Source organism: Vigna umbellata, chromosome 4 (genome assembly GCF_029865625.1).
Source record: "Vigna umbellata cultivar VRB3 chromosome 4, Vumbellata_1.0, whole genome shotgun sequence".
NCBI classification, from domain to species: Eukaryota; Viridiplantae; Streptophyta; class Magnoliopsida; order Fabales; family Fabaceae; genus Vigna; species Vigna umbellata.
The window spans coordinates 19,864,269-19,936,357 of NC_142168.1; the positions used below are offsets into that span (position 1 = coordinate 19,864,269).

The 72,089-nt window shown below is 34.0% G+C and overlaps 3 protein-coding genes and 1 pseudogene across 4 annotated transcripts; 2 read left to right on the forward strand and 2 right to left on the reverse strand.

Moving 5' to 3' along the window:
- Positions 1 to 4,697: 4,697 nt before the first annotated feature.
- On the forward strand, positions 4,698 to 25,605 carry LOC148199477 (transcription factor GTE6-like). The gene is made up of 9 exons (XM_088113302.1): positions 4,698 to 4,712; positions 4,821 to 4,946; positions 9,585 to 9,773; positions 15,793 to 15,870; positions 18,499 to 18,723; positions 18,884 to 18,982; positions 19,131 to 19,189; positions 24,619 to 24,769; positions 24,942 to 25,605. The coding sequence occupies exons 1-9, from the start codon at positions 4,710 to 4,712 to the stop codon at positions 25,110 to 25,112; spliced, it is 1,101 nt and encodes a 366-aa protein (XP_087969428.1). The 5' UTR covers positions 4,698 to 4,709; the 3' UTR covers positions 25,113 to 25,605.
- Positions 25,606 to 26,688: 1,083 nt separating this feature from the next.
- Positions 26,689 to 29,788, forward strand: LOC148199478 (uncharacterized). Its single transcript, XM_088114691.1, has 4 exons — positions 26,689 to 28,419; positions 28,499 to 28,646; positions 28,727 to 28,984; positions 29,092 to 29,788. The coding sequence occupies exons 1-3, from the start codon at positions 26,689 to 26,691 to the stop codon at positions 28,834 to 28,836; spliced, it is 1,989 nt and encodes a 662-aa protein (XP_087970817.1). The 3' UTR covers positions 28,837 to 28,984; positions 29,092 to 29,788.
- Positions 29,789 to 48,003: 18,215 nt separating this feature from the next.
- On the reverse strand, positions 48,004 to 51,351 carry LOC124844896 (receptor-like protein EIX1). The gene has a single exon (XM_088114109.1). The coding sequence runs from the start codon at positions 51,305 to 51,307 to the stop codon at positions 48,008 to 48,010; it is 3,300 nt and encodes a 1,099-aa protein (XP_087970235.1). The 5' UTR covers positions 51,308 to 51,351; the 3' UTR covers positions 48,004 to 48,007.
- An 11,031-nt stretch (positions 51,352 to 62,382) lies between these two features.
- On the reverse strand, positions 62,383 to 66,131 carry LOC124846708 (receptor-like protein EIX2; annotated as a pseudogene). The gene is made up of 2 exons (XR_015786199.1): positions 62,786 to 66,131; positions 62,383 to 62,663 (listed from the first exon to the last, which is right to left on the reverse strand). The product of XR_015786199.1 is annotated as a receptor-like protein EIX2 (transcript).
- Between the last annotated feature and the right edge of the window lie 5,958 nt (positions 66,132 to 72,089).

The window sequence follows — 72,089 nt, forward strand, 5'->3', positions numbered from 1 at the left end:
ATAGTATGAATGAGCAACAAATGAAATCATCGAACCTAAATAATATGATTGAGGAAACTATAAAAATAAAAATTTCAATGTCATGAGACAAGCGACCTATCGGTGTCACATCACATTGTCACTAACACGTAGCACAATGTCAACTTTGACACGTGATAGTTTTCTTTTAAATTTTTAAAAAATAAAAATGAAATAAAATAATTAAAAAATATTTAAAAAATTTAAAAATACCACGAGATGGTACATGACACCTCTTTAATGATATTAGTTTGAAACTAATGACAAAAATCTAATTGTTCCAAATTTTAAAAATGGTTTAATACCTCTTTTGGTCCCTCGAAAGAGGGAAATGTTCAATTCGGTCCTACCTTTTTTTAGAAGTTCAATGTGGTCCTAACTTTTGTAAAAAGTGTGCAATCAAGTCCTTTTTGGAAACGACGTTGAGTTTTTAACGGAGCAGTTGACAGGGTGGACTGAAGTTAGCTACGTGGCTGTGTGTGGGTAATACGTGGCTGTGAGAGGGTCATACGTGGCTGTGAGAGGGTAAATGTGATAATATTACTGAGGTTAAGAAATCAGAAGTTAGGGTTTGAGTTGCAGAGAAATTGGTAATTTGAGATACGAATGACTTCTTCTGAAGGGTGTTCGTCGTGTTCGAGAAGTTGGGGCAAAGGATCTTCTGGGTGGTCCCATGGTTGTGGTGTGAGAGGAGGTGGGATAATCCTACTTGTTACTGTGGTGATGTTGCTGTAACCAAAGTGGCGAGAACTACGAAGAATGCTGGGAGAAATTTCTGGGGTTGTCCACGTTACAAGGTTTGAAGTATACCCTTTTGAGTTAAAGTTTTTTTGAATTGATGCATTTGTTGATAGATTCCCTAACTTGGTGAATAACAGGTTGGATCTTCAATTGGCAGCTCGTGTAACTTTTTCAAGTGGTGTGTTGAAGAGAAAGTTGATGAAAAAGATTGCAAATGGTGAGGAGGATAAGTCAGTTGGAAAATTCAGTGAAGGACTTGCAGAAAATGATGAAGATCTTAGTTGTAGCTTTGTGTGTGTGTATTGTGGTGTGCCTTGTTCAGGTTTTATTTAGGTTGATTTAGTTAGATTGTAACATCCTATGTTTTGAAAGGTGTAAGATCAATTAAGCAATTCAATGTATTACGTATTGACTATTTTAATGAGTTAATTTCAGTGATTAATGTTCAAATCAGTCCCCCTGATGTTTTAACAATGTTGAAATCAGTCCCCTGATGTTTTAAAAATGTTGAAATGAGTCCCCCATTTGCTTTAAAACTGTTCACAAAGGTCACCCCAATAATGCATATGATGCTGAATAATGGCACATAAAACAAATACATAAAACAAAAACATAAAACCAGTTTCATTCATTACGACACATAAAAGAAATACATAAAATCAGTTCAGTAAGTAAGTATCTATTACACCACCATGTAACAAACAGTACATATTACACCACCATGTAATTTAACTATCTAATAACCCAATTTCATCTAAGTATCTTTTCTTCTGACTTTGCATTTTGTTGGCCGGGATGATTGGGGACTTGATGGCTGTGATGGTTCAGGGGTTGGGGAACTTGGAGGTGGCTATGATGGTTGTGTTGTTTCTGCTGGCTGGGGCTTTATAGGGCAGTTATTCTTGTTGTGCCCCATCTGACGACAAATACCACATTTTTTCCTATGGCCACCAACACGCATTTGAGTGTGATCTTTAGTTAGCTCCCATGCTTCCAACCTCCTATTTTTCTTTGGCCTCCCAGGCATCTTCCTGATCAGTGGTGGTAGTACATCATTGAAATTTGTGGTTTCCCATAGTAGGTGGCCATTGAGTGGAAAAATTATGGACGCATACACCTCTTCATAGGTGGATCTTGTGAACACATTGGGGACAAAAGTCTGTGGATCAACGTTGGAGAAGTTCATTGCTACAATTGCATGACAGCATGGAATGACACTAATCATCCACTTTCTGCAATTCCATTTTCTTAATGCTTTAGTACGAATATCATTCACCTTTAAATTAGGATTCTCAACTAAAGACCTATCTATTTCTTCACTCAACCACTGAGCATTCATTAGTTTGATGTTAAGTTGCCTACTACAACCGTGAGTATCAATTATCTTCCTTAATTGCCAAATTTTGCGTGATGGCAAGTACCCACAGTAAGCTACCCATGGGCACTTCCCTTGGCCACCCATGCAGCGCACCCTCACCCTACGCTTATCATTCTTCACAAAATTTAGATCCCTCCCAGCATGAACAACATACCTTCTAATAGCATCCTTAAACTCTTCCTTCCACTGAAAATGGTGCCCACTTGCCACTTGTAATCTGCCATGGACTTCTGTTTTGCATATTTTGAGAAACCACCCATACATACTCTATCCTCGTTGTCATCCTCCTCACTTGAACTGTTTTCAGGAGTTACAAGCATATCAGACTCCCAATCATCATCTGACAAACCCCTGCATTGTTGTTGGGTTTCTTGATCATTGTCTGCATCCACATATTCATCACCACTCAGATCATCCATTCCCGGTTCATCATCACTGTCCACGTCCACTTCCAATTCTTCTTCAGTATGAAGCTCCCCTCCATCCTCAATGTCCGCTTCCAATTCTTGTTCAATATGAACCTCCCCTCCATCCTCAATGTCCACTTCCACTTCTTGTTCAGTAGGAACCTCCCCTCCCTCCTCAATGTCCACTTCCAATTCTTCTTCACTTTCAACCTCCCTTCCATCCTCAATGTGCACTTCCACTAATCCATCATTTTCAAGCTCAACTCTGTCCTCATTCTCAACCTCCACTGCAACCTCAACATCTTCTGCATCCTCCTTGTCATCCTCCCAGACATTTTCATTCTCAGCATCCTCCTTGTCACCCTCAACATGTGCTTCTCCTCCAACGTCACTACCCTCACCACTGTCTGCTGGACCTTCACATAGGTACAAAATCTCATTGTCATCATTTTCTACAATAGCTGGTTCGTCCACCCCATGCACAACATACAGGTTCACTTTCCCCAAATAATTAGCCACCTTCATCATGTTCATAGCTCCTTTATCATCATCAAGCTTATGTAAAACATGTTGGATATTGTAATATAATTCTTTTACTTCCATGTAACCCAGATCTTTAAGTGAACCTAATACTCCAAAATAACACAATTTATCGGGATCTACGTCCCAATAAACTATCTCCCCGCCCATATACTTAAAGGGGACTTCTTTGATCAAGGTCCCACCGTGATGGACCACAACCTGAAACATGTCTTCACCCATCCCTACCCCAACCCTGCAAATGCAAACGGGGACCACTAATTTAAGTTAAACTAATATCTATGGGACCACTATCAACCATCAAAACAAGACAACTTTTCACCCCTACTTAAACCCCCTATAAAGCGACAACAGTGATAACATATACAACAACTACATGTCATAAAATTATCAAACATAAACCCTAACCTGATTTGCGGTTTCCAATTTGAGCTTCAGATTTCCGGTATCCAATTCGCGCTTCAGATTTCAACACACTTCCTCCACGATGATAAATCCCAAATTACCAATTTCTCTGCAACTCAAACCCTAACTTCTGATTTCTTAACCTCAGTAATATTATCACATTTACCCTCTCACAGCCACGTATGACCCTACCCATTACCCACACACAGCCACGTAGCTAACTTCAGTCCACCCTGTCAGCTGCTCCGTTAAAAACTCAACGCCGTTTCCAAAAAGGACTTGATTGCACACTTTTTACAAAAGTTGGGACCACATTGAACTTCTAAAAAAAGGTAGACCGAATTGAACATTTGCCCCCTTTCAGGGACCAAAAGAGGTATTAAACCTTTAAAAAATAAGGACCAAATTGATAAAAAAGAGACTAAGAAACCTATTTTAGAATAATAACCAAAATCATTAAAGCTATAAAAAATGAAAATGAATGCATGATTAAGGTAAATAAAATTAACAAAATATTATAAATAATATTGGAAATACACTTGAGTAAAAAAAAAATAGGTGCTTTAATTTCTTTAAATTTGTTAAATTTTTTGTAATATTTAAAACCTAATAATGGATTTTTTAACAAAATCGTTTTATATGATATTTAAAATGATTAATTTATAAATTTTTAATTACTAATTTCTGTTTTTTTTATGGAAAAAAAGTTATGGGGAAAGCTAGTAGTATAAAGAAACTGTTAATTTGATAACAACACCATCAGAATATATAAAAGTTATGTAGTAAAAGAATGTGTAGAGTTTTTAAATAGAAGAATTACAATTTCTGAACCAAAGAGTAATTAGAAGAAAAGAAGAAAAACTTTGGGTATCCTTCCATCCATCAACTCCTACCTCCAATAATCATTTTGTTGCCGGAAGTTGCAGGAAAGACACATAATACAGAAAGAGGTTCGAATGTGAGCAGATAAATTAGGTTTCGTATGAGGAAGAGGGATTTCGAACTTAACATGTGTTTTCTTTCTTTCTCTGCAGAGTGACTCGCAAAATCACGTCATACCCATGATTAGTTTCTTTCACGATTTTACCCATTTCACCAAAATTAACTCGCAAATAGGTAGCAAAATCACAATTCGAATTGCCATTTTTGGTACCCTGGCTGTGACTTTTCACTCACTTTCTTGCTGTTTCCCCTTGCAGAAATTGTTATCTAGAACTGGAATGGTGCTTATTCTACTTTTGTTATTCTCTCTCTGTATATCCATGTATTATTCAGAATGCTCATTTTAAATGCAATCTATCACTTGGTGACATTTGGTGCCCTTCTGTCAGATGGAAACATTTGGTGCATCGATTTCAGACGTGAGGAATGTTGCAACAGGTAATTCCAATGACGGTACGGTTGAAATGGAGGGTTTCAAGCAACGTGTTGACGAGATAATTTCAAAGGTTGATAAGGCAAGTATATTTATTAAAAATTATTATGCAATTGTGTGTATTGTGCATCGTATTGGTGTTATATGTTAGTTTTTGGTAGGCTCAATTGGTGTTAGGAGATGACCAACTAGAACCAATTGGAAAAGAGGTGCTTAGTTAGGAACAGTGTACCTGGATTAATGTGGCCTAAAGGGAAATAAAACTGTACAATACTCCGGCTGGATTGAGAGCCCAAACTATCCCGCAATTCACAGACTTCCCTCCTTTATTTTTCTTTTTCCTTCTTACTTTGGATGCAAGCTAAAAGTGCTTTTGGTAGCTTCTTTTTTTGGAAATATAGAATTTTTTCCGATAGAGAAGCTCCCAAAAGCACTTACAACTTTGTATCCGAACATGTTTTTACTACATTTCTGCTAGGTACAACCACAACCATCTTTTACTCCTTATACCTCTTCTATTCCATGAACGATCTCCTACCACTTTTCAACAGTGAGTTATATTGAGGTTATGCTTTATCACCACTTTTTGAGCTTTCACATGATTTACTCCTAAGGAATCCATTCACGTGGTTGGTTCCTGTATGAGACAATTGACTAGTATATTACATGATTTTGATGGCTTATATATAGGTATCAATAACGAGATAGGATTTGAGTTTTATTTTTTATGTTTGCCTCTCCTTCTGTGGCTTGATTTTTAATTGACTGTGCTTCATGCACTATGTATTGATGCATATCCATTGCACAATTTATGGCCTTTTGGCATGCTGTGGTAAGACTACAATGCATGCTTCTGCCTCAACGGTTAGCATATTAGGCATCTGGTCCTCTGATAAGGAGGCAATTTATGGCCTTTTGGCATGCTGTGTTAAGACTACAATGCATGCTGCTGCCTTTGTAAAAGTATGACAACTTCATTCTTTCTGGAAGCATTTAGCTTGATGCCATGTTTGCAAACCACTCCCATCAACTTTGTGCAAAGTGAATGATCTGTAGAGCTTCTACATTTTGGGTTGTCTACTACTTTATTGTGCCTCACTTTATGGTTATAATATTATGCATATGATTGCATGACTCATGAGATTTTGATCTCTTATACGTAGAGGAGCTTTCATATAGAGCTAACTAGGACATTGAAAACGCAATTTGTTATCACATTTGTCAAAATTAAAACACATGGTCTTGAGCTTAGTAAACTTAAAGTCCTAGAGTGTAATCGTGTCAACTTGAAAAACATGTTAGATTCTTTTTTCCCAAATTGTTAGGATATTTATCCTATTTTATCATCATTATAGTGTGTCAAGGGTTACCCTATTTATCATGATTATATTATGTCTAGGATTACCCTATTTATCATGATTATATTGTGTCTAGGGTTACCCTATTTATCATGTACTCGTGTATCAATTTATTCTTATAAATAGAAGATTGTGAGAGGGATCAATTAAGCCCTCTAGAATTATTTTACAGTTTCAATCTTAAGACAAATGAAATGAGTTAAGATGTAATATTTTTTCACCATCATTCTCTTTGACATTTGGGGTCCAAGTTGTGTAATATCTTTTTGGATTTTAACAATTTGATACCTTCATTAATGAATACTCTATATGTTTTGTCTATCTTTATATTTTTCTTGAATGAAATAAAATGTAATTTGGACAAGTTATCAAAATACACAAAAGTGATAATGCAAAAGAATATTTTCTTCTGAACTTTTTGCTATTTTGGGTTCAATTGAATTTTACATTTGTCCGCCAACTCTCATACACCTTAGCAAAATTCTCAAAATTAGAAGACAATAGTTTCTCTCTTTTTCACGTGCATTTGATATATATACATGCATTGGTTGGATAATTTAGGAAACAAGCACAACCTATTCTAGGATACAAAAGTTTGAGATTGCAGCAGGATTGCTGTGCTAATAAGAAACCAATATACAAAATTAAAACCAATAGGAATAAAATCTAAACCTGTCTTAAATATCTCGACAAAAGTGATATAATAGAGAGAAAAAATAGACACTTGGTTGAAACTACATATGCCTTATTACTTGGTGCTAGTATACTTGTTCATTATTGGGGGTGATGTCATTCTTACAACTTGTTTTCCGAATGAACTTTTATTTCATGTTGCTCCTTGTGTTTTTTGAGTGTATTTTGTACATGACTTGTCTCTGGGTTTTGACAGATCATAGGCTAGAGCCACCTCCCATATTAGGTGAGTCCTTTTCATCAAGTGTCACTTGATGCTTTGGACACTTGCTGCAACCTAGGATTAGTGATGTTTGTCTTCTAAAATAGAATTTGACAGCTGACTAGCTTTACTTGGCCAGCTTTCTAGGCTTCATGATCTCCTGAATTCTCATGTTCAACCTGCTGGAAACACAATTAAAACACAATTCAAACCATGTGTGACTGTATATACTATTTTTGACAAGGCCGCTGAATATATGAAGGAAAGGGCTGCACTGGGTGGCTGGAAAACTATGACAGCTGCTCATGATATGATTCATGATGCATATATAGTTGAGCAATGTAGAATGAATAATCCCCATATACAGAATGGTAATTCATACTAAAACCAGAACCAAAAACAGTTAAAGAAAATATGGCTTAATAGCATGCACAGACTGGAAAATCAGAAAAATGATAACTAAACACAATTGGCTACAAAATTTCCAATTCCCACTACGCCAATTTGTTAGCAGTCCTTTAGTTGCATAAAGGCTAACAAAAATCTCAGTTTCTCCCTAATGTGTATAGGAAGCTAACCAAGGTATCTATCCAAAAAATTGTGTAACTTTGTAGCTAAAGTTGTGTCTATTTATCACCCTAGAAACCAAACAAACATAGGGGGAATGAAAAACATAAACTCTACTCCAAAACAATGAAATGATAGCAAGTTATAAAGAAATATGAATGAAATGTGTTCTAGGTCCGAACACTACCTAAACTCGTGATTAAATGCAAAACTGAAAAGTGTTTGATAAAATGACTCAATGAAAACCTAGTTTTCACCAAGTGTTTGTTGAAATGCTTGAATGAACCAAACTATTATTTATGCAATGTGAATGACCTGGACAAGTTTCTATATGCTTAATTATGCATAATGAATGATTAAACCATGCTAAGAACTCCAAAATCACAAAATCATATGCTGAAATAAATGACAGCTAAACTTCTAGTGCATAAATTTTTTTGACAGCAAATGGATTATGCAGAAGTTTTGACAGCAACTAAAATCATGCATATTCTTAGGTCTGATGCAATGCTACTGTTCTAACCATGTTTCTATATGCCTAAGTATCTGAGTGAAATGCTTAAACCACACTAAAAATAAATTCCATTGCCAGTCCTCAACACCACTGACAATTCTGTCCAGCCCTCAATGTTGCAACTTCAAATGGTTCTCCATATACATATATACATCTATCTCTATATACTCTAGCCCTCTGGCTTTTTATCATAAACTTGGCCTCATTGCCATGTCTTTAAGCTCTTGTTCATGCTCCCAGTATCGTGATAGGCTTATCTTAAAACATATTATTCAATAAGTCTATCTTCTAATACTTATGGTACTCGTCATACAATACCACCTTGATGACCATATTGTTTGATGGTACTCTAGTTAGACTATTCACCCTTACACTTGGTGTGATTAATCCGACAAACATATCGTGTGTTGATCTAAGTTAGGACATTCTCGATTATGCCAACTAATTTGTTTATAAATCCCCACTGTAAAATCTTTCCAACATTGAATTTCTTTCTGAAAAGTTTTAACTCTTTACTGTCACAAATTAGCTAATAGAATGAGAACTCCCCCTTTTCATTTATATATCATTTTCACAACAGACCACATAAACACTTTAGCTAAAATACACATTCAGTTCTCATACATCACATACAATTCATATAAATTTCCAACGAATTCAAAGTATCACAGAATCTGGTCAAACAACACAAAATAATATACATTCAAGAGTTAGCTTCCCTTACCTGGAAGTTAGCTTTGAAATCTCTAGATTCTACCACTCCAACCTCAACAAAAGCACTTTTCAACTCTGAGCCAGGTTACAACAACTCCTTCCTCATAAAACCTCTGTTAAGCTTGATATTCAAACAACAGGACTTAATCAGGTTATTGAGGAATTGAGAGAGTTCTTAGAGAGATAATGGATTTCTAGATAAAGATTTTTCCCAAAATGCTTGATCTGGCCGAATCTCACTTTTATAGCATGGGTGCATGCAATGCTCTAATATGTTTGAGTTACACATAATAAACATTAAATACTTCCCTCGTGGATAGTTGTTTTCCACTTTCCTATTACTTCTGCTCCACCACTTCTGAAGTTTAGTGTGTTTATTATCTTTCAAATAAAGTGTTTACCTGTTAAGAACTTGTTTTCCATTTTTTGACAATTTACTCCACCACCGTTTGAAGCACCTGTTATATCTTGCCACATACTCATTTAATTTCTATATTATCTTGCCACCGTTTTAAGCATCTTTGTTAAACTCTACAAAAAAATATTTAATAGATATTTTAATATTTAAAGAATGAAAAGTTGCTTGTGTTTTCTGGGAATCAAGTTTAGGTTGGTTTTAATATGTATGTCAGTCACTTGTGTTTATGATTACTCTTGTTTTTGTCCCAACAGCTTGAGCAGAAAGTACATGATGTGGAGAACTTTTACTCGAGTGTGAATAAAAAGCAAGCAAACATGCTTAAAGGTAATTCAACTACAAAGGATAAGGAGAAACATGTTCCAAGTATTAAGAAGCAACAACAGGATGCTTTAAAAAGAATGCAAGATCTTATGCGCCAGTTCGGCACAATACTACGCCAGGCAACTACTTTTCATTTATCAATGGTGTTTGTGTTGATATGCTGCAATATTTGAAACATGCTTTTTAGTGCAACTGTGTTAACGTGATAATTGTCTATTTAGTTAGATGTCATTCTTTTTGTGATATTTGTGGGATCATTGTGTTTGTTCTTATTTGGACTTATGCAGTGTTATAAAACATCTGTTATGGCAGCACCATAGCGGAAATTGGTGGCAGTTTTATAGCTTGCCACCACAACATGGCAGTGGCGATGCGGGTTTTGCATGGCGGCCGCTTTTTTTTATCACAGTTGGCTCGCGCAGAATGGAGATGGCTAAAAATGTGCAGTAGGAGAAGGAAACTCCATTGCAGGGATGATGTGGTAGGGTGGGAGAAGAAAACTTTATGCATAGGGCAACAACACAAGGAGGAAACCCTAATTATTTCTTTTTTGTTTTTAGGTTAAAAGCCCAAATGATAATTTTGTTGAAAATTGGGTTATACTTGGCCTAACAAAAATATTATAATAAAACACTAGTTATCTCTTTTCTTTGTTTTCTGTTGGGTTAAAAGCCCAAATGATAATTTTGTTGCAAATTGGGCCATATCTGACCCATCAAAAATATTATAATTTAACCTAATATTTTCACACTCGACCCACACCTCTCCATATTCTTCTTTAGTCCTATTGCTGCTGCTTGCACTGACCTTAATGCTCATTGCTGCCCTCTAACTGCCGTTGATTGCCTCAACTCTAGAGTGATTATTATATCTCTACAACAAACCTTTTCTTGGATAACCTTTGTTAGGCATGTAAATAATGAGGAAGAGTGGAATAGGGGTATTATAGAAGGAATGATAGGATATGGAAGGTTTATTGTAGGAGGAAAAATAAAAGGAAGCAGTGAATAAAGGAAGGAACGGAAAAATATAATTAGACCAATTAGTCCCTTGGAGAGGAGGACGATAATTTTGTAGTTTGAGCTTTGGCTCTTTGTGAAGGGGAAGCCCTTAAGGAGAGAGTGCTCTCCTATTTTGTGTTATTTTTAGTCTATTCAATAAAGAATGTTACTCTTCTTTCTCTTTTCAATTCTGGATTCCTATCAAATTGGTCTGACCTGCCGGATTCGAAGAGAAGGGGAAAGTTTGGCCTACAAGCAAGGAAGAGTTATGGCAGAGATGAAGACAAGTTTTGTCTATTACCAAGGAGATCCTACATGATTTGAGGGAGATTAAATAACTTCTTCAGGATATCAAGAAAGAAAAGAAAAAGGTAAAGACTGGTTTGGGTATTGTGAAAGATGGCTTGCAGGAAATAAAAGAGACCAAAGATCTTTTTCAGACGGAGGATACAATTCAATCAAATAGGAAAAGCAAAGAGAAGAGGATGCCTTTGACAATAATTAACTTAATAATGGTGAGAAAGAACCAATTTGCTTTGGGGTTAAAAGGATGGAGTTGCCCACATTGGAAGGGAATGATCCCCAAGATCAAATTGCAAGGACAACAAATGTTTTGGAAGTTCAAAAAATCAAAGGATCAACAAAAGTACATCCAATCCTTAGCAGCATGGAAGAAGATGCAGTCCAAGGGATATAAATCTGGCAATAAAAAATCAAGAAAAGCAAGAAATTTTCCAAATGTGGGGAGAATTCAAGGAATGTAGGAGAGAAGAAGGAAGAACTGTTGCAAGCATGGTTATCAAAGTCGCGAGTTAACTCATTAACTCGGTCGAGTTTACGACTTCACTTAGTGCTTCCGAGTTAACTCAGAAGCAAACTCAGAAATGGTGTAGAATCGGTAGCCTTATTGGTGGACTCGGTAGACTTGCTTGAAATCTCGAGCACCTCGCTTGCTGTTGCCCACCATCTCCCTATCAGTGTGGTGGTCGCATGCCTCCTTCGTGTGCCTCTGTTTCGCACTCAGCGGTGGTTGTCATCTCACAACTCTTATGCTTTTAAGTTCAGCTTTGCACTATTTTCAAAGTTATCTCTGCACTGTACGTGTGCCTCTGTTAAGTAAAATGTTGTTGTGGTTAAGTTCTAAAGAAAGCCCTCTACTAGTTTTTATGTCTTGTAGTGAAAAAACATATTTGGAACAAAATCAAATTCATTATTAGAGGATCACATGATTACACTTCTTTTTACATTTCAATTTATATTTCAATTTATGTTTTATAATATTTATATGAACAATATTTTTATGATTCTATTTATTTGAAATTATATAATTTTGTGGATTTATTTGAATTAAAATATTATTTATATAATTTTTTAATCTAAAGTAAACTCTTACGAGTTTACGATTCGAGTTTACGAGTCTAGTTTACCAGACTCTCACGAGTTTATGTGAACTCTCAAGTTTAACAACCTTGGTTGCAAGATCTCAAGAAAAGCAAGAAACTATCCAAAGGGGGAGAAAACTCAATTAATATTGAAGAAAAGATGGAAGGATTAAATGAGGAAGGAGAAGAAATGCTAAGGCCCTGGACTACAAGAGTAGAGTTATCAACATTTGAGAGGAAGGATCCTCTAGGATGGGTATCAAGAGCGGAGAAACATTTTCGAGTTCAAGTTATCACCTCAAGAAAAAAACTAGGTTTGGCTTCCACCAGCATGGAGGAAAATGCAATGATAAATTTTGAGGGTGGTGATAGGTAGATAAGAACCAGGAACCACAAGCAGAGGATGAATCACATGATTTTAGTTTTCTAAAAAGAAGTTCTGACTTGGGTGATAAATCTGATGATCAAGAATTTGAAGTGTTTCGTGTACAACAAAAATTCATTGTAAACATTTTGCTTTTTGAGATATATGAAGATGCTCTTATAGCGGTTACTTACCAACATTCAGTAATTTTTACTCGTTGAGGCTGGTGAATATGTTGGTTTGATTCCTACGTCAATTGTTAGTGATGATCCAACAGTAAAAAACGAATGGGTTGTAATTAAATGGGTTGAGTACAGAACCAACAATGATAACCAACTTATGAAGGATGGAAACTAAACCTTTAAATTTGGCTTGTTGCAACATATCAGATGAAGATTACCAATATTTGCTTACTATTGATGAAACAAATGCCAAGGAAAGTGACTCGATAATAGGTTTTGATGGAGTTCTTCAAATTGAACCAAATTCTAAGTCAATTGATGAACTACAAGACGAAGAATTGAAGGCAGCTAAACCAGAGTAGATTGAAGCAGGGAAAACATTTGTGTAAGCAGCGACACATGATCTCAGGAAAAGGGATGAAGCACTCCAACATCTTAAATTTTCAAGAGTACAACCTTGAGGACAAGGTTGTTCTAGCAAAGGAGAGTATTGTTAGGCATGTAAATAATGAGGAAGAGTGGAATAGGTATTATAGAAGGAATGATAAGATATGGAAGGCTTATTGCAGAAAGAAAATTAAAAGGAAGCGGTGAATAGAGAAAGGAATGGAAAAATAAGTGGATGCACGACTCCCAGTTGGGAGTTGGTCCATATAATTAGACCAATCAATCCCTTGGAGAGGAGGATGATAATTTTTTGGTTTGAGCTTTGGATCTTTGTGAAGGGGAAACCCTTGGAGGAAAGAGTGCTCTCCTATTTTGTGTTCTTTTTCGTCTATTCAATAAAGAATATTACTCTTATTTCTCTTTTCAATTATGGGTTCCTATCAACCTTTAATGTACTTTAATGTACGAATAACAACTTTTAGTGATCTATACATGGAGAATAAAGAAATTGACTCACTACACTAACTGCAAAGGAAATATTAGGCCAAGTATAAGATATTTCAATTTTCCAACTAATGTTATGTACTTAACATGATTTGAGAGTGTCTCCTCTTGATTAGGTAGGAGTTTGGCATTGACATCCATGGGTGTCAAAAAAACTTCAAATTCATTAACCCAATTTCTTCCAAAATATTTAATGCATATTTTCTTTGAGAAATAACAATTCCATTGTTGGATTGTGCTACCTCCATCTTCAAGAAATATGAGTTTGCTAAGGTCTTTGGTCTAAAAGTGGTGATAAAGGTGATGTTTGTTTTACTTGTGAGATTTGTCTAATTGAGAGCCATATCAAATTATTTAACAATAGTGCTAAATTTGCCAAACCAAGCCTAGGGTACTGCTTAAGGCCATATAAAACTTTGTAGAGACTACATATCAATCCAAAAGACTTCCCTTGGGTAACAAAACCTAGAAGTTGCTCCACATAAATATATTTCTCCAAATCATCATGAAGAAAAGCATTTTTACCTTTAGTTGATAAAGTGGCCAATGTTGAAGTGTACCCATGGCTATGAATAAGTGAAAATGGCCATCTTCGCAATTGAAGAAAAAGTATCACTATAGTCCAACCAAAACTGTGTATAACCTTTGGCCACTGGGTGAACTTTGAGACAATCAGTAGTACCATCATGACCAACTTTACTAGCAAAATCAATCTACAACCATTAGTAGAGTAAGGGAATAAGTTCCCAAGTTCCACTATTATGAAGAACATTTATTTCATCAAGTATGGCCTGAAGTCAATCAGATTGGGCTAAGGCATCACCTACAAATTTTGGAATTGACATAGAAGAAATTGGGGAAATACAAGTGCAAAGTGATGGAAATAACCTATGATAACTCAAAGTAGTATAATAAAAAGAGGGATTACGGGTAGAGCGTATACCTATATGTAGGGCTATGGGATGATTTGATTCAATTGTTGGAGTAGGAGGGGATGAAGGAGTTGACACTAGAAGAGAGTCATTCGGTGGACGATTGAGAATCTATCACGTGTATACACTTGAAGAGATGGTGGAGGTAAGGAATTTGTAGGTATATTAAACACAATAGAAGGATCATAGATAACTATGCTCATGACTTCATTAGATGGAGACGCAGTAGGAGAAGGAAGAAGATGAATAGTACTAACACCATGTAAGGAGGTAAATAACCTGAAGTAGACAAAGCAGAGAAAATATTTCAAATCAGTAATGTGATCTGTGACACCTGAGTCTAGAATCTAAGGGCGAAGAGAGTTGTAGTGATGCCAACAAATGATGTACCTATGTGTGCAACAAAAGTAGTGGAATCAAAGTTTTGACAATTCTCATACCATTTGAGAAATTTGTTGAAGATAGCATGATGTTCTAAAGTATTAAATGAAGTGGGATCCAAATGAGATGGTTGCGAGGGAGCAACTTGGGCAATCACAACAAATCGAGGAAGATGACCATGTAAGGCATAATCGATCAATTATGTTTCCGAGCTTGTAAGAATGTTCACACCCATGACACCCTTTTCATGGCTTGCAAGGGAAATTGCGATCATCATGCTGAAGAGTGATCAGAGGTGACTAAAGAGAGTATTTTAGTGGTTGACTTACAAGACATGCAATAAATGGAACAAAAGGTAGGTACAACTAGGGATCCCAAAATCTAATCACAAACATGTGAATAATCGCTAGGAAATCCATGTAAGGCTAACAACATGAAAGACTTTGATCGTGTCTCTAGTTCATGAGAAGGAGTGGAGTTAGTAGACAATAAATCATTGAAGTCATGGAGAAGAAGATGAACTTTACCTAACTATTAAGCCATTATATTGTTAAGACTTTTGGAAGCAACAATATTTAAGATATTTTGACAAAAACTATAAAGATGTTAAGTATCATTGGTGTACAACAATATGTCATGTTTCCAAACTTTTGAACATGTCTCAAAGGCTTTTGCATCCACCTATATATATTCGAAATTGGCCTTATTTCTAGTTGATGTGAGACTTCCAACACACTCCCTTGTGTCGAGAGGCATATACATCTAGTTCGGATAGGCTCAAACTCATGGCTCTTACTTAGGCTTAAAGTCCACTTCTTAACAATTATATTTGATTTGGTGTTGTTATGTGGCTTGGTTACTTCAACTTATCTCTAATTTTTCTTGTAAAACCTGTTATGTAATGTTTGATTGTTTGTAAATTGAGTAGTTTAGACTCTACTTTAGTGTAGGGTAATCTCTTCAAATTATGAAATCAGTTCTTTAATAATTGGTCTCTTATGCCAGATCACACAACACAAGTGGGCTTGGCCTTTTATGCAGCCTGTGGATGTGGAGGGGCTTGGTTTACATGATTATTACGAGGTATGATTAATATATGCATTTCCCCATGTTACTCTTGCATTAGCATTGTCTGTTTTTGGGTATTTTGTTGCTAATATTTATAGACTTTTGAGGTTTTCATATATTTCATTGTGCAATGCTTGTTGAGAGAAAACATGGGATACATTTGATAAATTGTGTCTGACTTATGAATGGAAGCTTTTATTTAGAATGAATTGTAAAGATAAAGTTAACATTAAGCCTAATTTATATACATACTATTGTTGATCTATGATAATATTTGTAAATACTTTATTTCGTATTCTCTAACATATTGCATGGTTATCAAACTTGCATGTTAACTCGAAAACACAAACGAGTTTACTAGACGAGTTTACAATTCTTAAATCCATTGCTTGAGTTGACTCAAAAGGAAACTTGTTTTTGAAGCAAGATCGATAGGCTTGATGTGAACTCAGTGAACTCGACCAAACTCGGGAGCTTGCAATCGAGTTGACAAGTTTGGAAGGGTTTTCTTTTTAACGCGAAATGATTCCAATGATTGTCATTGTAGAGATGGTATTTGAGTGTGAGCTGTCAAAAGCCATGGGAATAACCTAAAATGGGGTTAAAAGGTGTCACTTGGGTGTGAGGAAGGAGGCAGAGGGTGCTTCGACAAGGTGGTTGTGCTGAAAATGGAAAAACAATGCAATATGAGACGGCTGTGTGAAACGAAGTTTGGTGGTAGCCAGAGGAAGGCGGTTCTGGTCACAATGGTCACCAGATTAAAGGGACACTTGGTGGTGGGGGAAGGGGCACATAGTAGCTGCGAGTACCGTTCACCCGATAAAAAAAGAACACTGCAGACCAAAAAACAAAAAAAACCTAAACTAGTAATACCATATAGAAGAGTATATTTGCTTAATGTATTATGTCTAATGCAGACTACAAAATGTGTATTTATATTAATTTACAGAATCAAATATAATAAATTTCTACCTAACAATTACGGATCAATCATCTTAATTTGCTAGAATATGTAACTGTTAATTTTCTACAAATTTGTTTACATTCTAATAGAAACATTTGCTCCAATTGATATAGTCGAGGTTATTATCTCTAGCGGCTAATTATGATTGGAACTTGCCGCAATTTGCTGGTGGGAAAACCTGTGCCAAAGCTGTAAAAAGTATTTATGGACTAAAACAATTACCACGAGCTAGTTTTGGAAGGTTTACTGAAGTTATGATAGGTTTGGGCTTCAAACAAAGCCAAGGAGATCACATGTCGTTAGAAACGCTAAGTCAGGGGTAGTAACAATGTTACTAGTGTATGTGGATGATATTTAAGTGATTGGTGGTGATGAAGAGAAGCGACAACTATTAAGCCAACATTTAGCAAAGGAGTTTGAAATCAAGATCTTAGGAAAATTGAATTATATTTTGAATTGAAGTAGCCCATTCTAAAAAATGGGTATTTTAATATCTAAACTTTCAAGTAGACCAAATGATCCAAATCTGAAGTTGGGAAATGCAGAGACACTGCTAAAAAGGAAATGTACTCGAGATTAGTTAGCAAACTCATTAATAAGACACTACACCTGATGTTGCATTTGCATTGAGTCTAGTGAGCCAATTCATGCACCAACCAAATGAGATTCACTTACGGGCTCAGTTAGAATTGTGCAATATCTGAATGACACTCCTTGCAATGGAATTCTGTTGAAACGAAATGGGCATGTAAATCTCAAAGTATGTACTAATGATGACTATGTTGGGTCAATTGTGGATAGTAGATCAACTGCTGAATTGTACTTTTTTAGGTGGGAATCTAGTAACTTGAAAGAGTAATAAACAAAAGGTGGTAGTAAGATCTAGTGCTAAACCGGAGTTCAGGGCAATGGCTCAAGGGATCTATGAAATACTGTGGGTGGAAAGCATCTTGGAAGACTTAAGAATAAAGTGTGACGAACCAGTGAGAATTTACTGTGATAATAAGTCTTCTATTAGCATGGCCCATAATTTTGAAATTGATAGTACCAGACATTGAAATTGATCTGCATTTTATCAAAGAAAAATTAGAGGGTGGTCAAATCTGCATTCCATATGTCTCCTCTCGAGACAACCGTGCAGACCTACTAAGAAAGGGGCTGAATTGAAACAATTCTGAATGGATTGTTTCCAAGCTAGGAGAAGAAAACACATTTACTAGCTTAAAGGAGAGTACCAACAATCATATTTTATTATTCCACTTTTAGCATATTATCATTAAAGTGTGCAACATAAATATCCCTGAATCATAGGATATCTAATTATATCCTTGAATAATAGGGATTTAATTATATCTCTGAATCATAGGGATCTCATTACATCAAATGGTCTTATTATATTTCCAAAATTAGTTTTCCAGACTTATATATATGCGTGCGTGTGTGTTTGAGACATATAGTTCATAATAGTCCCTATTTTACATACGCTTTAGCAGTGTAATTCTTTATCTATTCTCTAAAATACTTCCCAAAGAAAGTGCAATTATTTTGAAATCCTGATAGGTTACATTTTTGCGATTTCGAATGACTGATTTCAATCAGCAGTGTGTTGGAGGAATCTGATTTTCCATACAATTCACTTTCCATGCTTTGATTGATCTGTTGTATATGCTGCTTTCTAGGTCATTGACAAGCCCATGGATTTCAGTACGATTAAGAATCAAATGGAGGCTAAGGATGGTACTGGATATAAACATATTCGAGAAATATGTGCTGATGTGAGGCTGGTTTTCAAAAATGCTATGAAATATAATGATGAAAAAAGTGATGTTCATGTGATGGCAAAAACATTGTTGGCAAAGTTTGAGGAGAAATGGTTGCAACTTTTGCCTAAAGTTACTGAAGAGGTAACTTATTTTCAATTAATTGTTTCTAAGACCATTTGTTGTGTTGGATGGAACATTATCAATTCAGGGATTTTGTTATCCTTTTCATAGTGGAAACTTTGTAGATATTTTTGACAACGTTGTCTTTGTAACTTTATCATGTGAGGTTATTAAATTGTAGGAAACAAGACGAGAAGAGGAAGAAGCTGAAGCACAGTTAGCATTGCAAGTTGCTCAGGAAGCAGCTCAAGCTAAAATGGCTAGAGACTTGAGTAATGAGGTATTTGTAAGAGGTTTATTTAAAACATTATTATAATATGGGACCATGAATTTAATCAAACAATTCATGTGCCTCTTCTTTAAGATACACTTGATTTGGGAGTGTTGAACTATAACTACTTTTGTTAAGATGTACTCTATATTTTCAGCTGTACGAAGTTGATGTGATTCTAGAAGAGCTACGGGAGATGGTTCTTAAAAGATGCAGGTTAGCTGTTGCATCATATGTTTCCTGTAAAGCATATTCAAAATATAGCATGTAATATGGTTTGGCATAAAAATTTTGTTGCTGTGTGATGCAATTGTATGCATGCTTAGGGTGATGCTTTTGGATACATATAATGAAATTCATTTCTTCTACCCATTTCCTCCATCTGTGGCTTAAAACTTATAATTTCAACAAGGTACCAGATTGTTTCCTGTTCCCCATGTGCATACTCATTTTGCTGTCAAGTTTTGTAAACCTAGGAGCTCTACTTAATTTCAATATTTGTTCTTTTGATGTAGATTGCATCCACCCCATAGACTTAACAAGCACCTTTGCAACCTCTTTGGGTGTATCACTCCCTCCTCTAGAAGGAGTTTGACCCAATGTTGTTAATGGTGGATGGTGGAGCATAGTGGAGAGCCCAAAGACACGCACACTAAAAACATAAATATTAAAAAATCGCAGCAGATATTGATACTAGACAGCAGTAGATTCAAATAACAATGGATTAAATTCCTAGAAAACATGACAAGTTTCACTAGTTCGTAAGTGCCTATCAATTCTGTCCTTCAAGTTAAAGAACAAATTTGATGTCATTTTGAAAATGATAAAAACAATATCGTATTGAGCTTTGGAGCAATTTGATATATTTATAAATTGATATCCTATTTTGTAGATAACCACACACTTGATTTTCCTCGGTCTTTCAAATCTCTTTTCTCTTGGATGTCATTGCTCTAAAAATGGGTATCACTATTTCTCTTTTAATCTTAACGAGTCTTTAGTTTCTGCTGAAGTCTCGTTCTGAGTTTGTCCCATATTTTTCACGTGTTCCTTCTCATTAGGACTTAAGCAATCACTTTCCCTCCTCTGTCAATCTTTCCTCATCACCAGGAATCACAGTATATAGGATCGAGTACATATAGTATCTGCCCGCTACACAATCCCAATGCACAATAAAAAAATTTACTTGTTACCTGTTTAATTACTTGCGGATATATAAAAAAAGATATTTTATAAATTTTTAAAATAAAATCTAAATAAAATTAAAAAAATATAAAATATTATATAAATTAAAATTAAATTTTAATTAAATTTAACCTAATAAAATTTAAATTAAGTTTTAATTTTAAATTTTTGTTGGTAATGGATATCTGTGGATACTGATAGTATAAGGGTGTTGCTCCCTCCACCACCACCGTATACTTCCTCCACCTCTCCACATTATTTTAAATACAATTATATCCTTAAGTTAAAAAGATTTTTACTTTTACCTTATTTTAAATAATTTGAAACCCTAATTTTACTTTCCTAGCACCCACTCTCTTCCCCTTTCCCCATTTCCGTTTCACCTCCCCCACCTCCCGCGCTTCCATTCCTTTTTCTTCAGTTTTACAAAATCATTACGTTTAAAAACTAATTATATATCACATCCAAAATTACAAATTTAAATATAAACTAATATAAATATACATTATTAAAATACATTAAAAATATATTCAAAAATAATAAATCAAAACATTTAAATTAAATTATTAAAATATCTAATAAACTAATAAAACAAACCCTAAAAAAAATGAAACCTTTAAACGGAGGTGACATCCTTCAACAGATGTCAACATCCGTTTAAGGTAAAATGGCCATTTTACCTTAAACGGATGTTGACATCCGTTGAAGGATGTCACCTCCGTTTAAAGGTTTCGTTTTTATTTTAGGGTTTTATGTCATGGTTTATTCGATACGCACCTGGAGGAAGCACCACACACGCACTGCACCACTCCATGCACTGCACCACGAGAGCGATACTGCACCACCACGAGAGGGAGACTGCTTGATAATTCTTTCCACCACCACCAACCTTTGCAACTTGTAGTATCTCACAGCAGACCAAAAAAAGAGAGGAACAAGTATAATGTTAAAATGAAAAAAAATAATTTACTCATACACCGTACTACAACAGGTTATTAGTGAAATAGGTTATGAAGGGGTAAAATTAAAAAATAATAACCCTAAAAATAAAATTTTACTGAGGGGCAAAATAGTAAAGGGGAGGTGGAGGGAGAAAGGTGTGGTGGTGGAGGGAGCAACACCCATAGTATAATACTCGCACATGATCTGTTTATAAACGGATATTAAAATATTCGTTATCTACTACTCATGAGTAATAAATATTCGTGGATACCAACTATGTAGTGTTAATTTTATCCATAGATACCCTCAGACATGGATATTTTTGTCATCCGTACTCATCACCATCGATGACTTTGCCATGTCTTGAGATGCTTCTTTACCAGCACTTGGTATATCATTGCAACTTGCAGAATAGTATGTCAAAATTATTGCTTAATGTGTATTTTAGGAAAGTGTAATTTTTATTCTCTATAACATCTGTTTATTTGTTGTTAATTCTAGGATTATGTTCCTAGCATAAAGCCCTTAATCATTGGGATTTGTCCACCTAGAATTAGGTGATTAATATTTCCATAATAGCCAACAGGCTCTTGTACATATAGGTCCAATGACCTAATAATTTGTATGAGAAATAAAATATTCTTTCTTCTAAATTTTAGATGGTATCAGAGCTCCTGATTCTAGAAGCCTCCGACCATAGCCTAAAACCTAAATCTCTGCCACCACTGCCACACAACCTTGACCCCTCACAGCCTTCATTGCTGCCCCTGTTATTCATTGTAACCTTCATCGCTGTCTTCCTCTCGCAATCTTCATCCATGGCTGAGACTGAATTCCATTCCTGAAACAGGGGAAAAATCCCAGAGTGTTGAAGAATTGCTGAATGTTCGTTCTGCTTATTGGCTAACTGGAAGAATTATCTTAAATGGTCTCAACTCATTAAGACCATATTGAAGGGAAAAGGAAAGGACAGTAAACTTAATGACAATGCCCTTAATAAAATGGATGCGAAGTTCAAATCATGGGAAGAAGAAGACTCCATGATCATGGCATAACCATGGAATTCAATGGTACCAGAAATTAGTTATACTAGTATGTTCCTTAAATCAGCAAAGGAAATTTGGGAAGTGGTGGAATAAATCTGCCAAGGATGCTGCACAAATATATGATGTAAAGGTGAAAACCTTGGGAACCAAACAGGAAAACAACTTTGCCACAAAATGTGCCAATCAACTCAAGTCTCTATGGATGGAATTGGATCACTATTGCGTTATAAAAGCAAAGTGTTCACAAGATTCAACAATCCTTAAGGATTACATTAAACAAGATTGGGTTTATGATTTTTGGTAGGCCTGAATTTTCTGAATAGGATGAGGTCCATATCCAAATTCTGGGCAAAGAGAAAGTCCCAAGACTTAATGTTTCGGTTGTCTGGGGACTAAGTTACCAAACGCCTTCACAATTTGTCTTCTAATTCACTTGTCGTCTGGTTACGCACCTAACTCCGTTCTTCGCTCCTACCGGCCGTGGGGGAACCTGTCAAAGATTCTCCGATGCCAAAGTCAGTATGAGAACAGTGGCGGTCTCGATAGAACAGTAATAAATGTGCAGTAAATGCAACCTATCTACCACTCACCTTTGACCTGTATTTATAGTTTTTGCTATGGGCTTGGGATTAGTGAAAAGTTAATCACGGCCCAAATTCAGCCCAATAGCCCTAATGGTTACTTACCTTGATCTTAATCCATGCTGACTCATTTATCGACCGTCCGGCTGTATAATGATTCGTCCAGACGGTCGCACAAAATAATCGAATGGTGAGTGTTAATGTAAGCTGGAACGTTCGGCCAGCTGCTATATGAGGAGTAACACTGACGGTTGATTTTGTGTCGGTGTTACTTCTGGTTGGTCATTTCATACGGCCGCCCGGTCCATATGTTGCACACACTTCATACAGCCGCTCGGTCCATATGGTACACTTAATGAAGTGATAGCTATCATTCGAGTGAAGAAAGCAGGCTCAATTTGATGCTGGAAACCCCAACTGTTTTAAGCACAACAATGGTAGTTGAAGAAGGAACAACCATGGTTGTTAATCAAAAGAAAAATGGATTTTTCAATATGGAGGAAAAACAAGAGGAAGTGTGGGTTACCTACTGCAACAAGCCACGCCACACATGGAAGAAGTGATGGAAATTACATGGAAAACCTCCAAATTGAGGATGGGGGCAGAAACCCCCAACTCGAGAATGGGGGCAGAAGGGCAAGTACACAACAGTTAAATCATGAAGAGATAGAAAGGGTAAGGTCTTTTCTGAGTAAATTGGAGAAGCCAACATGTATGTGCTCCTTAACATAGGCTGGTAAGTTTCAGTTTTCTTTTGGACTTAAATGTTTCAGATACATTATTTATCCACTCCTAGATATTAGATTTTGGAGCCACAAACCATATGACACCCCTATCCAAATATTTTTCCACTAGCAACAAAAAACTTTCCACAGCAGACGAAACCCTTATAACACTAGCAGGACAAGGAGAGAGTTCCAAATAAACACATCCATAACATTAAAAAATGTTCTACATGTCCCTAAGTTCTCCACCAACCTAATTTCTATACAAAAACTTACAAAAGATCTCTCATGTAATGTTTTTTATAACAATGCTAGAGAATGGAATGACCTGTACTACATAGAAGATTCTAATATGTCTATCAGAAGTCAATTTCTTATATCTGAATCCACCATGACCAACAAAGAGAAAAATCCAACTTCACCATTGTTGGATGGGACATCCTTCGTTCCAAGTTGGGAAAGCAATATTTCCTTCCTTGTTTAAGAACTTAGATGTAGGGAGTCTACATTGTAAGGTGTGTGAGTTTGCTAAACACAAGCTTGGACCTTTTCCTATTAGTAATAACATGACTCATTTTCTTTTTCCTCTTATTTACACTGATGTATGAGGTTCTGCTAATGTTTGTATTATCTCGGATGCAAAATGGTTTTTTACCTTCATAGGTGATTGTACCTGGTGGCTTGGGTTCTCTTATTGAAACAGAAATCTGAAGTTAGTTCTATATTTTTTCGGTTTGTATCATTGATTAAAAATCAATTTGAAGTCAACATTAAGAAAATTAGGTCTAACAATGCCCGGGACTATTTTAATTGTGTTAAACTTTTATTGCCAAAAGAACGGGATTATCCATAAGTCTTACGATATGCTAATAACTGTGTTTTGGATGATTAAAATTTACGGTTCATTTTTTGAACAGATTGTCTGTTAGCAACTTTATGTTTGATAAATTTTGCCTCATTCCTTTTAAACCGAACTATTGCTATTTTTATCATTTAACAACTGACAGGGTAGTTCATTGTCACAAGTGCCTTTCATACATATAGAAATTTGATAGCATGGCTAAACGCCAATAAAGTAACTTGGCTTAAGCTGTCGAATAATTCTTCCCTTCATATCTCCCTTAACTTAGTCATTCTATAGATAAATTTGAGAAAATTATTTGCAGAAAAATGTCTACTGAAGAAAAGAGAAAGCTTGGAGATGGTCTTACCCGGTTGTCACCTGATGATCTAAGCAAAGCACTGGAAATTGTTGCTCAAAGCAATCCAAGCTTCCAGGCCACTGCTGAAGAGGTGGATCTGGACATGGATGCTCAGGTCATTATATGTAAATTTCAAAGTGTCATGACATTCAATTTTTTCTTAAATTCTAAATAAAATAAGTAACCAGATAAATAAGATTGTTTTTATTTCTTTTTAGATTGAATTACAGTGTGTCACAATTTGCATTCGTGAGTACGCTAATTTGTATATTGTGTTCCTTAAGCAGAGTGAGTCTACCTTGTGGAGGTTAAAATATTTTGTCAAGGAGGCGTTAGAAGTGCAGGGCAAGAACTCAGGAAGCATGGGTGGCAATGAAAACCAGAACAACAACAAAAGAAAAAGAGAGTTCTGTGATGCTATTGCCAAAACGAAAAAGAAGACCAAGAAGACAACCTGATGATCTTTTGGATATGATAAACCCCCCGTCTGTTTTACATTATCTCAAATGATTGCTGATGCCGAAGGAGTCATTTCAAGAAACAAACCCATTGGTACGAAGTCGTTTTGGTAAATAACAAAAGTTATGTTGATAAAATTAGTCATTCGTGACAACCGTGGCCTTTTCAAGTGGTCTCCTTTTTGCACTGGAAGAAATCCTTGGAATGTAACCCAGTTTGAAGGTAATTTTGGTTTTCCTTGACCCTCTTACAATAGGGTGATCTGCCACTTAGTATAGGGAAACCATGCACTCTTCATTTCGGTGGTTAAATAGAGAGATAAGTTTCTCTTATATATTTGTGCTAATTTGTTGGTTTTAATTTTGTTATTAGAAACCAATGGCCAGTCATGGAAATTTTGTATATTATCTGACACTAATTTTAGCTCAAGGGATGGTGGTTTGTTTGACTTGCTTAAAGTCAGAATTTTCTCATGAATTGTATTTTCTCACCTGCATTTGTTAGCCTTCTTTCCATATAGGTTTTAGAATTTAGTCTTAAATACTAATTTAATCAATATCTTACTTGAGTTTGTTCAATTTAATCTTAATTGTTTTTTGTCAACTTAATCTTAATTTTTTTTTGTCAATTTAATCTTTTTTTTATTAACTTTGTTTAAATAGTTAACAAAGTTAACAAGAGTGTACAAGGTGTCCAGTTGGTTTGACGTGCTAGAGTTTGAACTGACGTAATCCCATGCATCCTTCACCATCATTTTCTTCCCCAAAACACTCTCCTTCCACTCTCCATCATCTTCAATCAACTCCCATCATCATCCCTCACATAGGGTTTCCCTTCATTCTCCTTCATCAACTAACAATTTCACACAGAAGCACCATCCTATCCAATTTTCTTCGGTTTAATACGTATTTTGGTCCCTCTTTTCGTAGGGTCTGTTCAAAGTGGTCCTCCTTTTTTTCAAAAGTTCACTAACATCCTACTTTTCGCAAAAACGATGCACGTTAGTCCTTTTTGGTTACGGCGTTAAAAAGACTAACGGCACAGCTGCCCAGCTGGCACAAAACTGATGAGCTGTACATTTTTCGTTGAGGTGGCACTGTGAATTGCTGATATGTGTTAAAATAAATTAATTTAAATTAATTTAAAAGATAGGGTTAAAAAAAATTGACAATTACATTTGGGGTAAAATCTGCATGCGATTTCGGGGCGATTTAGGGTTGAACAATCTCGTTTCCAAGAGTGCAGATTCTGATTTTTGGTGAAATCAACTTCGAGGTTAGTGATCGCATTACTGTTCTTATGTTGTTGTTATAGTAATTGATGGCATTACTGTTGTTACTATGTTGTTGTCTTGAATGGGTGGATTCTGTTTTTGCTTTTTCTTTAATGGGTGGATTCTATTTTTGCTTTTTCTTTAATGGGTGGATTCTATATTTGTTGTGTTTAAAATATGATTATATTTGTGGCATGGTGGGGGGTTTATGGAAAAAGTATTGTCGTTGGGTGTTGGAATTGGTCCATGGTGTGTTAAATTAAGTTAATGAGTGGTCCCCCTTTTCCATTTGCAGTGTAGGGATGTCTAACGATAAGTTTGAGGTAGTGGTCCACCACGGTGGGACCTTGATACAGGAAGTGCCCTTTAAATATATAGGTGGGGAAATATGTTATTGGGACATTGACCCCGATACATGGAGCTATTTTGGAGTAGTAGGTTCACTTAAGGATTTGGGTTACATTGAAGTACATGAGTTATATTACGATATTGACCATGTTTTATATAAGCTATATGACGATAAAGGAGCTTTGAACATGATGAATGTGGGAAAATTGTTGGGGAAAGTCAACTTGTATGTTGTACATAAAGTGAGCGAAGCAGTGGTTGTAGAAAATGAGGATGAAATTCTTTACCTTTGCCAAGGGCCTGCAGACAGTGGTGAGGGTAGTGGTGTTGAGGTTGGTGTACAAGGTCTTGTTGAAGTGCAACAGGAGGTTGAGGAAGGTCCTCTTAACTGTGGTGGTGACTTGGAGAGAGATGATGGAGTGCAGGTTGACACAGAGGAAGTAGGTAGAGTGGAGGAAGAAGTAGAAATGCATAGTGAGGAAGAAGTGGAAGTGCACAGTGAGGAAGAAGTAGAATTGCACAGTCAGAAAGAAGTAGAACTGCATAGGGAGGAGGAAGTGGAAATGCACAGTGAGGAAGAAGTGGAAGTGGACAGTGAGGAAGAAGTGGAAGTGGATACTGAGGAGGATGAAGCACATGTTTCTGTTGAAGAGAACTTGGAGGAGGTAGGTAATTTGGATAATAGTGATTCAGAATACAGGATGGAAGACAGTGATAACGAAGCAGAAGGACATGGTAGGGGGTTGTCAGATGATGAATGGGAGTCAGATATGCTGTTAACTCCAGATAATAGTGCAAGTGAGGAGGATGAAACTGAGGACAGACCAAGTAGAGGTCCCTTTCCTACATTTGGTAAAAAGAAGTCAATGTCATATTACAAATGGGAACTTGGTACTATATTTACCGATAAGGATGAGTTTAAGGAAGCCATTAGAAGTTATGCTATTCATGCTGGGAGGGCTCTTAAGTTTGTAAAAAATGATAACCGTAGGGTAAGGGTCAGATGCATGGGTGGGCAAAAAAAGTGTCCATGGGTAGCTTACTGTGGGTATTTGCCATCACACAAGATTTGGCAGTTAAGGAAGATTGTGGATGTTCATTGTTGCAGCAGGCAACTGAACATAAAATTGATGAATAGTAAGTGGTTGAGTCATGAAATAGATAAGTCTATGCATGACAATCCTAGTATAAAGGTCCAAGACATATGTACCAAAGCATTAAGGAAATGGAACACCAATGTATCAATTTCTAAAGCAAGAAGGGCAAAGTTAATGGCATCAAGTCAACGTGAAGGGGATTTTAAAGAACAATTTCGAAGGATTTATGACTATGCACATGAGGTATTGAGAAGTAACCTTGGGTCAACGGTTAAGGTTAAAGTGAACAGTGATAATGGTCAGTCCATATTCCAGAGATGTTATGTTTGTCTTAAAGCATGTAAGGATAGTTTTATTAGTTGTAGACTCATCATCTGTTTAGATGGGTGTTTTTTGAAAGGTCTTTATAAGGGAGAGCTGCTTACTGCTGTTGGGAGGGATCCAAATGAGCAAATGCTACCCCTTGCATATGCAGTAGTTGAAGTCGAAAATAAAGATAGTTGGTCCTGGTTTTTGCAATTATTGGTTGAAGACCTTGGGGGCAATGAAGTTTGTGAGGCATACACGTGGATGTCTGACCAGCAAAAGGTACATGCAGTACTTTAATTATTTTATTTTGCAAACTTTATTAATCATGTGTGTTTGATTAAATAATTGATGTTGGCAGGGATTGGTGCCAGCTATCCAAGAGTTTTTGCCTAGGGCAGAACAAAGATTCTGCATCAGACACCTTTATGCTAACTTTAGGAAAAGATTTTCTGGTCAGATATTGAAGAATTTGATGTGGAGGGCTGCCACAAGCACATACCCCCAAGGTACATTCTTTCCATTACATGCACATAGATTCTGCATTACTCATGTTTGGTAACTCATTTTCTTCATTCTCGTGCAATAGGTATTGGTCAAGAAGTAGGTTCAGAACTCAAGCAATGTGTGATACTCTGGATAACAACATCAGTGAAGGATTCAACAGTGTTCTTGTGCAGTCCAGGGGAAAACCCATAATAACCATGTTGGAGGAGATTAGACTGTATTTGATGAAAAGATGGGCCACGAACAGAACGAAGGTAGCAGGTATGGATTTCAATGTCTGTCCAAAGATCAAAAAGAGAGTTATGAAGGAATGTAATTTGTCAAGATATTGGATCCCAAGGTAATATTGTTCTTATGCCTTATTTATGTTCATATCCAGTTGTTCTTATGGCTTATTTATGTTCATATCCAATTGTTGATGTGCCTTATTTATGTTCATTTATTCAGCTGGTCTGCAAGAAGGATTTTTGAGGTTAGGCATGTTTCAATCATTGGGAACAAGTTCACAGTGGACCTGGACAATGAAGAATGCAGCTGCAGGAAGTGGATGATCAGTGGCATCCCATGTTGTCATGCAGTTGCATCAATGAACTATTCAAATGTAGATCCAGAAAGTTTTATACCAATTTGTTTCAGGAAATCCACATATGAAGAAGCATATGCGTCCATCATCTATCCTGTGAATGGCCACCTCCTATGGGAAAAAACTAGTTCTCCTGATGTACTGCCACCACCTAAGAGGAACATGCCTGGGAGACCCAAGAAAAAAAGAAGAATGGAGCCATGGGAGCTAACGAAAGATGGGACCCAGATGAGTGTTGGTGGGCAGCGAAAGAGATGTAGTATCTGCCGTGAACTGGGGCACAACAAAAAAATGTGCCCTTTACGTCCAGCCATCATCGAACCAACAGAACCAACACAGGCACAAAGTTCACAACCCATTGCACCTTCACAACCATCAAGTCCCCAATCTCCTCAACCACCACAACCAAGTCAAGATTCCATCCGAGATTTAAGTCAGCCAATACAAAGGCAAAAGTTAAACATTAGAAGAAAAGATCCATAGATTTATATGAAAATTTGGATGTATAAATATGTATGACGTACTCTTATTAACTACTTTAATTGTGTATGTTGAATTCTTATTAAGCACTTTCATTGTCTGTGTTCAATTCTTATCAAACACTTTCATTGTGTATGTTGAATTCTTATTAAGCACTTTAATTAAATATCTTATTATAGTTGTACTGATATTATGTTGTGATATTTGGAAGTAGTGATATTATGTAATTATATATGTTTTTTGCTAGGTATTCTTAATATGTATTATAGTAATATAGTAAGGGACCACCTTGAACAATTTTTAAAGGAAAAAGGGACCATCGTGAACAATTTTAAAAGCAAAGGGGACCACAATTAACATTTTTAAATCAAAGGGGGGACTAAAACGAACTTTATTGCACGAACTCAGATTGTTCACTATATTACAACAACTGATATTACATCAACAAAACATGATGCTAAACACCTGAGCCATTACATGAACAAAACATAAATTGCACATTGCACACCTAAGATCAAGCTAAACACAACCACAATGTCATAATGTTCAACACAATAACAGCAAACACAACTCCAAGTAAGAACTTTATCCTTCTCTGCAACTCTTTGACATTATTTTCCAGATCAAATATCCTGTTGCTTTGTCTCACAATTGTACCATCTCTATCATCAGCATTGTCCTCAGAACACCACTTGAAAAAATTACATGACATCCCACTTGAAATTCCACCCTATTATTCACCAATAACACAAAAATGTTAAAACAAATAAAATCCAAAACACATAAAAGTCACTACGGTATTCAAAACACCTTGTAATGGCGACATCCCCAAAATTTCCTCCCAGCATTCCTTGAAGTTCTAGCAACTTTCATTACAGCAATATTACCACAGTGGCAAATAGGGGTTATCCCAACTCCCCTGGAAACAACACCGTGTGAGGATTGCGAAAATCCTTTGGTTGTTGCCTTCGAACAGGAAGAACAACTTTGTGATGAAGTCATCCCTAACCCTAAACCTGTGCTTTTAAGTTTCAGAACAACAGTACCACGAATGTCCAACAACCCTAACCTTTCCTTTTAGATTTCAAAACAAATGTAGCACGAATCACCAACAACCCTAACTTTGCTTTTTAATTTGGGAAAAACAACCATGAATTCTTTGCTTTCAGGATGAATCAACAATTCACAGTGCCACCTCAACGAAAAATGTACAGCTCATCAATTTTGTGCCAGCTGGGCAGCTGTGCCGTTAGTCTTTTTAACGCCGTAACCAAAAAGGACTAACGTGCATTATTTTTGCGAAAAGTAGGATGTTGGTGAACTTTTGAAAAAAAGGAGGACCACTTTGAACAGACCCTACGAAAAGAGGGACCAAAATACGTATTAAACCATCCATCTCCATTCCATACCACCTCTGTAACAATTCCCACATAGCCTTCTTATTCCTTTTCTTCCCATTATTCCATCTTCATTCATTCAAAAAAATCAGAAAAGAAAACACAAAACAGAGCCCATTTTCACTTGTCTTCAATCTCCATTCATTTTCACTTGACTGGAGTGTGTCAAGTTCATCCACCTTTTAAAAAAAGGTTCAATCACGTCCAAACTTGGTTTAAAAGTATCAATTTCGTCCAAACGTGATAAAATTTGCCTCAATCAAGTTCCTTTCGTTAAATAGGCAGAAACGGTGTTAACTTTTTTGCTCTCTCTTCTGTTTTTCTGTACAATGCAGCCTCTTTGTCAGCATAAAATGATTACTTTTCAAATAAATCATTTGCAACCACTTTTCACTTTGTTTCATCCACTTTTTATCAACCTAACTATCACGTTTACATATATACCTTTTTTAAATAAAAAAACAATGTTTTAATAATATAAAAGAAAAAAACAATATATATATATATATATATATATATATATATATATATATATATATATATATATATATATATATATTATTGTGTAAATATATCTAACCAAATTATATATTCTTTTGTTTGGCGCCCAGTTTCAAAAGAATATTAAATTAATAAAAATATTATAATAAAGTTAAATAGAAATAGAATTTGTAAAACTCACTAGTATTTAAATAAGGGTTAAATATGTTTTTAGTCCCTAAACTATTTGTCGTTTCTGGTTTTCGTCCCTCTTTCAAAGTAAGGTACAATTTGGTTCTCATTCTTTTCGAAACGTTTGTTTTAGTCCTCGAAAACTAACACCGTTCAAAAAATTTGGTCCTCATTTAGTCAACAAAATGAGGACTAAAACCAAAGTTTCGAGGACTAAAATGAACGTTTCGAAAAGAATGAGGACCAAATTGTACCTTACTTTGAAAGAGGGACGAAAACCAGAAACGACCAATAGTTTAGGGACTAAAAACATATTTAACCCTTTAAATAATTTTAATAAATAAAAATAAAACATAGACGAAGAGAGAAAAAACGAGAGCTTATTAAGAAAAAGTTAATTTTTTTATGAATTCTCAATTGATAGTTTTCATTTTTTTAATATTTATAGTGAGTTTTTTTTACTATCAACACAAATATTATTATTTATCAATAGTTTGTTTCAATTTTTGAAAAATGTTGACTGAAAAATAAATTCAACAACATTAATTATGAATTTTTACATATTATTTCATGGTAACTTGTTCATAAGTAATAATGAATAATTTCACTGTAAATTGATATGAGCAAATTCATTACGAAATATATTTTTTTCAATGTCTAAAAATGGTTAAAATTATAAAATTAGCATGGAGAAATATTCTGTTATATAAAACACAATAAATTGTTTAGTTCTTTAAAACTATAAATGTAAAATATTATACTCTTTCCTTTTTCACTTGATGGAAATAATTCAAAAGCTAATTAAAAGCGTAGAAGACAACTATAAGTGACTAAAAAAAAATACGTAAATTAAATCTTTAGATAAATAATGATACAACGACAGTAAACAATAAAATAAAAAATAACGGAATAAAATAAATAGTTGTGTTTTAATGATAAAGAGTTAAAGGGGTAAGATAAAAGAGAATATTTCATATGAAATAACTAATTTTCTTTTCTTTTCCTAGTTCAAAAATTACTACAAAAAACATATACTTAAATTTAAGCAGGAGAAATAAAAAGGAGGGATTGTTTTATATAAAAAAAAAATAATTGATACTTTTTAAATACTTTGTGTAAGAGCTCAAGGTGAAAATTAAATGTTAAAAGATGTTATTTTAAAAGGTGTTTAGAAATCACAATAGAAAAAGCTGCAAACTTATTTAAATTTTATTAATTTAATATTCTATTGAACTCAGGTCTTTTAACAAAAAAACATATACTCTGGTTAGATATATTTACACAATAATATATATATATATATATATATATATATATATATATATATATATATATTTTGTCCTTTCATATTATTAAAATAGGGTTAAATATGTTTTTTGTCCCTTAAGTATTACACAATTTTGGTTTTAGTCCCTCGAAACTTTGATGGTTTTTAATCCTCGTATTTTTGAAACTATTAGTATTAGTCCTTAAAAATGGACGACGTTAAGTTTTAGTAGATGTGACAAACGGCGATGCCCAGCTGCGCTCTGCACTCTCTGCCACGTTGCTAGCCAATAAGAATCTGACACTCACGTGGCCATTCTCGTTCTTCCTCCCTCACCTGACGACGGCGAAGATCTAGGTTTTCACTACACTGCTCCCCCGCCTCTATCTCTCTCCAGGAACTCTACTGAGTCCACTACAACTCTCAGATCGTCAGACCCCGTCCCGTTATTGCTCTCGTTCAAAGGTCCCTTTTGACCTTTCTTTCGCCCTTTTCTTCCCTTCTTCCTGTGCATCCCAGTTCACACCTGCGAAGCCCGAATATCGCAAGCGAACCGTAAAGCCCGAATCTCTGACGGCGGCAGCCAATCCCGAACGGCACAAGGCAAGTGCGCGGCAGGTGCCATGTGGAAAGCGCACTGATTTATGGTTTTAGTTATTTAGAATAAGGTTTTATATCGTTGCGAGAATAGAGAAGACGAAGATGCTCTGATGCGCGATGATTGGAAGTGCGATGACGATGCTTCTCGCGCAGTGGTGGGACGAACTCAACGGAGGTCGAGCCATGACAGCGGTGCGACGCACCACCACACGATTTCAGCTTTGGAGCTATCATGGCCAGCGCGGATCGAAGAAAGGGGTGTTGCGATGAAGATGATGATTCAGATTGACGGTGAAGACGCGAGGGACACAACAATTCACGGCGGTGCAGTGTGGCTGAGGAAGTGGAGACAAGGTCGCGATTGTGTTGTAGTGGTGCGATTTACATCAGTGCCAAGGTTTCTTGATTTGGGGATAATGGTTTATGTCTTTGGATGCAGGCTAATGATGTGAGGATGAGACGAGAATGACTAACGGTTGATGATGGTGCATTCGAAGAAGAGATTCGAAGAGGCCTGAGTTGATACCTAGCTTGATGGAGGATGTGGAATCATGGAGGATGGATTCAGATCTACATGGTGTTGTAGAAGCTGACAATAATAGAATAAATCGGAGAGCGGTGAGTTGATGGGAACTAATCCAGATCGTCTACGGTGGGAAAGATGGGAACTTTTTTCACAAGGATTAGTTTAGATTTGGCGTCCAGTTTTATGGTTTTAGTTATTTAGATTTCGATGAGAGTGGTGAGTTGATGCCTACCAAGAGGTTGTCGTGGACGGCGACGATGCTGACGCATTCCTGGCCACGGTGCTGTTGGAGGGCGAGGGGGCAGAGACGAGAAGCTTCTGGTTCGCCGCAGATGACGAAGTTAGATTCAACTTGAAAAATGAAACAATCAACGTGGCACGACAGCTGGTATATGACGTGGCATCGCCGTTTGCCACATCTACTAAAACTTAACGCCGTCCATTTTTAAGGACTAATACTAATAGTTTCAAAAGTACGAGGATTAAAAACCATCAAAGTTTCAAGTAGGGACTAAAACCAAAATCGTGTGATACTTAAGGGACGAAAAACATATTTAACCCATTAAAATATTATTTTTTATTTAAATAAGGGTATGTAAACATGATAGTTAGGTTGATAAAAAGTGGAATGGAACATAGTAAAAAGTAGGTGCAAAGCGCTTTATTTGAAAAGTAATCATTTTATGCTATAAACATTGACAAAGAAGCTGCATTGCACATAAAAATAAAAAAGAAAAAAAAAAGTTAATACTATTTCTGTCTTATTTAACGGAAGGAACTTAATTAAAGCAAATTTTATCACTTTTGAACGAACTTAACACATTACAGCCAAATTAGGGACAAACTAAACAATTAAACCTTAGTTGTATTTATACACATTAACAACCACAAATTCATTTTTTTTATTATTTTAATATATAGATACTGTTCACTATATTTAAGTACAGATAGCACAATTTTGATTTTTGATTAGACAGCTGAAGCTGAAGTCTGACATTCGTTGTAGCATCCTGGCACCAATTTTTTTTTTTGTTTCTTTATTTTATTTTTGAATTATTAAAAAGTAGGAGATGGAAAAAAAAATTAAGAAATGATAAAATGAGGATATTTAGTAATATTTGTTATTGTTGTAATTTTTTAAGATAATAAATTTAAAAAATATACAAGTATATGGTGAAATAATTTAAATTAATTATTATTTTGTTGATGAAAATTAAAAAAGTAGAATTGATAATCAGTGCATTGTAGTTAAAATGGAAGTTCTTATTGTTTATTCTTTTCTTTTTTCTTCGATGGATACTATTAGTCTTTCACTTTGGGTAATATGTTGTATTTCTTTGAGATCTTGAACCAATGTATTGGTATAACTAAATGTAATGATATGACTGAATTCTTTTGATTTACCAACCTAGAGCTAGTCAAGCTTTGTAATTTTTATGTTATTGTTTAATCTTTGTTCTTAATTTATTACACAGTTTTCAAATACTGCTTTTAGTCTTTCTTAAAAGTCAATTTAGTCATCTATACTTCTTTTGTGAGAAAAAGAGCAATGCTCCCTTCATATCACTTATTTTTTCCTGCACTTCCCATTTTACATATTTATCCTTTATTTATTAAATTCAAATAAAAATTAACGATGAGTTAATGATTTCGTAACCATCAACAACTTTCCTAACCACCAATAAGTCTAAACGTTCATTGATTGTATAAATCCTAAATCTCATCTATTGCCCTACATGCATCCTCTTTTCTCTTCTTATTTTTTGACTTTCATTCTTCACTTCTTCACTTGTATTATTAAATTGTTTTCTAAGTTCAAAGTTGTAAGGTTATACACTAGTGGTTATGCCCATGCTGGTGGTGTTGTGGACAATACAGGAGGAAGAAGGTAGTGTTGGTGGTGTTGTGGACAGTGAAGGAGGAAGAAAGAAGCGAGAGTTCACGATGTTAGTATATTATCTGAAGTAAACACCTTAACCGCCGTTAGAGATGCGATTAAGGGTGGCAAAGTTCGAACGCCGGTTGCAAAGCGTCGAAATTCAAATTTCGGTTCACCCTAACTGCACTTTGAACAGTAGGGTATCGCACTTCCAAGTGCAGTTTCACTGTGCATACTTTTTTTGTTTTTAACCCAGGCTGCTTATGATCATTTGATGTTTATTTGCATTGCATTCTGAATCATATCTCCTTTTTGTTGTTCATTTATTGTGATATTATGGCTTATGCTTGCTTATGATTATTTGATGTTTATTTGCACATTGCATTCTTAATCATGTCTATTTTTGTTGTTCGTTTATTGTCATATTATGGCTTATAGTATGTTTGAGTATGTTTGGCATCTAATTTGATTTACATCATGCGAATGCTAGATTCACAATAAGTTGAGAGTAATAAGTTTCAAAAGAAACCCAAGCGTAACTATTCTCTTACCATATTTTTATCTGCTTTATATCCAAGACTCCTTTACTTAATGTCTATTAATTTTGAGTGTTGTCATACCTATTCATATGGCTTTAATCTTTAGATGACATGCTATAGTCATGTTAGATTAGATATTACAAATACATTTTCACAGGATTACTCATCTTGATTATATTTGTTAGTCGTAAATTTGAAGCAATTAAGCAAGAGAGTGTTCAACTATTTTTCTTGAAGTAGTATTAGAAACAAAAATTCATTTACTTGTTAGAATTTTAATATATTAAAGTTATTTTAAACTATATTAATATTAAACTATATGTTAACTCGTATAATTTGATTTTGTTATACGTGTTAGTGAATTATTAGTATTTTATTATTTAGTATTTTATTTATAAAATTTTATGTTATATTGTATTGTATTTATTTTTGATGTATTAGTTAATAATTTAAGTGTTTTTTTACGTAATAGTTAATATTTTGTTATGAAATTTTTTTATTTGTTATTAATTTTTCAATGTTTTATACGTATTAATGATTTGAATGATGTGAAGTTATATTTATTTTAGAATAAGTTTAATTTTTTTATTTAGTATTTAGTTTAGAATATTTTTTGTTATTTTTTATTTATTGTATACATTTTTTTATGTGTTAATTTTTTAAATTTTGATTGAATTTATAAGATGTTTATATTTGGTGATTTTCATTTAAATTTTAAAAGTTTTCCTTAATTTTGTAATTGTTATTTGTTAAATTTTAATATTGTTATGTTTATTATAGGTCCTATTTAATTATATAAGATGGATAACTATTCATTTCTTGATTCTCAAATAAATTTTGATTTTATGTCAGAATATTCTTCTTTTCTAAATGAAGTCAGTGAGGGTGATTACACAGATAAATTTTTCACTGATCAAATCTTCCCATCACGCACCGATTTAATTGAATAGGTTCGAAAGATTGCATTCGACCTTGGATTTGTTGTCGTGATTATAAGATATGACACAACAACTGATGAAGCTGGAAGAAAGACATTCATTGTGTTAGGCTGTGAAAGGAGTGGGAAGTATAGGAAGTATAATCCAGATGTTCAACCTAGTGTATCTGGCACAAGAAAATGTGAGTGTCTATTTAGGTTGAGGGGTAAACCTAAAGGACAAGATTGGGTGTTAAAGGTTATGTGCGGCTATCACAACCATGAATTAGCATATACTTTGGTTGGTCATCCTTTCGCGGGGAGGTTAAATGTTGTTGAACAGCCAATTCTTGTTGACATTACTAAGAGTCAAGTTAAGCCCTCAAATATTTAACTCTTAAAGAACATAATGAAGATAAGGTGACGACGATAAAGCAAATATATAATGCGAGATATACTTACAAACGATCTTTGAGAGGGTCGAGAATTGAAATGCAACAGTTGATGATGTTGTTAGATAGAGACAAATACATCCAGAGAAGTAGATGTTTAAGACACATCCTAATTCGGACTGAAATGCAGCAGTTGACGATTCGAACGTAGTAAGTGACCTGTTTTAGACACATCTCGATTCAGTGCACTTGGTAAATTCATTTGATATTGTCTTCTTAATGGATACGACGTACAAGACGAACAAATATCATATTCCGTTGCTTGAGATGATAGGAGTCACACCCACTGGGTTGTTGCATTTCTTTCAAGTAAATGCCAAAATAATTTTACTTGGGCATTGGAAAGGTTCAAAGAACTATTATTGACATGAGAGGGCGGTCCACGCGTTGTTGTCACTGACAGAGACCTTGTTTTGATAAATGCCACTAGCAATGTCTTTCCTGAGACATATCAGATGCTTTGTACATTCCAAATTATGAAGAATGTGAAAGAAAAATGCAAGATGTTAATGGATAATGTTGAGGCATGGGATGTGTTGATGGAAGTGTGGCAAAATGTGATGGACTATGACGACCCGTCGATGTTTGATGCTTATGTTCATCGTTTTAAGTATGCCTATGCATCATGGCCTCTATTTTTTTATTATGTGAACCGTACTTGGATCATTTTGTACAAGGCATACTTCGTCAAGGCGTAGACAAACAAAGTGATGCATCTAGGGAACACTACAACAAACAGGTAATTGTTATTGTAAATTTGTTTACTTATGTATTTCATATTTGTTGTGATAGTATTAATGTGTTTTGTGGCAAGGTTGAGTTTGCGTACTAGAACCTAAAGAGATTATTGGGGTCTAGTATGAGAGATTTATGCTTGTGTTGGGATGCTATGCATAACGTCATTGTCCTACAACATAATAAGATAAGAGCGTCCTTTGAAAAAAGTCTTAACGTAATGAGTGATGCTTATAAAGGATTAAGATATAGAAGACTTGTTGGACGTGTTTCACAATACGCTCTAGGACTTATTGCCGATGAAGTTGAGCGAGTGAATCAAATAGGTTTGGACAGTGCTCGTTGTGGATGCATTTTGAGGTAATGGTACTAGAATATTTCCTCTTAGTGAAATACATGTTATGTGGACCCATTTAAGCATTTCAAGTAATGTGTCTATTGAATTGCTTCCAGAGTTTAGCTTATATCTTGAAGTTCAACTGGTATAAGAACGATTCAAGAACATTGACATTGGTGAACAAGTCAACATCAAGCAGAAGATGCTAGAAATTGTTTGCCTAGAGATGACATTTATGGTTGCTCCTTCGCATAAAGTGATAACAAAAGGCGCACAAAAGACTAAAGTTGCACGTCATGAGAGGTCTATGAAACGTGACCCATCATATTTTGAGCACGTTGGCAGTTTTCATTCCAGGACAAAGCCTTCATAACGAAAATCACAAGTGAAATCGAAGCCGAAAGAAGTTGCACGAAGGTCAGTACCGATGTTAAATCAATTTCATCCGATCTGTCATCCATACATTGTCGATGTTGTGGATGTTGTTGCCAATGGTGAAAAGGCATGGCCTGTTATACGACATGACCTTTATCAAGAACTAACTTAGATGCGTGATGAATACGCAAAATTAGTAGGAAGCTACGATCAATTGAAAGAACTACGACATTCATTGGTTGTCCACGATCGATCACAGGTATTTGTTATTTACCTCATAAACATTACTTATTTGTTATTTTGTATTTCTTTTCATAAATACTTACCTTCAAGCAATACAGGTTAATGCTAAGAAGTGGATGACCATACCGGACATTGGCTATGCCATTGCAAATAGATACAATGTCATCTTAGTATGTTTGTCCTATGTTTAGAGTTTTACCATATTCCCACTGTGCACTTCACCACCTACTGATATCAGACAACATCAGATCTTATGCATTTGATTTGTTAATGAATGTCATTTCGTACAGGTAAACTTCCATTTCTATTATACCATAACCATTAACCATTATGATTCATTTACTAATATTAAGTTTCCAGGTCCAATTACAAGATGGTTGTCTGTTACCCATGTGGACATCATTTCCTCAAACCATTGTTACCCAAAGGCACAATCATGATCCTCATTTTATACACATAGGATGCAATCATTTATGGAGTTAATGGGAGTTAATAGAACTTATGTAGATCTTGGAGAAGACTAAAATTAAGTTTGTTTTGTAGTAATTTATTTTTTCAATTGTAAATATCTTTTGTACTAATTCATGGTTTTGAATTGATTGTCGTATTAATTGTCCGTTATTTCAATTGTCTCGTTATATCATTTGATTGAACGAAGATGAATCATATTAACGCGTTCAATAAATTATAATTAGTCACATTATGCAAATCATACATAATTATGCATTATTAATACTCAAAGTATAATTAAACGTTACATAAATAAGCATTAAAAAACATATATAACAATCTCCTTTCAAGAAAATGATGCTCTTCCACGAACATGACGAGCACCTCTACTAGTACTAGCCTCATACTCCTCAACGGATCTACGAGCAACCTGAAGTGCCTCAATAGTACGCTGATAAGCTACAGTGCCCTTTGTGACGTCTCGATAGGTTAACATGCTCTGCAACATCCTGATCACACGCCTCATACCACCCTAAAATGAATATAACAAAATAAATAAATTAACTATGTAAACAAAAATTGATATAATAAACAATCAAATTAGTTTCATTACATACCAACAATCCAGATTCAGGCGATCGTCTACGAAGAACTAAGGGCATCAGGATGTCATCTGGTAGGTGTCGCCTCATGCGCGGGGCAAGATTGGGACGGTCATCGTCGTCAGCTGGAGTGATGTACGAGTGGGACACCCGTCTAAACCACATTAGGTATTCATCAACACACGCAGAGGGCTCATCAGCTTCAGTGACACCAGTAATGGCATGCTCAACATACCTCAGCCAATTTAGATCAATCGTAGGAATGTTTGGCATCAGAAGGCTCTCAGGCGAACGTGGTATGATCTGCTGAAAACCGAACTGACGCAACACACGTTCAGGCAAATGTCGGTGAATCATGTCGCATAGTCGGATCCATCCTGAAAACATACATATGTTCATGAATGGACAAGTACGTCTGTGCGAAATGTATGGATGCCAAATGACATCATCGTAAGTGAGCCAATCCAGATATGTCCGCCCCTCCATCAAACTCCAACCTTGCCTTGGAGGTATATATCGTGAAGCACGTGGATCGAGATCTGTGTACCTATCCGATACTCGCCTCCTTCCCATGTCAGGAAGGTGCTCATATATCCAACTCTAAAAAAACATTACTTAAATTATTTTATACATTCGTAAAATATATTAAAACAATTTTGTAAAACTAAAATGTACCTGTAGAAGAGTGGAATATCCAGCTATCTGCTTGACACCAGTGAAGCTAGCATCTCCTAGCTGCTCATAAGTATATGCCAGTGCAGATGCTCCCCAGGCATATGTCGCACAAGCATTCAAGTCTCGCAACAGAAGGAGGTACGAGACTCGAATAAATGTCCCACTCTTATTCGTAAAAATTGTGCATCCAAGTAGATGCAACAAGTAGGCCCGAGCAGCGCACTCCCAAAGCTCCTGCTCAATGCACTCTTGGTAGACCTCGCGGAGCCAGCTCAGCCTAACTTTTGGACCGCGTGACTGTTTCATCTCGGCTGAAGCTTTGGCACGATCGACACCAAGCAAGTCCATAAGATGAGATCGAGCCTCATCATACTCTAACTCCTCCACGTCACAAAATTGCCCCATGATAGGTAGGTGAAGCAGATTGTGAACGTCATCTAATGTGACACTCATCTCTCCTACACGGAGGTGGAAAGTATTTGTCTCTGGGTGCCACCTCTTCGCAAGGGAAACGATCAATCCATGATCGACATACTCGTACGATAGGTTGACTAAGGAAGCCAAACCCGATATGGAGATATAACGCTCAATAGCCTCATGGTACATTCCAAAATGTCTTAATTTTTTACCATGGGAAATCACTTTGATCTTCCCTCGATCCTACATAAAAACACAAATTTATATAACAAAAATAAATAAACAATTAATGAACAATTAACATTTAGGTTGATGACTAACCCGGCCTTGCCACATGGCAAATGCAACATGCTGGGTATAATGTGTGAGCAAGGAGGTGTCACGTGGACCTCCTAGAAATCCATCATCTTCATCTTCTTCTTCTTCCTCACTATAGTCATCCTCCTGCGGTTCAACATCCTTCTGCTCAACATAGTCGTCCTCACCATATCTCTGCTGTATAATTTCGTTATGCTCCTCAGACCCATCCTCATGAATAACATCCACACGTTTTGGTCGTCTCCTTTTATCGTGAGATGAAGATGAAGGCTCACCACGAGAAGATGAAGCATCACCGCGAGAAGATGATCCACCTCTAGTTCTAACCATTTCTATAACCAATTATATTATAACAAATGGTATAAAAAAATAATAATTACATAATAATAAATATTGAAACAAATAATAAATAATCATAAAATAAAAAATTAATAATAAAATAATGAAGAAAAAATTAATAACAACAAAAGTTACTTAATAAATATTACTTAAATAATTACAAATTATAACAAAAACATTAAAAATAAAAAATAAATTAAGAAACCAAATAATAACTCAAAAATAAAAAGTTTAGGCATAATAATTATTATTTAATTAAATAAATAATTTTAAAAAATTACAAATTAAAAAAAAAATTAAAAATCAGCTAAAATAAAATTAAACAACAAAATTTACATAATAAATAATATATAACATAATTTTAAGCATAAAAAATAATAATTTTAAAATAAAATAACAAACAAATAAAAAAAGTGAAAAGATATTCCAAAAACATATTAAATATTATTTAACCATAAAATATAACAAAAAAATCAAATTTATAGAATATATAGATATAAAATATTAACAAAAAACTATATAAAATATTAACCAAAATAAATTAAATATACTAACATAATATTTCATACATATATTTTTAAAAAAGAATTTAATACTATAAATAAATATAAAAAATAAAAAATAAAAAATTTAATACTATAAATAAATATAAAAAATACAAAATAATAAATAATATAAGGAAATACAATTTATAAATTTCAAAAAAATTAAATACAAATTTAATATAATAAAAGAAAATATTAAATAATCCTAAAATGCAATCAGCACAGCTCCAGGTGCGACCGGCAGGTCGAAATGCGTTTACCCTCATTCGCATTTTCAAGTGCAGCTGCTTCCAAAACCTGCTTGCAAAAGCGCTGAACACCAAACACAGGTACTTCCATATGCGGTCGCCACACTTCTATGTGCGGCTGGGCCTGCCGCAATTTCAAGTGCGGTTAAGGCCCTAATTTTTTCCCTCACCCAAATCCAGACAGATAAAAAACGAAACAAGCATATCAAACACAGATTCTATAATGACATTTAACATTTTATCACACTCAATGCATCGTATACTCTGTTATATTATACAATGATTTTAAGAAAATCTAAAAAAAAAAAACCAACCTGGACGCCCAAAGCTTGAAGTAACTGTGTGAGGAGAAGAAAATCTACTGAGCACCACACAGCGGTTCTTTTTCTAGGGGAGAACCTCTCTCTGCAAAATTAAAATTAAAGAGTTCTTCTTCGATGGGTGGGGCCGTCCGCTGAAAATAGAGACACAGCGGACGTATTAGCGCTCGTTTTCTTCTCTTCGGTGGGTTTAAGAACTTTATTCACATGTTTTCTTGAAGTGGTATAGAAGAGAATTAAAGATAGTGCAGTGTAAGGCTTTGAGACGATGTCGTTTTAGAATTGATAGGGTGAAAGAAAATGCAAAACTATTAAAAGTTAGAGTGTTTAGCATATTAGGTATTTAATTATTAAGTTATGGCCAATAGTTAAAGCGTGGGTTTGATATTTTAGTCATGCAAGCATTTGTGGTATAACTGTAGTGTGGCTTTGATGTGATATTTTATTGTTTCGATTTTTGGATGATTAGAATAATGATTAAGTAACATATTTTTACATTTAATATAAGAGTAAAATGATTATAAAAAATAAATTTTTATATATTTTTTAAGAAAATAAAAAATAAAAAAATAATGTTAAATGAATAAAACAAATTATATTATCTCAAAGTATAATATTTTTATAGAAAATAACGAAGGTTGTTTTACATGTAGGTGTTATAATAGGTACCATAAATGAACAATTTTATTTATACGGTGGGTTTTTATACAATACTAGACACATGGTTCGTTTTTGGGTATAAACAATATTTTTTTATTAATACCGGTGATGTTTTTACTTTTGTGGGCTAAAGATATATTATATTATACATATGAAAGATTTATTATAATATACGAAAGTGAAATTGTGGTTTTAAGACGGTTTTACAATTCCTGTTTTGAATACTATAATATATTTATAAAGGTTTTAAGGTTTCTTTTTTATATTGCTATTTTGTCTTATTTGATATTATATATGTACAAATGATATTGTAATAATTATTAGAATCCGTATGTGTCATTTTATTTTATTTGTTTGGAAATCTTTGTGGTTATAAGTTTTGTAATATTTTTAGTATAATTATGATGATATGTTAATATATGGTTATTTAAAAATATAAATGAAGGGTAATTCGATGAAAAGTAATGAAGGGTAGTTTTGAGTAATTGTATTGTAAGCAATTTCGTTTTTGAGAAAAGTAACGAGAAGTTGTACATATTTGTCGAGATTATGAAAAAAAAGTAATGAGAAATTGTATAATTCGTTGAGGCTTTCAAGAAAAGTAATGAAAATTGTATCTTTTGTTGAGATTCTCAAAACGAGTAATATGAAATTGTATATTTTATCGTGGTTCTGAAAGTAATAAAAAGTGAGATATTTTCTCAATTATTACCAAAAGAATAATGGGAAATATAATGCTTATATGTGAAAGTTACAACCTAACCTTGATGGTAGGTTGTATTAACGGTTGTGATAACATGTTCTGAATTCTATTGATAATTAGTTTATTTGATGGATTGATTTTAAATCTTGCATTTAACTTTTTATATTAAATAAAAATTTTAAAATTTTACTCAAGTTTTGGTTATGATTTTAGTCATTTGTTAAAATGTTAATGACTTAGATGAGATGAAAATTGGAGTGTTACATTTATAATATTATTTCTACTATTTACATTATATTTGACTCAAATAAAATTTGAAACTAGTTTTATTTTTGTTTTTTTATGTTTTTGAAAATGTTAGTTTCTTTATTATAACAATTATGATTAATTTTTGAAAATCCAATCTAAAAAAGTTAAAAATTAAATTCCCGTGCATCGAATCTGTGTAGTATTCCATACTTAAACTAGAACTATTAGTTAGGATTTTGCATCATCAGTTCATCCATGAAAATATGGTTTAAATTTTCATGGGATAATTTAGTTTTTTTTCAGAAAATAGAAAAAAAAAAGAAAAAGTTCTCCGAACCTACAAAGATGACTGAAAGCAAATGTGAAATAAAGTTATGTGGCAAGAGAACATGCATTATTCATATATCAAAATATAGATTAAAATGAATTTCATATAAGTGGCATCAATCCAAATGTGGTAGTTGAAAATATAACCTGTTCCACTTTTTCTTCTAATCAATCAATCTTATACTTTAAATTTAAATTATGAGAGCTTCTTTGTGCACCTACGTCTCTTTATTTTTCTATTATTCCAATTGTGCTCTTATCAGAACCACATAGAATCTTTTAACTGTTTTTATCCATTCAACAGTTAAAAGCAAATATTCATCCTTTACTCTCTGTTGCCTTTCACGTTCTGAAATCCTACACCTTTCTTCTCTTTTCTCGTGCACAGTGCTCCTCCCATCCTTCCCTCCTCCCTCACTTTACTTGGTGTCGTGCACAGACCTCTCCTCGGTGGCCATGGTGGTATTGTGGTGAGTGTTTGCAGTAGTAGTTCTTCTTAGCTTGGGCGTCCGGGTTGGTTGTTCTTTCCTTAAACTTTGTATGATAAAAAGATTGTTTGTGATGATATTCGTTTGAATGTGTTCTTTGTATGAATTGTTTGTATGTAGTATTTGTATGTGCTGTTTGTATGTGCTGTGATACATTTCTGGACTAGATGAGAAAGGTCGATGCCTTAATTACACTGGTTGAGAGCACGTCGGTGTTGGAAGAGGGCTTGTAGAGCTTTCCGCACTTGGAAGTGCGGTTGAGAGCTCCTCACAGTCTGAAATACAGTCTAACTACAAATGCGGTTGCCGCACTTGGAAGTGTGGTTTCACTTTTGCCGCAACTTGAACCAAGGACAAGTACATTGCTTTTCCTTCTTTTGATTTGCTTTATTATAACATTTAATTGTTTTTAGAATTTGATTTGTTTTTTATATTATTTTTATTAGTTTATTTAAGTATTAAATATTTTGCGATTAATATTTTGTAATTTGTATTTTATATTTGATATTTATTTAAATTTGTTAGTTTTTTTATTCTATAATTATTTCTTGATATTTTATTTTTCAATATGAATTATTATTTAAGTATTTGTTGTATATTTGTTTTTTAGTTTTTGATTCGTTTATTAATTTAAATTTAATTTGTTGTGTTTTGTGATTTTTCTTAACTTTATTTATTGATTTGTTAACATTTTTTTAATTTTTAATTTTTATTATAGTACAATAGTACACGATTAAGAGTTGTTGGTGATTGAAAAGTCATTAAATCATCATTATAATTTTTTAGATATTATTAAATGAAGGATATAATTGTCAATTGAAAGATGTAGGATGAAACTGAGGTGCAAAAGCATCATTCTTAAATATTTAGTGACAGAAATTTAACTCAACTCTTTTAACTTTATTATTAAATCATTTTTATATCCCTCTTCAAGCATATATTTCATCCTAGATTGAAATTGTGAAGCGAATCCCCGGTAAACTGCTCATTTTGTGCTGCAAATGAGAGAAAATATATTAGTCCTGCTGTAGAAAAATTGGAATGAAATTTTGTAAGAAGATATTTTGCACTCTAATTTTGTAACTTTTTTCTCATTATAATCTACACAAAACACTTTTGATATGAATGTTTTTAAAGAAAGGTATATTATATTTTGAAGAAACAATGAAGATATACCTTTTATATAAGCTAATTGAAAACATAAAGGACTTAGAGCTTATTTTAATGTTGAACCTCACTTCGTTCTAATACTGTTAAGACATATTTAATGTAATAATTTTTTTCAGATTGTTATACCTAGAAATTTGTATTGTTTATTAAAATCTAACAATTATATGCTGTCACATGAATAAAATACCATAAAAAATAAAGAAAAAAAAACGGGAGATTATACCAATCAATCCAAATCAAAAGGGAGCAATTATCTAAACCTTAGTTCAGGAAGATTGTATCTACTATTGAAAAGTTTAATTCTACGAGAAGGATGCAATACATCGTATAGAGGAAATCTAATCTATTGTAAACAACTAGAATAACATATGATCCACACATCTGACAGTTCTTTTGAACAAATATAAAGATTGACTTTTTTGAAGAGTTTTTAGCTATGTCGTCTATATTTAGGTTGATTAATATAGAATTGACATAAAAAAGTTAATTTTAACTTTCATAAAATATATTTATTACAAGTGTTTTTTCAAAGAAAACAAAAATTATATGTTGATTAGAGAAAGAGATCCTTGAATTTGCAGTATGTGATCATGTGTTATCGAAGGTTTCTCCTTCTACTAGAGTTGAGAGAGCAACCAAACACAAAAACTTAAGTTTATTCGGTTGTATCAGATTTTACGGAAGATAGGTTAGTTCCTCGACCACCTCATCTTGTCAGGTTGTACAGTTTATTTTATGTATCTCAGTTGAAGAAATACATTCCAACCAAACATGAATGTAGAATTATAGATTGTACTTAGTTTGAGGGATTTTTTAATATGTCATCAAGAAGTTATTTGAATCAATACCTGTTATCCTTTGAGCAATCTATTGGCAATGTTTAGTTCAACCATTAAAAGTATATAGTCTATGAGTCTGTTCAACAATCTCAAATAAGCAATTTTCCATGGTTGCCAAAGTAGCATTGGCCCTAACAAGCCCCAAAAGCCAGCAAAGAATCCTAGCCCCAAGCTCGTGTATAATGCTGTATAGAAAACTGAATTGCCATCTTCACTATCAATAGCTGGTTCTTGTGGTTTTTGTATTGTCTCGTCTCCGGGACAACTTTTGTTAAGTTGCTCACCACAAAGATCAATATTTCCTTCAAAACTAGAGGCACCAAAGGTTTCAAAATGTCTCCCCAGAGGGATTCTTCCACTAAGATTATTGTTTGATAGGTCTAACACACCAAGACTATCAATGTTGGGAAGAGTATAAGGAATATTGCCAGAGAAATTATTTCTTGATAAGTCTAGGAATTCTAGCAAATTTAAATTCCCAATATAAGAAGGAATTTCTCCATTTAAGTTGTTTCTTGATAAATTCATAGAAACCAATCCAAGTAAGTATCCAATCTCGTTGGGTATTGTACCCGTCAACTTATTACTTGAGAGATCAATACTATTTAGAAGAACATCAGGATTCCAAAACACAAAATCATTACCTTTCCACATAAGCAGCACGTTAAAGTCATAAATATTAAAGTTAAATTCATCAGATGAAATTTTTCGTTCCCTTATAATTTGTCTTGTAATTAGGTTCCTTTCCTTCGTTGCCGTGAAATTGCTCAGACACGTTGGGATTCCACCAGATAAGTGGTTCATTGAAAGATCCAAAAGATGAATTTTCCCCAAATAACAAATTTCGACAGGAACACTTCCAGTGAAGCGATTTAGTCGCATGGTCAAGATTTTCAACTCTTGTAGATTTTCTCCAATCCATGAGGGTATTCGACCAGACAACAAATTTCGACTCATGTCAAATATAATCAAACTAGCACAACTCTTCAGTGTGGAAGGTAGTTCTCCAGTTAGATTATTGTTTCGCAAGACCACAGCTTCCAAATTAACAAGAGTGCCCATAGAATGTGGAATCTCCCCTGATAATTTATTATTGCTCAAATCAAGAAATTCTAACGAATTTAGATGTTCCCAACAGTCGGGAAGTTGTCCATTTATTTGATTATTTGACAAATCCAAAGTGCGGATATTTGTAGTTGCTATTTTTCCACACACAAAGGAACTTAAATCCGAAATATTATTGTTCGAAAGATCTAATCCATCAACCTGTGACAAAAAGGCCGGAATTTCACCTTCAAGCTGATTTGAATTTAGGATGAAAACAATTGTTAAATAATCATTATTAAGCTTGATTGGTAAATTCGGAATTCTACCTTTGAGACTGTTGTAAGAAATATTCATCTCACTTATAAATTGTAACTTGTTCCAAAACCATTCTGGTATAAAGTCATCAATCCCAGCATCAGAAAGATCTAGAAAGGTTAATTGAGTTTGAGTACGCAACCAACTTGGGAAACTTGGGCCTAACTTGCAAGAAGCTAGTCCTAAACTATCTAACTGGAAAGGTGGAATCCAGGTGTTAGCAAACTTTAGAGACAATGAGTTGTCGGTTAAGTCCAAGAATACCAATTTAGATAAGTTTGTGAGATGCAATTCATTGATATCACCCTTCAAGTAATTTTCCGCTAGGTCAAGATACTTTAACTCATAAAGCAACCCAATGCTTTTTGGTATTCCTCCACTTAACTGATTGTTGGAAAGTTGTAAACTCCTTAAAGATGTAAAGAGTGAAAGATTAGGTAGCATTCCCGTAATCCGGTTAAAAGATAAATCTAGACTTTGAAAGTTGCAGAATGAAGAATTTTGAATGAAGCTAGAAAGTTCCCCACTCAGGTTGTTGTCACTAAGGCGTAATTGTTGCAAAGTGTATATATTCCCAAGAGAAGATGGAATTTCACCTTGTAGTTTGTTAAAAGAGAGGTCAAGATGTTCAAGAGAGTTAATCACTTCCCCAAATCCACTCTGAATGGGAGTTTCTAACAAGTTATTCCGAAGAGAAAGACCTCGAAGATTGGCAGTGTGGTTGAAAATCCAATGAAATATAGCCGTTGATTTTAATAGATTAGAGGATAGAACAAGAGTGAAAAGAGAAGGTAGAGATATTTTAATGGAAGCAGGCGGCACAAGAAAGCTTCGGTCAGTAAGGCTGCAATTATTCAGATAAAGTTCTTGTAGTTTGGGGAAGTTGAACAGATACTGAAATGTTGATGAAGTCAAAACATTATCAGAGAGATCAAGGATAGTAAGAGATGTGGAAAAGTTGGAATGAGAACGAAACAAAGATGAAAAATCATTATCAGAAAGATTGCAATTAACTAGCCTCAACTCCCTTAAGTTAGGTATAAGCTCATTGATCATATGACAAGAGGAGCCAAAATCAGGCTGCGACCTCAAGCTAAGCGTTCTTAACGAAGAGAGAGAATACAGCCACTTTGCATCATTAATTTTAAGATTACCTAGTCTGAGAGTGTGCAACAGAGGAAGATTTCCAACCTGGAAAGGTATAGCTCCAGAAAATGAATTTTGATCAAGATCAAGATACCTCAAGCGTGAGAGATTTCCGAGTTGATAGGGGATTTTTCCTTGGAGATTATTGACACTTAGATCCAGATATCGTAATCTTGTAAGCTTCCCAAGTTGAGAAGGGATTGTTTCACAAATATCAGTTTCTTTAAGATCAAGATACTTCAACTTTGAGAGATTTTCCAGTTTTGAAAGGATTGCTCCATCGAAAGAATTTCCTTGAAGATCAACATACTCCAACTTTGAGAGATTCCCCAGTTGAGAAGGGATTCCCCAAACAAAAGGAATATATGATAGATTAAGATATCTTAACTTTTTGAAGGAACCCATTTGCTCTGGGATTGGAGTGCTACTACTGTCAAAATTATAACTGAGATCCAAATATTCCATATTTTGCAAGTGAATCAATGAAGTAAGATTCATTGAACCAACCAAATAATGCATTATTGAACCACGAAGATCAAGCAATTGTACATGACCTGTTCTACTGTTGCACTGAATGCCTTTCCATTTGCAGCAATCAGTTGTATTGCCATCATCCCTCCATGTTGACAGAATCCCAAAGAGATCTATGAGGCCATGTTTGAAGTTGAGGAGTGCTTCTCTCTCTCTGTTAATGCATTTCACTTCTGAACTCTGCGATGGCGAGATGAATCCAAGACTGAATAGTTTCGGAAGCAAAAGGCACACTGAGATTGCCAAAAAGATTTTCAGTAAGTGACCTGCCATTTCAAAATTCTGGATATGAAATTTTGACTTGTGATGAATATTGTAAGCAGAGCATGTAAGAACCAAGAAGTAATAAGAAAGTGTACATGCAAATAATAGTAATCTCTGGTTTATATGAGATGTTTAGATGAAAATAACAGTAATCAGATCTGAGAATTTAATAAAAAAAAATAATTAAATTTCTACCCTGACCACAAACTTCCACTGTCAACTTCACATAAAGGTTACATCATGGAGAAAGCATTTATGTGCAGTAAGTCTTCCTAGCAAGACTTTCAACAATATCAATAAATACATTATTTGTTGAATTTCCGAGTTTTCTAATCGTAAAATATGGGTTAAAAAATTAAAATGCTCAATCACATCAATCATTCTTACTCTTGGTTGTGGAAAATCTGCCTTTACCGCATTAACTTTCCATAGTGGTGTTGAATGGTTGACTCATTCTATCTAATCGCTACCAACTTTCAAAAATATAAATATAAAAAATATGTTGTACAGTTCTTTGAAGAAACTCATGTGTTCTGTTACCTGACTGTCACTGAAATCACGTAAGGTTACGTCCAAATGTTAAATATTCAAGAAAAAACTAAAACTATCAATAAAAATATTTTATTGACAAAAAATAAAATTTATACAAAAATATTATTAAATAAATCAGTTCTATAATTAAATATATAGATAAACTACTTTGACAATAAATTTAATAAAAAAATTATAAATAAGCTAGTATGTAAATGTAACAGAAACTTAGTTTTTAAGCTACTTTAACATTATGTTTATAAGCTACTTTAATTAAAAATTGTAAATAAAGTAGGGTACGTAACCATTCTCAACTTCCTGTTATCAATTTCCAAACATATCAAATTTCAGTTATTGACTATCTTTCCAAAGATAACTATTGCTTACATTGATAGAGTAGTTTGGTTTATATGAGATTGTTTTGATGAAAATAATAGTAGATCTGAGAATTTAATTGAAAAAGAAATAATTAAATTTCTACCGAGACCACAAGCTTCCACTGTCAACTTCACAAAAAGGGTTACATCATGTAAAAAGCACTTATGTGCAGCAAGTCTTCTTGGGAGCATGACTTTCATCAATATTAATAAATATATTCGTTGAATTTCGAAGTCTTTCAATCGTAAAATATGGGTTAAAAAATTAAAATGCTCAATCACATAAATCATTGAGTTGTGGAAAAACTGCCTTTACCGCATTAATTTTCCATAGTTGGGTCGGATCCACCAGTGGAAAAATACCTTTCAGTTGATTCATGCTATCTAATCGCTACCAACTTTCATAAATATAAATATAAAAAATATCTTTCAAGGAATACACGACGTTTTTACTTGAATTTTAGAGAAGCAACCCATAGCAGCATTTTCAACCTATGAAATGAAATTGAGTATGTACGACTTAGGTAGTTTTTGGATTAGAGAATAAATTTAAGGGAGAGTGAAGGGATGAATTTGATAAGATGGAAAAGAAATTATAGTGTTGTTTGGAAGGGATTTGAAGGAATGAATGAAGAGATTTGAAACAAAAATTTGTGAGAACTTATGAATGATATAATAGATGTATAGATTAAAAATTGTTTTAATTGATAAAAAAAATTATTACCAATTTGTTTTTACGTAGAAATTTGATATAAATTTAAATTTAAGTATTGAAAATTATATTGAAAGGGAAATTGTTAATGTAAAAAAAAATTAATTGCTAATATATTTTCTTAAATAATAATTTGTATATTATTAAAATTATTGTTAACAAAAAATATATTGAATTTGATATAATAAACAAAAATTGTCATATTTAGATTAAATTGAAATAAGTTTGAACACAAAGTACACTCTTTAATTCAGACCCAATAAATTAAACTTAAAATAATGACAATAAATTTAATACAATGCATAAATTTGATCTTCCAAATTGTAATTTTGTGTAGGTGTTATCAAATCTTTGCCTCACAATCAATGTCAAATTGGAAAGATTATCCTGGATGTTATCAATTATGTCTATCATTTGTGTAAACTTGTCATCTTGAGCCAAGACTCCATCTCGTTGTACACTGTGTTGTTGTATTTGGTGTTGTGGTCCAATGTTAGCAATCACTAGTACAGTCAAGAGATACGACAGCGGTTCTGAAACCGAGGCATATACGAGCGAGGTAAAAAGTCTACCCATTTTTGCCTCGGTTGTGGACCGAAGCAAAAGGAGTAGGATTTTGCCTCGATTCAAAAGTAACTAAGGCAGTAGGATTTTGCTCCCTTTTTTTTAAGGACTTTTCGCCTCAGTTCTCTTTTGAACTGAGGTAGTATCTTGGGAAATTCAATAAAAAAAAACAATGATATTGTGATACTTAAATTCATCCTATAAAGCAAAGTTCGTCTTTCAGTTCTCTACTTCAGATCTTAAATAAATTAATATAACATATAAAAGAGAACTGTAATAATGAAAGAAGAATAAGTGTCTCCTTTGTAATCAATATCAAATAAATTAATATAACATATAAAACACGTAAAGAATAGGTGTCTCCTTTGTAATTGTGGAATATGGAGATGAAATCACCCACCTAAAATTTGGTAGTTTCCACTTAAATAAGATTAGTTTAGAGTGAAAATATGTTTGAGTAGTTCAATAATCATCAATATCAAATATTGCCAACCTCTTCAAACAAAAGAAACAAGGGATAATCTTTTCAATCAAGACATCAGACAACTCACCAAGATGCAAAAGACATCCTCCTAGACTATCACGACTCATCAAGAAATGTCATTGCCCTCTTTCTGTGAAGTACAAATGGCAAGAACAATGTCATAAAGATCTCCATCAGCTTCCTTACCCACAAGCTTCATCTCTCACAACTGTTTCTCTGCCTCAATTCCATGATCAGCACAAATGTACATAGCAAGGAGCCTCTCATGAACCACTCCATATAGTGATGGACTGCCATCTTGTATTACCCAATTGAACAACCGCACTCCATCGACCAGTAGCAAAACTCTGAAAAGGCCAATGAAAATTCTAATCCAGCAAAGCACATAATAATCCAATCATTCATACACAGTCCAAGTAAAAAAAAGTTGAACAATATTGTCAATGGTGTTGGTGATGCCTACAACCACAAATGACAACAAGCAAACCCAAAACAATTTATAAAGAAAGAACGAACTTGGCCCAGGTTGGTCTCCTCCCGGGGCACGAACCCGGGCCGGAGGTGCGGCGGAACGAACTTGTCGGACTTGGGCGACGGAGAGAGCATATCCTTGTTGTCGTGATTGATGACAAGGAGAGACGAGAGGGAGGAAGCGGTGCCAGTTCGACGAAGGGGTGGAGCGAGATCGCATCCGGTGGCGGAGCGAGATCGTGTCCAGATCGCGTCCGGTGGCGGAGCGAGATCGCGTCTTGTGGTGGAGCGAGATCGCGTTCGGTGGTGGAGCGAGATCGCGTTCGGTGGTGGTTCCCACTGGTCCTGGGTTTGATGGATCGGATTGGGTGGCGATTAATGGTGGGGTTGGGGTTGCGAGGTGGGAGGCGTAACGGGTTTGGGGGTGGGATGGGTCAAGACGAGGATGCGGCCATGGGCTTTGGGGGCAAAGACGGAGGAATGGGCTTTCGCGGGAACAGGTTGGATGCGGCCATGGGCTTTGGGCGGCGATAACGGAGCGACGGCGATGAAGGAGAGGTTGGATGCAGATAAACTGTAGATTAGGGTAATTTCCTTCGTGGGTGAAGATAAAAAACCGATACTGCCTTGGTTCTTTACTAAACCCGATGTCTATACTCACTCTATTATCTCGGTGTGTTGGAAACCGCTTTCAAAATTCTCTCTACTGCCTTAGGTCTAATTGAACCGATGTTGTAGGTCAATTTCAAAAAGTATTACGCCTCGGTTTGATCAATAACCGAGGTAATTTTGCTTGTATGCCTTGGTTCAAGGGGAACCGAGGCCTATAAGTTCATTTAAATTGCAAAAATGTCACCGCCTTTACATATATTTCGGTTTTCTGGAAACCGAGACGTATTACCCGCGTTCTTTTTCGCGTTTTGCACTAGTGAATATCTTCTGCAACATTTGGAGTGTCTTCATCATCATCATCATCACCACCTGCATATAATGTCTTATTTGGACAATGTTTTTGTATCAAACTAGTGGTTCCATTCCAATCCAATGAGGCTCTTATAACTCAAGTTTAGCTCAAAGAGACAAGCAACATTGGGTACGAACAATGTTGTTGTTTTTGCATTTGACCATGTGTTGCATAATAGGTGTCGTTAGTTGATGACAACATTATTTTTCAAACACCACAAGAAGAATATGTCCTTATGAGTTAGTTTAGCAAAATTTGTACCCGCCATGGATACTTGATACCCGCAAGTATTTACTACCTGCGGATAGTGCATAGCAGGTATTTTAATACCCACTTATAAATGGATGGGGTGTGGGTATTCTACTAGTCGTACTCGCAGGTATTCGCTACCCATAAAAAACAAAAATAAAAATTTAATTTATATTTTATTAAAATAAATTTAATTAAATTAATTTATATTTTATTAGATTAAATTTAATTACAATTAAATTTTAATTTATTTTAGATTTTATATATTTTTTGTAATTTTATTTAAATTTATTTTAAAAATCTATAAAATAATTTTTTTAAATATTTGCGGGTATCCACATATACACTTGCAAGTTTAAAAAATACCTGCGGATATTTTTTAAACAGGTATTGCGCTATTAATGAGGGTCATAAGGAGATAATTTTTTTGTTGCGGGTTGGGTAGTAGGTAAACATTATCTATACCTGACCCAACCCATTATCATTTGTAACATCTCGACTCTAGGAGTTACTTAAACGTGTATCACAGTCAAATTTTCAAGGTAACTTAATTTATTTCAAAATTAAAATAAATATCCTTAACTTAAAGAAAATAAACTGTTAACTACAAAAAGAGTTGGGATTATCAACGAACTAAGTCCGTTAGAAACATACAAAATCTATCAAAAATATCGTATTTCTGATGGATTACCGATAGACTATTATCTGTTGGTAAATCCATTGTCGATAACCATTACCTATAGATAATGGCCTTCGATAATTACTGACGGTCAAATCCTTTGATAATTACCGACAATCTAATCCTTCTATAATTACCGGCGGAAAAAACCGTCGATAATTACTGAAGGAACATGGCGTCGATAATTTATGAAGGAAAAGACCGTCGGTAATTATCGAAGGAATAGACCGTTGAAAATTACCGAAGGAAAAGGATGTGGTATCTTGTTGTGGTGATTGAAGTATCTACCAACATTTATTTATTTGTATAGTGTTGATAACATTCATAGTAGTGGAACAATGAACTCACTCAATGTCTCCTAGGTGCATATCTACATGGTGCTTTCATTTTAGGTTTGAACTTTTCTTGTAAATATTGGTTTGAATGATATGTTTGCAGTATTTCTCTTCAACGGTATTCAGTAAATTGTAAACATCTTGTAATTTCAGATTGGTTACATTTATTGTTTAGTAATTTAGGATATCTTAACAGGATTCAAGATGCAAGACCAAGTGTTCCAACAAAGGAACAAATATATTGTTGTTGATGTTGAGCTAAGGGTCACCTATTCTTGTCTTCCATTATTCAATGAGAAGGTATGTGAGAACCTTATCATAATTACATGTCTAATATTTAATTTCTATGTTGTTCTTCCTTTAATAGAAATGTAAAAAATGTACTTGTTTAAGTTTTGTCATTTCTCTGGGAGAAAAAGTCTTTTTTTAATGAAGTATTATTGTTGTTACATTTTATGTGTTCTTACATGTCTCAACTCTCAAATTATAATCGTTGGAGTTATCCTTCATCAACATCCATAACATCTAATTCAGGTTTGGGTAAGAATCGATCTTCATAGAACTATAATGCATGTGTTAGCAACATGGGCTAAACCTCTCGACCTAAGAAGAATACAAAGAAGTCATACAAGAAATGTAACTGTTACATCTTAAAACAAAAAATAACTACAAATAACAGCAAATGTAACTGTTACAAACCAAAACAGAAAACTGAAAAATATCTAGCAATAACAATACCCATAACATGTCACATTCACATTATATTTTCTCTCTTCAATTACTATACCTAATCTTCAAACTATCAAATTTACTTTTCTTACTATTATGGGCACATAGTGAGTTCTAGTAATCCTCACATTTAATACCATTGGCAAAGAGAAATCATTTTCAAAGACTATATATATATATATATATGTGTGTGTGTGTGTGTGTGTGTGTGTGTGTATCAAATAGAACACATTATTCATACATGCTAAAACTGCACAATTTCATTCTCATCAAGGCTATCATCAAAATAGACAATTCATACATGCTCAAATTGCTCAAATTGCAAAACTTAAAATCCAAATTCAATTAGAATTCAATCCAATTCATAACATTTAAAACCCAAAATGAAGCAACACAAACACAAGAGAACGAACTTTACCTATATGCAAATGATGAACTCTTAGACACTTGACTTCAAGTATAGCCCTACAGCAATAAGACTTTTGCAACCAGCTTTAACCTAGTGCGTTGGAACCTTCCACACATTCTATGCCTCAGCCCTTTATCGACACCCTAAAACCTTGTACATTAATGGACAAGTTACATTAGCAAACCCTAACAACAACATATATTAATCATTAAACACCTTGTTACCAAGAATAGGGGCTCAACACATTTAGGTTCAATTAGAAAAGTACTTACCTCAACGACAGGGGAAGAAACACAACACAAAACCTCCACCAAGATGCTTTAAAATACCTCGCTCACACACATGAACCACACTCGAGCAAGACTCCTCGAAGAACAACCCTCTAACCCTCTAACCCTCGAATAATAATACTATAACAAGAATGCACACGTCACAGCAAATGAAAGCCAATGGTACCATCAACACACCCATCCCCCAATGACAATCGGTGAAACCCACCGTTTAACCAGAAAATCAAGCGATGAACTAACCTCTGCGATGGAGGAACTCCGATGTGACACAACGAATGACGAACACGCGATTGAGAGATAGGGAATCACGAACACGGTGGCTCACGGTCACGCTGGCTGACGGAGCGGAGAGGACCTCTACACAGGGAAACCAACAAAAGCAGAGAGAATGTCGAGAGAAGAATAGGAAATGCAAGATGTTGTTCGAAGGAAGGAGGAAACTGATTTTCCCCCAAGCCCTAATTAACTAACTCTGCTGCTCATCAACAAATCCTGCCCTTCGGTAATGGCACCTGATGCTTACCGAAGGATATATTCGTCAGAAAAAACCATTTCAATGAGTCGTCGTTAAATCCATCGGTATTTGGTAATTACCGACAGACATAGGCCGTTGGTAAGGATCTGTCGGTATTTCGTGCACTTCCTAAAGTAAAACTTTTATTTTTCAAACTAAAACTTATATACGTCTTTCTTGCTCCCAAAATGCTAGCCTCTCTCATCCATTATTTCATTCTATCAACGTCAATATTCATATGTACTCCCATATAACACACACGTCATACGATCATCGCAACAGACACATATGAGCCATGTAAATAACCACAACTTTAATATAATCTCAAATTATAACAATTAAAACATCACAATTGAATTCACCAATAACTTTACTCTTACTAGTCTAACGTCACACATACTATAATTATCTAAAACCAATACCCTTAACTTCCAATCACACAAACATGTGTCATAGAGACTATCATTGTCACATAAATTTAACATCGTCACACAGACTATAATGTTTTCACACAGACTTTATCGTTGTCACAAAGACTAAGAGCTGTTCTTTTATTCACACATATATAAGAAGACCCGAGAATTAAGGTCATATAACTAGAAACCTAGACCCCTACTCGAACACATCAAGTCAATCTATAACCATCTACACAGCAAAACCACATCAAATATCATATCATAATGTCATCAACCAATAACATCGCATTCATAATAAACCAAAAGTACAATCGGGATGCACACAACCACAACTATTCACACAATTTGTATCATTAATATTACAATTACAAGTCAAACAAGATTCACTAGCTTAAAAACCACTTGAAAGTAATTGGCACTTGCTCATACCACACATCATCTATCAAAGAAGACTTAACAAATAATACACCCAATTATATTTCTACATCTTCAAGAACTTATAAAATATATCAAAATCATTTTAAAGCATAAAGTTTTAATCATTTATAGAAACACATTCTAATATATTAACAGTTCACATATAATAGCTTTTTCCAAGAATTCGGAAACCCTCCATACAACTCCAATAACTAGAAAAACCAGACACGTTATACTCACCTCCCTACATAATTTTTCAGCCCATATTTTTAAATCCTAAAATATTTAACTAATTCATATTCAAATTAAAAACTCTAAACAGTCCATACCAAATATATTGTAATTAATTTTATAATTAGAACCAATTATCACAAGACACACTACCATGCGTCAGTTTTAAGAAAAAGAAAACTATATTCAAATTAAAACACTGTACGTACTGTCTTAGAGTACCACTTTTATTCAATATATTTCACGCACACCCACAATTATATTCCTTTTCATGCTTATCTAAAAGCCTTTTTAAATAAACTATCATACCATCAACGAGACCCACCAACACATATGCTTAACCAAATCAATCCAGAATTTGCACACTAAAATCTTAAAAATATAATTTCTTTTCATGCCGAAACGCACTGTACTCGAAAATATGAAACCTATTTCCTTTAATTCTGTTATAATATTTATATTAAACCAGGAAACATACCAATCATTCCTAATATTTATATTAAACCAAAGAAGCGTACCAAACATTCATTCATGTTATAAAATTATAAATTATCAAACATTCATTCATATTATAATATCATACTATATTAATAACTTTTTTTAATAATTTTTTGACAATAAATTATGTTCATGAAATTAAAAATTCATATGCTTATTTAAATTGCACCAAAAAGTATGTAAAATAATCACCAACGCCCTGTACATTCAACAATTCTTAAAATCCAACAAAACTTCCTAATCAAGAATTAACGCCACACATGAAGTAGTTTTCTAATCCCTTAATCCAAAGAACTTAACGTCATAATAATTAATCTATATTACTTAACCGTTTCTACAAAAACAGCATCCAAACCCAAATATATCAGCTTCTATCCACATGTTATTAAACCTTTTTCTACTCAGGAAGTTTCCAGGTGTTTAAACACTATAATTGTTATTATAACTACACCAAAACACATTACACCACATCAACTCATCAGCCTAGAATTTCAACATGCTTAATAACCCAAAGAGAATTCACTTTCACAACCCTAACCACAATGCATCAGAAACTTTAACTTAACTAAAACAACCATTCAAAAACTATGTCAAAATATCAAAAAGGAGTATACAATAATACTAGAAATTATAAGAGATTTTTTATTTACAATAAACTAGTATGTAAATGTAACAGACACTTAGTTTTTAAGCTACTTTAACATTATGTTTTACAAGCTACTTTAATAGAAACTTTAATTAAAAATTGTAAATAAAGTAGGGTACGTAACAATTTTCAACTTCCTGTTATCAATTTCCAAACATATCACATTTCAGTTATTTACTATCTTTCCAAAGATAACTATTGTTTACATTGATAGAATAGTTGTGGAATATCAATAGCAAGTCTTCCAATCGTAAAATATGGGTTAAAAAATTAAAATGCTAATTGTTAGTTATGGAATGACTGCCTTTACCGCATTAATTTTCTATAGTTGGGTCGGATCAGTTGACTCATGCTATCTAATCGCTACTAACTTTCGTAAATATAAATATAAAAAATATCTTATACCGTATAGATCTCTATGTACTTTTCTTCTAACCATATCTTTAATTATATATATATTTTTACGATTTCTTTTAATTTGTTATCCATTTTTATCATGTTAACTTTTGTTTAAATGATTTTTTATATAATTATTTTTATTTTATTCATATAAATGTAATTTTAGTATCGTAAATATAAAAACATTTCATTTACTATAATATAATAATTTATTATTATAAATAGTTTTTTTAACGTCCAACATAAATTGAAATTCAGAAAATGAAATATCTTCGTCTAGTTTTGTATTAGTTTTAGTTAATTTTTTTTTTGTTTAATTGTGTATAATCTCGGTTAGTATAAAAGAAGAGATCTTATATAGGAATTTAGGAAAAATTGTTTGAGGAAAGGTTAAAAGGTCAATAAACATTTTTGTGTCACGTAATTAAATTATCAATATATAAATAGATCTTTTGAAAGATGAATAATTGGAAAAAAAAATTGTTATAATAACCTTAATTTAATGTTGGTAATCTTACTTTCCTTTTAAAAAAGTGAATTTAATATCATGAGAGCTAAAATAAAAGAGTTAAACTTCCACCCAAAGGACACGCTTAACTTCAGTGAGAGTGTTACATCATATAGAACCCATATACACCCAATTAATATACAATTAAGGTAGGATGACACCCATTTATATTTATTTGACAAACTTAACAAAAATAAAATGATCATAAAAAAATAAAATTTTTGTAATTTTTCAAAAGAATAAAAAAAATAAAAATATATTTAATCAAATAAATATAAAAAATTTATGTATGTAAAAGTATTATTATTCTTCTTGGCAACAAGGTTTTGTCAATTTCAATCAAAACATTGTTGAATTTTCAAGTCTTCTAATCCAAAAGATGGGTAAGAAAAGTAAGAACCTCAATGACATCAAAACATTATTAGTTGTGGAAAGCCTGCCTTCACCATAATAATTTTCCATACTTTGGTTGGCTTAGTTGACCGATACATCTTTTCCATAATAACATTGAGGTTGTAAATTGTTAAAGAACAATAGGGACTGAAAGCTGAAGCAACTAATATGTTAGTGCAGGGGATGGACCCAATAATTGTGAAAACATACGAAAAATCAATGCACTGAGATATCACTTAACATTTTAGTATGTAGGGAAGGATAAATGGGTATTAATAAAAAGTAGTATTAGGAAGCTTCATTATTCAAGATACAAAGCAAAATCTTCACATTATAAATATTAATAGTCTTAAAATATAAAAACAAATAATCGAAATTACCAATACATTATACAATAACAGACAACGAAATGAATTTCTTGAAACCTTGCATTACATTGCAGACCTCAATAATTCATGTAGCTTTCATCTCTCACAGAAGTTTTGAAGTTTATCTGCCATAAACTGCAGATTTGGCGATATAATTCAGAATACTTGCATTATTCGTGTACTGAAGGAGATAAATTAGAGACTAAAATTTAGTAATAAAACTGAAAATCTAGTCTAGCAAAAATAGTATGCTACTGTAAGCATGTTATGAGGGGATAATATCGAGTTATTGGCATTAAGTACCTGCTAGCCTTCGAGCCACCGATGGCACTTTGCAACGTTCAGTTCAACCATTAGAAGTATATATTCCACCAGTCTGTTCAAGAATGTTATGTAAGTAAATCTCCATGGTCTCCAAAGTAGAATTGATGCTAGTAAACCCCAAAAGCCTGTGAAGAACCCCAGTCCCAAGCTCATAGTATAATCCTCCATGGATATCTGAATTGTCATTTTCACTGTCATGATCAACTGCTTCTCCTTGAGGCTGTTTTGCTGTCTTATCTCCGGGACAACTTCTGTTAAGTTGTTGACCACAAAGACCGATATTTCCTTCAAAAGCTAGAGGCTTCAAAGGTTTGCAACTGCCTTCCCCAAGGGATTCTTCCACTCAGATTGTTGTTTGATAAGTCTAAGACTGTAAGACGATCAATATTGGCAAGAGTAGAGGGAATTCTGCCAGATAAATGATTTCTTGATAAGTCAAGAAATTCTAGCGAATCTAAATTTCCAATCTCTCGAGGAATTTCTCTGCTCAAGTTGTTTCTTGATAAATTCACAGAAACTAATCCAACTAAATACCCTAACTCTTTTGGTATTTCTCCTGTCAATTCATTACTTGAGATATCAATGCTCTTCAGAAGATACTCAGCATTCCAAAATTCATGATCCTCACCTTTCCACATAAATAACACGTTAGTGTCTTCCATTTCATAGGTAATAGATCGAGATGACATTCTGCGTAACTTTTCTGTTCCAAATGGAACTACCCCCCTTTCCATCATTGCTGTCAAATTTCTCAGACACGTTGGAATTCCTCTTGACAAGTGGTTCATGGAAAGATCCAAGAGATTAATTTGCCTCAAATAGCATATCTGATCTGGAACACTTCCAGAAAAGTTATTTAATCGTAAGCTCAAAATGTTCAATTGATTGCAGATTTTCTCCAATCCATGAAGGTATTGCACCAGACAACAAATTTTGACCTACAGTCTAATACAGATAATATAGTGCAGCTTTTCAATGTGAACGGTAGTTGTCCAGATTAAACTTGTTATTTCGTAGTATCAGATATTGCAAATTAACAAGAGTACCCATAGACTGTGGAATCTTCCCTGACAATTTATTATTTTTGAGATCGAGAAATATGTAATGAACCTTTTAGATGTTCCCAACAATTGGGCAGCTGTCCCTCTATTTGATTATTTGATAAATCTAGAGTTATACATTGATGTGGTTGTGCTTTTTCTGCAGAAGAACATGCTTAAATCTGAAATCTTATTGCCGGATAGATCCAATGTGTTAGCTTGCGATAAAAAAGCAGGAATTTCACCATCAAGTTGATTTAAACTTAGAAATATAGATACTCCAAAATCACCAGTAAGCTTGATTGGTAAATTTGGAATCGTACCTTTAAGATTGTTGTGAGACATGTTGAGCTGACTTATAAACCGTAACTTATTCCAAAACCATTCTGGCACAAAGTCATCAATCTCAGCATCAGAAATGTCCAGAAACTCTAAGCGATTTTGAGTTTGGAGCCAACTCGGGAAAGTAGGACCCAGTTTGCAAGAAGCTAGTCCCAATCTAAACAATTGAAACGGTGGAATCCAAGTATTAGAAAACTTTAGAGACAATGAGTTGTCTGTCAAGTCTAACACCTTCAATTTTGACAAATTCGTTAGATGCAATTCAGTGATATCACCGGCTAAGTTATTCTCCTCTAGGTAGAGGGACTCCAACTCCTGTAGCAACCCAATGGATTCCGGTATTTCTCCACATAACTGATTATTGGAAAGATCTAAGAAGCTCAAAGATGTAAAACCTGAAAGATTAGGTAGCATGCCAGTAATGCAGTTATCAGATAAATCTAGACTTCGAAATTTTCTATTGCACCGTGAAGAGTTTTGAATAAAACTGGAAAATTTCCCACTAAAGTTGTTTCTACTAAGGTATAAATCATTCAATGTACATATATACCCTAGAGAAGATATGTCACCCTGCAGGTTGTTGGAGCTTAGGGTAAGAACTTCAAGAGAGTTCATTACATTTCCAAATCTATTTGGAAAAAGACCTTCTAATGAGTTGTAAAAAAGGTCAAGGCTATGAAGATTAGGGGTAAAGTTAAAAACCCAGTGAAATATAGTCGATGACAATAGGTTATTGGAGAGATCAAGAGTGACAAGAGAAGATGAAGAATTACTTGTTGAAGCGGATGACACAAGAAAACTTTTATCAGTAAGGCCGCAACTTGCTAGATAAAGTTTTCGTAGTTTAGAGCTGAAGTTTAAATTTCCTTGAAATATCCATGATGTCATATTGTTTCCGGAGAGATCAAGGATCATAAGAGAATGAAGGTTCAGTAACAATGAAAATGTTGATGATGTCAGCATATTATCAGAGAGATCGAGGAAGGAAAGAGAAGTAGAAAGGTTGGAATGAAAATGAAACAAAGATGAAATATTATGATCTGAAAGACTACAAGAAACTAACCTCAACTCTCTTAAGTTAGGAACAAGCTCTCGAATCGATTTTAGCCAGTGATGAGAGGAGTCAAGAGGCAATGAACTCAGTCGAAGAGTATCTAATGAAGAGAGAGAAGATAGCCATTTTGCATCCTTAATTGATAGATCAAAATCACCTCCAAGTCCAAGAGTTTGCAAGAAAGGAAGATTCCCAACCCGGAACGGTATTGCTCCAGAAAGTGAAATCTCCCAAAGATTAAGATGCCTTAATTGGGTGAGGTTTTTAAGTTGATAAGGAATTCCTCCATTTAGAAGATTATAACTTAGATCTAGGTATCGTAAACTCGTTAGTTTCCCCAGTTGAGAGGGGATTTCTCCACGAATACTATAAATGCTTCTTAGATCAAGATACTCCAACTTTGAGAGATTTCCCAGAGAATAAGGAATACTAGCAGCAAAAGTCGACCATGATAGATTGAGATATCTCATGTTTTTGAAGGAGCCCATGTTTTCAGGTATCTGACTATCACTGAAATCACAGAAGGTTACATCCAAATGTTGAATGTTTTGCAATTCAATCAGTGAAGTGAGGTTAAAGAAACCGCTCAAATGTTGCAACTGAAGCATGAGTACATGACCTGTTTCATTGTCGCATTCTACGCCTCTCCATTTGCAGCAATCTCCATTATTCTCATCATTCCTCCATGTAGACAGTATGCCATAGGAATCTCGGAGGCTTTGTTTGAAGTTGAGAAGTGCTCGTCTTTCCCTCGCAATGCATGTAACGTGTGAGTTCTGTGATTGAGAGATGAATCCAAGAATGGATACTTGGAAAAGCAAAAACCACACTGATATTGCAAACAAAAACCTGATGAAATAACTGTCCATTGAATAACTCCAGATATGAATTTCGAGTCTATGATGTTTGGATAAGTGAGTAGAAAGTGTTAACACTAATGTAGTAATATAAAAACATCTGAGTTAAGAAATCCTACCGTGCCTCGTTGACATGGGATATTAGCAATGTAAGTGTAAATGTGAATATAACATAACTAGAAATAGAAATAAAGTTAAATACTTTATAAAAAAGTAAAGTCATACGTTACTGTAAAATATTGTTGTTGAATCACTTCCCTTTAAAATCCTTAAAAGACCGTAAATTTAAAATCCTAAATAATTAAATTAAAATTTATATTAAAATAACAAAATAATAAATAAATAAAAGTAATTAATTTAAATCGTCATATCAAGTAAAATAATTTCTTTCAATATATTATTGTTTAAAATATAATTTTTATACCTTAAAATTATATTAATTTAATTTTAAAAAATTATTTTAAAGAATTTATTTCTTAAATATATATTAATATACAACTAAATTTATTTTATTATATTAATCAAATTAGTTACAAAAAATTTCTTTTCATATTTTTCTTAATTTTCCTCAATCTAAATTATTTCATTTTTCATTTTCTCTCTTACTTTATTACTTCCTCTAATTACCATCGTCCCTTAAATCCAAAAATTTAAATTAAATAGAATCATGAATGTTTGAGGTAATGCTTTGTCTTTAATTGTCAACTGTATATCTCCATGTGACTTTATTTGATTAATTAATCACTAAATGAAAATTATTAAATAATAATTAATTTAGAGAAAAAAATTAATCATTATATTATTAAGACACAATTTTATAAATTAAAAATTATTAATATTTAAAACAATGTTTAGTATTAATATAAATTTATACTTGATTTGTGAAATAGAATATAAGTTGATTTTTGATATTAACTATTTTAACAATTATTAGATTCTAAATTAGGTATCAAAGTTCTATAAACATGCAATCTCTATTAAACACTTACAAAATCTCATTATTTAAAATATTTTTTGAAAGATGATGATTTGAAAAAAAATGTAATAATAATCTTGAAACAATTTATTTGGAAATGTCAGTAGTTTTAATTTCCTTTTCAGAATTAAAGTATATAAAAGAATTGAATTTCTACGCAAATTCCGCTGTCAACTTCAGAGAAAGGGTTTCATCAATACCAATAAATATCAATAAATACGTTATTTGTTGAATTTTCAAGTGTTCTTAGCTTGAGTCTCCTCAGTATTTATAACGTAGCTTAGCAAGTCTTCTTAGCTTGGGTCTCATCAATATCAATAAATACGTTATTTCTTGAATTTTCAAGTCTTCTGATCGTAAAATATGGGTTAGAAAATTAAACACTTCAATCACATCAATACATTATTATTAGTTGTGGAAAATATAATATAAAAAAGGAGTTCCACCACGCAGGATAACCCTGAGGAGCCAAGCCTAATAGCATCCCTCTTTTTAAGTTCAATTTCTAATTTTTTAAAGATAAAAACATTTAATTACAGTTTGAGAAACACAGGGAATCTCTGTTTTTAATATATTTAATCATTCCACAACCTTGACATTCAGGAATTACAAATTTTGTTTTATTTTTATTACAAAATAAATTCTAAACTCATCAATTTAATTTTATAAATCTATTTATACTATAAGGTTTCAACCACTTATATCTTATATTTCATTATTTATATTTAGACCATTCTAAGTCATAAATAATTCTCTGTCTAATAATGGGTTGTCGATTCGTTAGATGTTTGTATATTCCTTTTATCACTGCAATTTCTTTTCGAATATACTCTTATTTACAAACTGGCTAAGCGTAGATACAAAGTACTTAAGTTCTTAATTTCACAACATGTACTTTTGTTAGCTTGGAATTTGATTTGATGGATTGATGGCTTTTTTTATCTATAGGTTATAATTTCACTAGTGAAAAAACTGTTTTTTATGATAACATTATAGTTCTGGACATACCCTCATGTATGTGTATTTTATAACGTAGCAGAAAATTATGTCATAATAAATCTAATGTATTATGACAGATTTTCACTTATCGATCATAATATAACGAATTTATTATGATGCAGTTGGGTTTATCTATCATAATATGTAATGTTTTATGACATAATTTTCTCACCTATTATAATATGTCAAATATATTATGATAAGTAATTGTTCACCTATCATAATATATACTTTTAAAACATAAGGCTTTATTACATACATTATACACCTATCATAAAAACTTTTATACAAAAAATCATTATTACATTTGACATATCCAATCAATTTACAATTAATTTATTATATTATTATTTCATCAATCAATTTATAATCAATATAACATAAAATGAACATATTCAATTAAACTAATATAATGAAATTCATTAACATTAAATTGTCTAATAATATTTAATACATAATTTGTACATCAAACAATATATTAAATTCAAATTTAACATTAACTTACACTACATTGTAGTCAAGTTTTAATAATTTACTAACACTTAAAATAAAAGAAACTCACTTAGTTCTAATGTCACTACAAAAATAATTAATTTTAGGAGAGGTTATTTTTCGGTGGTTCTAAAAACCCCAAATAATTCCCGGCGGTTTATGCCTGAATCGCAGGTAACGTTTTTTATAATTTTCTTAAACTTTCCACCCAACTCATATCCCTTCCCCCGCTGCTTCATTCGTCCATCTAATCTAAAAATGTCTAAACCCTAACCTCCCTCCCCCGCGCCTTCGTCAAAATTTCCCCCAATCCTTCCTCGCACCACAATCTTCTCATGCTTGTTTCGTGTTCGTCTTCTCCTACTTGGCTTCGTGTTCATCTTCTCCTGCTTGGTTGAGCATCGAGGTGAAGGCGTCGAGGAATTTGTGGGTTGAGCGAGGTCGAGGTGCTCTAACGCGCTCCCGTATTGACCAATATTAGGTCGAGGTCAAGGTAAGACTGTGTTTGATCTTGGCTCTCCGGTTTTGGCTCTCTTGTTCGATCTACTGATCCTTGTTTATCTGATTAGTGATAAATATGCAGAGATTTAAGAGGATAATGCGTGGGACGCAAGGCACACTTATCATTGCTTCGACCCTCCAAATTGTTGTTGGATTCAGTGGACTTTAGCACAATGTAGTGAGGTTGGTTCGTGTCTAGATCCTTGAATTGTTTTTCCTTCCATCTTGTAGTCACATACATTGAACTTTTTGAGATTATCCATGCAATACTTATACTTTTGGATGTTTAAAGATGTTTCTATTTTTCTTGTTTGGACCACAGCTAGCTCTAATTCTTTTAGAAATGTACTAATCCCTCCTTCTTTTGATAACTCCCAGTTAGTGATCATGATTAATTCCAATTACACTAATAGATAGGGTTTTTACCATTGTGCAAGTGATTTTTCTACAAATAATTTTGGTGAGTAATTTGTTTTACTTTTATAATTTCTTAAGCCCTCTCTCTGTAGTTCTCCTGGTTGCTCTGTCAGGCTTTGGACTTTGTGAGTTCGGCTTTCTTGTGGAACTGATATTTGCAGCAAGAACTATTTCTTATTTCTTTCCTTCATCTTTGAATCTATGAATTATATAATTGGTATGATTTATGTTACTTCTTGCTCTACTTGATTTTCTCTAATTTAAATGCTATATTCTAAAGTAGTGGTGTTCCTTTGTCCAGTACATTCCTCATGTGAAAGGACAAAATCATTCATTCTTATGAATCAATGTGCTCATTCATTCATATATATATATATATATATATATATATATATATATATATATATATATATATATATATATATATATATATATATATATATATATATATATAACTGTAATATGAAAATTGTACATTATCTATCTATCATAATTTATTCTTATTTTCATCCTCAAGCTTTATAACCTTTAAAAGGAATTTTTCTTTTTCACATATGTTATTGGCTTTGACTGATTCATTTGGATGACTATAAGCCCTTCCACATTTGACAATTGTTTCTTGGTTCTTTTGAAGATTAATTTGATGTTTTATATTGTTGAAATTTGCTCGCAAAGGTTTGAACCATTTCCTCCCAGAGCCTGTTGGAACTAAGAGCAACCTCGCTGACAATGAGATTTTTTTTCCCAAATCAATGATAGAATTTTGGGGTTCTCCAAGGCAAGACCTAATAGTGGACATGCTTTCAGAGTTTGAGAAGGTAGATTCTCGTGTTATATCTTGTGTGTGTATATATTCTTTTTTTCACGTGCTTGTGCATTTTGTTCAAATTTTAGTAAGTTATGTCCATATATTAATAGTTGTTTATAGGCTTAATACCTTGTTTTGTCCCCAGTTTCGCTTGACAATGTAAAATTAGTCCATCCTTTAAAACATGCGTCAATTACGTCCTTACTTAATAAAATTTATATCAATGAAATCCCTTCCGTTAAATTCGTACAAACGGCGTTAATAGAAGAGAGAGAAAAATAATTAGGTTCCTATTTCTGTAAAATTGAGTCAATTGGAACCTTGCCGTTAATTTCAGTGGACGACGTTAAATTTATTGTGTCATGGCATGCTGACTTATAACAGTTGAAAACACCGTTATCTGTGATGTAATTTTGATACTAAATGCACCCTTTTCTGCTTAGAAACTTGCTTGAAATCATGTTTTTCTATTAAGTTGTGTGAATAAGAGAACTGAGGTTGAATTTAATGATTTTATGACTAATTTCCCTTGTTTTGATAGAAAATGATATAATATGGAAAGCAGGGATGAAGTGCCACAGAGATGGAGCTCAGAAAGGACTAGAAAAGCACCAGAAGGAAGGAGTGCTCGAAGCTTGGGCGCCCTTTTTGGTGGCTTGAGCGTAGAAGAGTGTCGCTCACCGCCTGGGCGCCCCTTTTTGGGTGCTTGAGTGCCGGATGCACGAAGCTTGGTGGTCATCTCTGAGCCTTGGGCATAGAAGACCACCGCTCACCGCTCGGACGCCCCTTTTGAGGCGCTTGAGCACCGGAGGCTCAACGCTTGGGCGTCTTGTGCAAGGCTTAAATGCCAAGAGGTTTCTTACAATTCAGGTTCTTATTGAATTCTCCCAAGAGTAAATTGCTCAGGGATGAGAGTATGAGTCTTGGTCGTCTTTAAGTTGTTGACCTTAACATTTAATTACTAGGAATGCTAGGAATTGCATGAACTGGTGATTAAAGACATGCCTATTTCGCCGAGGGATCGGATTTAAGTGATTTAGTGAGTGACGTTGACATTAATGCATAAAGAAGAAGTCTTACATACATGAGAGGGAATTTGGTGAAATCTAACGCCAACAACATACTTATGTCATATTAAACAACATCCGTTTATCACTGTGCTCTTTTGCTATTGATCAAACTGCATTCATATTTAATTTTCTGTCTTTGCATCTTAAACCAATGATCTTGTTTTATTTAAGTCTTAATTAATCGATTTATCACACAATTGTCTAGTGTCGAGAGTCTTCTGGGATACGATACTTGGTCTTCCCATTTTATATTACTTATGCAATTTGGTACACTTGTCAATCCAAACAAGTTTTTGGCGCTGTTGCCGGTGACTCACGATTTAAACTATTCTATTTGTGTGATTCTTGATTAACTTTGACTTTGTTTTGTTTTTATTTTTGTTTTTAATTTTTGTTTAATTTTTAATTTGTGTCTAGTGACGTTTGTTTTTATTTTTGTTCTAACAGTGTTTTCTAGGGTTTTGTGTTTAGTTTATGCAGGATACAGTTAGGACCAGGAAGAACAAAAGTTCTGAACCTCTTCTCGCAAGACTAGAGACTAATAAAAGGCCGAGAAGATAGAGATTATCTAGAGAACCTTCTCTAGAAAGAATTTCATAGGCCTTACAATCTGATCAGGAAAGCATGGACAACAGTAGTGGTAGGCGTACTTTGGCAGATTATGCAACAATTGTTGGCCCTCACAATTTTAATAGCATTGCAAAATCGAGGGTCAATGCTGCAAGTA

Bases quoted from the DNA above. Each gene is read 5' to 3' on its own strand.
- LOC148199477 (XM_088113302.1), top strand. The intron at 4,947-9,584 runs GCAAGTATATTT...TTGTCCCAACAG, and splicing joins TAATTTCAAAGGTTGATAAG to CTTGAGCAGAAAGTACATGA. The intron at 19,190-24,618 runs GTTAGCTGTTGC...AATTATTTGCAG, and splicing joins ATGGTTCTTAAAAGATGCAG to AAAAATGTCTACTGAAGAAA.
- LOC124844896 (XM_088114109.1), bottom strand. From the start codon at position 51,307: ATGGCAGGTCACTTACTGAAAATCTTTTTGGCAATCTCAGTGTGCCTT.
- LOC148199478 (XM_088114691.1), top strand. From the start codon at position 26,689: ATGTCTAACGATAAGTTTGAGGTAGTGGTCCACCACGGTGGGACCTTG. The intron at 28,420-28,498 runs GTACATGCAGTA...TGATGTTGGCAG, and splicing joins GGATGTCTGACCAGCAAAAG to GGATTGGTGCCAGCTATCCA. The intron at 28,647-28,726 runs GTACATTCTTTC...CTCGTGCAATAG, and splicing joins CACAAGCACATACCCCCAAG to GTATTGGTCAAGAAGTAGGT.